General features: G+C 38.8%; 1 protein-coding gene across 1 annotated transcript; it reads left to right on the top strand.

Annotated features, from left to right (window-relative positions):
* Nucleotides 1-9,081: 9,081 nt before the first annotated feature.
* On the top strand, nt 9,082-62,245 carry COL6A6 (collagen type VI alpha 6 chain; the record flags this gene model as incomplete). Its single annotated transcript, XM_084260661.1, is given in 36 exon segments — nt 9,082-9,237; nt 24,126-24,144; nt 26,101-26,186; nt 26,192-26,270; nt 26,273-26,457; nt 26,461-26,496; nt 26,499-26,673; nt 30,270-30,619; nt 33,639-33,717; nt 34,303-34,448; nt 34,542-34,634; nt 36,099-36,152; nt 36,614-36,685; nt 37,176-37,202; nt 39,639-39,683; nt 39,979-40,032; nt 40,301-40,363; nt 41,361-41,426; nt 42,502-42,555; nt 43,475-43,510; nt 44,347-44,409; nt 45,249-45,311; nt 46,191-46,253; nt 47,269-47,331; nt 47,768-47,818; nt 49,580-49,615; nt 49,742-49,804; nt 50,773-50,835; nt 52,267-52,302; nt 53,153-53,189; nt 53,866-54,353; nt 56,849-56,939; nt 57,990-58,661; nt 59,519-59,612; nt 59,803-60,074; nt 62,025-62,245. Coding segments are annotated over 36 exon segments (4,203 nt in total). The 3' UTR covers nt 62,198-62,245.
* Nucleotides 62,246-65,546: the final 3,301 nt, after the last annotated feature.

The raw sequence follows: 65,546 nt of genomic DNA, 5'->3' as shown, positions 1-65,546 counted from the left end.
CAGACTGGCCAGAAGTTTTGCCAACCCGACCCCCTCCTCCCCCCCCCCGCCTAAAACCATTTTACTGTATTTCTGTATTATTAAATAGCATTGTTTCACCAGAGATTATTGCAGTCCTCCAACATATCTTAGATTAGTTTCTTACAAAAAGTACTATGGTTATCTAAAAGCAAAGAGTTCTTCCTTGAATGGTTAAAAAACTACATCTCAATTTTGTGGCTTCTGTTTGGAAGCAAGTGGCCACAGTGCTAGGGACTGTTGTACTAATTATGGGAGAAAAGTGAAAATCCATATTGATAGCAATAATATTTTTCACCTTTTTAGTTAGTATGCACATTTCTTTTGGGAAATTTGATTTCACTACTAAGCTTTTCCCAGTCAATGCAGAAGAAAGAATCTGCAGATGCAATTTCCAAAAGAAATGCTCCGTGCTGTCACTGTGTGTGTGTGTGTGTGTGTGTGTGTGTGTGTGTGTGTGTGTGTGTGTGTGTGTGAATTCTGCCATGGGCTCTGTGGTCAGTTTACTCTTTGTAATTTGGTTCAGTTTCTTGCCATGAGCCATCTCCTCTGATTTTTCCTTTATCAAAACCACTGTCTATTTTTCAATGCTAATTTTCCCTGTTCAGTAAATTAATTACAACTGTATATACAACAGTGTCATAATAAAAGGTAGGTTTTCACTTAACAGCAATTCTTCCCTTCTGGTGTGCTGCATTATACTTGGAGGAAGTGCTCTGGGACAAACTAATACCTGAGCACCAATAGTTTCTTGCTATTAATGTCCCATGTTACTTCTCAAAACTTCCAAAGGTAATCAAAATAATGAATATAGCACTAATTTTCTCAATTTAAAGGAGAGGAAGGTTTTAAGACAGCTGCTCAAATGCCTCTTGCGTCTTTTGAAAAACTTTTCTGTAAAGAAAACAGTTTTCTTTGCAGAATAGCAAATTTTTACCAGAAGCAAAACTCCTTAAGAGTTTATATTGGCTGATTTTTTTTTCTTTTTCAAGAAAAATAGTAAATAATTCAGACTCTATGTATTGGGTGGGAGGGGGCTTTTTTAAGGTGATCTTTTGTTGCTATTTATTCTCTTATTTCTGATGAAGTGGTTTTAATTAGCATGGATAATATTATTTGCAAGAGACTTAAATTTAATCAAGTCAGTGAAACAGCATGTTATACTGTAAGATTTGTTCTCCAAGGAATTATAAATTTAAAGCTTTATACACATTCCTCATTGTGTTGGGTTGGCTTCAGCTAGCAGCCAAGCTTGCACACTTCCACCCCCACAGCAGGACAGGGCTGGGGGAGTAATAAAGGAAACAGGAAGATTGTGAGTGAGAAAACTTATGGGTCAAAATAAAGACAAGGATATCATTGACCAGTTACTGTTGTTGGCAAAACAGATTTCAGTTGGGAAATCTGAATTAATTTATTGCCCATTAACATAAATGTTTAATTACTGCATTGGACATTGGAAAATAAATATTTAAACCTTTAGAGAAAGCATGTTTCTTCCCCCTTTTCCAGGCTTAACTGCACCCTAGATGCCTCTTCTCTCCCTTTCTTATTGATACAAGTACAATCAGTGAGGCAATGGGTGACAAAGGAGTTCTCTGGGGAGTGTACCTGCTCCAGCATGGGCAGAAGTTCCTCTGGGGTTGTACATAGAATCATGAAATTGTTTTGGTTGGGAGGGACTCTTTAGATCATGAAGTCCAACCATAATCCAAGCACCACTAAACCGACATCCCTCAGCACCACCTCTAACCATCTTTTAAATACCTCCAGGGATGGAGACTCTCCCACTTCCCTGGGCAGCCTGTTCCAATGCCTAATACAATACCTACATACTCCAGCACAGGCTGCTTCCTACTCTGACCTTGTTTGAACACTCTCTCTGGTTTGATAGCATATTTAACGCTTCTAATAGATCAACTGAAATAACAAAATGGGCTGAATTTCACCTTTCATCTGAGCATGGATGTACTCAACAATGTGGAAACTTTGAAGAAATTTCACAGCATTTGAATTTAATTATAAAGGTCAGCTAAGTGGACTGTGGGAGACTGATTTTTCTTGGGAAATCCTTGGGATCACAATAATGGTTTGCGTGGATCATAAGTAATCTGGTTTGACAGACTGGTTAGTTTATCCTCCTGATGATACTAATGAAAAAGTTGATCCATAAATATTGCTTTGTAAATATACTGATTCTTTTGCTTGACATACTTAGTCTAATTAAGAAAAAAAATTTTGCTTCAGTTGAAAAGTTGCTTCTTCAATACAGTAAATTCTCTCAGGATTTTATCAGATACCCATATTTTTTATTACTGTCTTCCAGGGTGAGCAAGACATTGGATGGTTGATGATATTTTCCCTTCCTGAAGGAACTTCATTACTGTACTGACATTGGACTTAGTTTGGAAGATCCCTTTTTGGTAAAAACATTTTCATGTCCTCATGGAATAAAATCTAGGTGGAAAGAACCACTAATGTATGTGAAGGAATGAGGAAATGTGTATGAGGGAATGAAGGAAAACTGCTCAGAATAACTGTAAGGGGAAGATGCCTAGGAAATGCTCTGAGACCTTTTTGACCCATCTTGGTAGTTGTCGCGCTACTGAGAAAGTTTGGCTTTGTGAATCGATGCAGAGAACTAATTTGATAATGTTTGGAGTAAATTCCAAGCCTACATCTTCAGCTTTCATAGTGCATAAATACACTTGTGCTCAGTCAGGCCCATTTTTACTACAGGTTATTTCCATTTTTAAGTATCAGGAAGTGATTTGTTTGAATTAGTGCCTGGCCTTTTGCGAAAACCATGGCTGTAAGCAGATAAATAGGCAGCAGGCAGATCTTATAATGTGCTAAAATAATGCCATTTGCACTCCATGGGAATGCAGCAGAAATAATAATGGCACTAAAGTCCTGGAGGCACAAATGTGTATGTGATGGTGGACTTAATTCAGTTGTTGCATATTATAAACTTTCAATTTATCCTCAAAAATTTCACTAAGATTAAGTTCTTCATCAGCATATTTGTTTGTACAGCTGGAACAAAAGGAATTTTATGTACACTGCATCATAATCCCTTAACCATAACTCTCCAGCTATTAATAAAACAGGCATGCAAAAAACAAAACCCAAACCCTAGTCAGTTTTTCAAATGAAAAGCCAGCTACTGGTTTTACTTTCTGTAAGTAACCAGAGTCTCCCTTTAGTCCTGTGGGACCATTGCAGAGTATTTACCTGTGTGATAAAACCCACTACATACTAGATTCCACTCAATGTTATTTTATCACCTTTGTTGTTACAGGGTGTCTACTCTGAACTACTGAATTAAATGGGTAGGCATAATCTGAAGGAATTAAGGACAGAAAAACATTACCTGGAAATGTCACTTCCAATCTGGCTGTCATATCCTCTAACTCTTCCATAATGGTGGTGCCTTTGCGTGTGACTGCCTCATTTTTATTGCATTGAGTGTTTTAAAGGTTAAAGCCAATAGGATATTCATTTGGCTTTCAGTGAAGTAATGTCTGCCTCAGAAGCCTCAGTGAAGAGAAGGAAGATGTGAAACTGTCCCTTAGAATCAAGACAATTCCTGTCCTTTGTTTATGTTTTTAAGTACTGCTGGCAAGGAGGTTGGCACTGAACATGGTCTGGAGACCAGAACTGGGACTTCCAGCAGTTTTGGTAGCTGAACACTTCTTTGTCTGCTTTACTGCCTAGAAACAGACAAAGGAGCAGTGTAGAGCTGGAACTGGAGCAGTCTGGAAGTTATAACTGTTCAAGAGAAAATCCCCAGTGTTCATTGCAGGAAATTGTCTTTCTGCTCTGTTTTACAAGTGACCTGGGCACGTGTCTCCTTTTTTTTTTAAAGCTGACCTTATTGTTAGAGCTTAACTCTGGGCTCTCTGCAATGATCTACTTTAAACTGAGTTCTAAGAGGAATCCCCGTATTCTGTGTGATGATGAATTTGTCAGATCCTTGGCTTAGCAAAAATTCTTCAAATTGCATTTCCCCCCACCCTGGAAGCCTGTGTGAGAGAAGTGCTGCTAGAAGACCTCTTGTCCCTGGGCAGGTATGAGTTCCATTTGGTAAAAATTAGTGTTGTTCTTCAACAGGTCTAATCTCTTGCTCTTCAGAGGCAATAAATAAAATGCTACAAGAGGGATGATTTGATCCATAGGGTTGTATGGCTTGCATAATTTTTAATTATAATTTTAGCATTTGAATATAAAAGGATGCTATAAAAGGATGAACAGCAACAGTCAATATGACCCAACATCTCTCTGAGCTGCTATCCCGACTGTGACAAACAAATGCAGCTCTATAAAGAAGAGTGTAAGAACACAGAGGAAATATAGTCATACTCGAGAATCAGGGACTCTTAGAGCTAAAAGGTGACTTCTTTGTTTGATGACCTCTGATGTACTTTACTTTCAATTTGTCAACTCTCCATTTGTGTTATTGAAAGTCTTAGCATTCACAGCATCCTTCTGCAAAGCATCCCACAACTTCAGCACCCAATACATGAGCCTCTGTTTTGCATGCTGTGCATCTGCCAGCATCTGGCTTCAGTTGGTATCCTGTCTTTTTGTTAGACATTGCCTCCAAGCAGCTTGTGGCTTTATAAGCATCTGTTGTATCTTTACTCAGTTGCCTTTTTTTGTCTCATGAGACTGAATAGTCGTTTTACACTTGGAAATCATAGAAAGTGTTAGGTTGGAAGGGCCCTTTACAGGTCATCTAGTCAGCCCCCCTGCAGTAAGCAGAAACCTCTTCACTTCATCAGGTTGCTTAGAGCCCCATCAAGCCTGACCTTGAATATTTTGAGGATTGGGGTCTCCAATACCTTTCTGGGCAACCTGTTACAGTGATCCACTGCCCTTATATTGAAGAATCTTTTCCTAATATCCAGCCTAAATCTCCCCTTTTCTAGTTTAATGCCATTACCCCTTGTCCTACTGCTACATGGTTTCCATACCTTTAATTTTGCCCTTTTACCCTACTGTCTGCTTGAATGAATCTGCTGAGCTATTGCTGGTCTCTGAAATCACTTTTACTTTACTCAACTGAGGATTTGATTACATGGGAGGAAAAAAAAAAAGTGGGGAACAGAACACAGGAGCTTGAGAGATCTGAGTTGTCCAATCAAGTTGTCCTGTAAGTGGTGGCTGTGCAAAAATTGCTGCTTTTTTTCTCTCTCATATCACATTTTGTGATAAACTTAGACTCTCTAATATTCAAAACCAAACAGTATGTCACAAGAACAGAAGGAAAACTCAAGAAAATCAATGGTTAGGTGAGGGCGATACAAGTTATGCAACACTAAAGGGAAACACTAAAAAAGAAGGGTGTGCAGTTGTGAAGGTTTTATTAACCTGATGTCATCCTCTGGACCAATGAAATGGGAAGTAGTTCAGCTTATATAACAGAGCTCAGTAAACCCTCCATTCTTAAGAACATTGCAAAGGTCATTTTGCCAGATGTTCTAATTTCCTTTGTTTTGCATGAAAACCAGTGATTGCCAGAGGAGGAAAACCTATCTCTGTAAAAGGTGGGGGTGTCTTTGAGGATTTTCTTTGTTTTCTCTGTTTGAAATCCCTATTATTGTCACTAAATACCAAAAAATGCCTCAGTGAAGTTTAAGTAATTAATTACCTATGTCAGAAGCCAAGGGTTTAGAGATCCTGCAGAATGTATTGCCTTAAATTTTAGAATTTTTTTCACAGTTAAAGCTGTAGAGGTTATATATATTTTTTTTTACCTTTCCTCTTTTGAAATACTCCGACTTTTCAATATCTGTAGTAGGATCAAATGGAAATACTGCTTGTTAGCTCAATGTATGTTCTTCTATACGGTGCACATTCATTCAGAGCAAGACCCTAAAGACATGATGAAGATTTAATATGTGAGAGTGAAAATGTAATCATGCAGGTGAGAGTTATTGAGTTTTCACCATTAGCCTGAGTTTGATCCTTGCACAGATAATTTTATTGGCCTCAAAACAGCCTCAGCAATAACAAAGTAAGACTATATTGCTTCCTTCCCAGTTTGCTTCTATCTATGAAGTACCATAATGTTTCCACCGATGTATGCAAAAAGAAACCAGGCTCCCAAGAGACCTAGTTAAAAGCTTTGCTATTCATCATAAGCAAATCAATTATATAATAGTTTTCTTTTGACCCAGAAAAAATGATACGGTGCTTTCAGTTAATTAAGGAATAACTGATGATCTTGCATTTAATTATGAAAAGGTATACAGATGCAGTGCCCTGTTAGACTGGAATGTATTTAGTCCTAGGACTCAGTTTTGTCTGAGCACTTTAATAAGTTATTTTGTAAGAATGCAATAACTTTATTAATACAGAGTATTAATCCACTTCTTTCTGGCTTCTGCAATGCAGATATAAAGCTCCCTGTTGTGATATTCATGTGATAGCTTCAGTCCTCTGAAACTAAAGAGACTGTCTTGTTTCTTCTATGTGTAATGGGTAGCCACCTAAGGCATCTAACTGTTGGCATAGTAGCTTGTCTGCTTTAGGGTAGAAATCAGTTTTTGTGGCAGCTAATGTTACTGCTCTGGCCCTGCTCCTTAACTAAGCCCTGCCTGGTGTCTTATAATTTCATGCTCCCCAACCATTCTTTCCTTCTATTTGAAACTAGCATCCTTGACATGTGATATAAGCCTGTGTGCAAACAGATATAAGTGCCCTGTAACAAGCAATACTTTGTATTAGATTTATTTGGGAGGGCAAGTTCAGTGTCATCAAACAATGGGGTTGGATCATCTCATATCAATGCCAGATACCAAGTTTTCTGCATGTATATATTTGTGTTTAGTTTTCTTGCTGTTCTTTGACAGCACATGTTTTGCTGCTGGAACTACAGTGGGACCATGAGATGTCACTGTAGGGTTGAAAACTGAGCCAGTGATATTTGTAAGAAGTTAAAGTCAGTTTTTAAAATGTGTTTGCAATGAAGAATTGTCACCTTCCCTTGCTGTTGTATGAAATATGATCTTCCTGGGGGAGAGGGGGAGGATTTCTTATCTGTATAGGATTAAGGCATCACCTTTGTACTGTTATTTCATGAATGTATCACAGGACCACGGTGGTCCAGAAACATTTTCAGGTATTGTACAAATAGATATTGTTTGAATGGTCAATTGGGAAGAGGCAAACACTCAACATGTCAGTCCCATGCTGACCAGTGGGCCCCCTGCACCCCAGGTGCAAGAGAGATCGGCAATACATTCTTTTTTTCTCAATCAGGAAAATCTGTTGCAAGCAGTGAACACCATAGTTTGACTTACAGGTTTTTCTGGCTCATCATAAAAAAATTCCTTCTTTTACATCTCCATAATACAAAAGTAGAAACTTGGTATCACTTGTCATCTCACAGAGACTGTCATGCTTCTGCCAGCAAACTGGAAGGAACACACTTTTTAAACCCACTATGTCTTCTTTAAAAATAAATAAATCAGTGCAACTGCCCCATGACTTGGTGTGCCATACTCCACACTGTCAAGAGCTCTTTGAGGTGGGAGCAGGGATAGACTCACCAGAAACATTAACTATACGATCTCTGTTGCAGCATTAGCCTGGCTTATAGTAGAATCCACATTATGGCTGTGTCTTGCCTGTTTATTTTACACTTTTTTTTCAGTTACTGAGTTCAGAAGGGATGGGCTTTTCTATCAGTTCTCTCTGACTGGAAATGAACCTAATGTTCTTGCTAGTACTTTGAAGTAGCATGGTCAGTAGAGTTACTCTTACAATAATTGGCCAGTGCCAGGCAGCCTCAAGTGCTTCTGAGGAAAGTGATTACTGGAGGGGTTGAAATGAAAGCCCCATCTGTCCACCAGATCCTTATCTCCTGTACACTGTGGTATTGGAGTCAGTGGTGCTTTGCTGATTCATATCCCAAGGGATATGTTGGATAGGAAATAAATTGGAAAAAACGGAAAATTGCTGCTTGTCTTTCCTGAGACAGCTGATTGCTATAAAACAGAAGAGAACAAAAAGTGTGTGAGTTTTGAGACTGTATGATACATACAAGATGTTTCCTGGGGGAAAAAAAAATATGACACAGCTGTAGGTTAAAGCAAGTTGAAAATAAAATGAAAAACTGAAGAGAAAAAGTCAGGATGCAGGGAGGGCAATCAGGAAAGCTGGAGCTGAACTTGGCTAGAGGTGTGAAAAATGACATGAACTGTTTCTTCAGGTACATGGCACAACAAAGGAAGACAAGCTGTACCACCAGCCCCCAGACACATCCCTCCACTAATTAGAGAAAGAGAAATGGGAGACCTGGCTACAACTGGAGAAGGCTGAGATACTCAACAACCTTATTGCCTTGGATTTCATTGGTAAGTGCTCTAGCCATGCCACCCAATTCACAGGATCTAGTGTCAGGGACTGGGAGAATGAAGTGCTGCCCACCTTAGGAGAAGATCAGGTTTGAGACCAGCTAAGGAACCTGAATGTGCACAAGTCTATGGGACCTGGTGAGATGCAGGGTCCCGAGGCAACCAAGAGATGAAGTTGTGAAGCCACTGTCATATTTGAAAAGCTGTGGCAGAATGGTGAATTTCCCAGAGACTGGAAAAGGGGAAACATGACTCCCATTTTTTAAAAAAGGAGAAAAGAAGGCATGGGGAACTACAGGCTGGTCAGTCTCGCCTCTGTACCTGGCAACATCATAGAGCAGATCTCACTGGAAACAGGAAACATGGAAAACAGAGAGGTGATTGACAGCCAACATGACTTCATGAAGGGCAAATTGTACTTGAGAAATTTGGTGGCCTTCTATAATGGTGTTACAGCATTGGTGGATGAGGGAAGAGGAATTGGGCTCTTCCTGAACTTGTGCAAAGCACTTGACAGTGTCCCACACAGCATCTGTGTCTCTAAAACAGGGAGACATTTGATGGGTGCAAAGGAATTGGCTGAATGGTTGCACTCAGAGTTGCATACAATGGCTTAATGACTGAGTGGAGACCAATGATGAGTGGTGTTCTGCAGGGGTCTGTATTGGAACCAGTATTATTTCACATCTTAATCAGGAAAATGAATGGTGGGTTTGAGAGCAACCTCAGCAAATTTGTGGATGAGACCAAACTGAGCAGTGTGGTTGAAACTAGTGGAAAGGGATGCCATCCAGAGGAACCTTGGCAAACAGGAGAGCTGGGCCTGTGTGAACCTCATGAAGTTGAAGGAGGCCAAGTACAAGGTCCTGCACATGGGTCAGGGCAATCCCAAGCACAAGTACAGGCTGGGTGGAGAATGAATTGGGAGCAGCCCTGAGGAGGAGGACTTGGGAGTATTGGTGGATGAAAAACTGAGTATGACCTGGTAAGACACACTTACAGCCCAGAAGGCCAGCTGTATTCTGGGCTACATCAAAACCAGTGTGACCAGTAGGTCAAGGGAGGTGATTCAGCTCCCCTACTCCACTCTTGTGAGACCCCACCCGAAGTACTGAGTCCAGTTCTGGGGTCCCCAGCATAAGAAAGACATGGAACTGCTTGAGCAAGTCCAGAGAAGGGCCACAAAGATGGTCAGAGGGCTGGATATATATGGCAGGGTGAGACTAGCAGATCTGAGACTGAAACTTCACTCTGGACTCTTCCTATTTACGTTTGCAGTTTCCAGTACTGAGCCTAATCCTGGGTCCCAGTTGATAAGGACATGGTGACATGAGGTTAAGGTTTATGCATGGCACATCTTTGGACTCCTTTGATCCTGATGCAAACTTGTGCTGGATCCTGAATTAATGGCATCTCAGATGTTCAGTAAAATTACTGGCACTAGCATAGTTATCACAATGGGTTTATTCCTCAGTTGTGCTAAGGGTTTAGATTGTTCTAGAGAGCATCTCCTCTGCAAGAGTCTTCCATGGCTGATATAAAAGCCTTAAATGTGCTAAATTTTCATATTTTTATGGTAGGAAGTAGTCTGGGAGTACACAGGAGGGGAGTGCAGTGAGGGCTGGCAGCTTGATGTGTTCAGTATCCACAGATGTGAATGTTAATTTTATATGACTGCAGAACCTCTCATCAGTGGGTTAGCTCAGAGGTGCTTGTGCTCAGGAACAGAAGTGCTGTGTACATTTACTACTGGGAGAAGGTATAGAGACAGGTTATTTCCTGCCACCTTTGCAGTACTACTTCCCAGGAGCAAAAGGAACAGATTTTCCTTGAACTCTTCCTTGGAACAGTTGCCTCAAACCAGAGCCAACTCTGGAAAAGCACCTTTGCACAGGTGGTGATCTGACAGTGTGCTAAAGATAACCCTGCCAGCACAGCAAATCTCTGACAAGTTTCTAGAAATATCCTGAGCAAGCAGTTGGATGTTTGACCCACTTTTTCTGTCTGTTCTATTAAAAAGTAGTACTGAAACCACCAGAAAATTCTTTTCCAGTTCATTACTTTTGTCTGTGTGTTTTGGTCTTGCCAGTAGTTATATCTATGCTTTAAGCTGCTGTCAGGTTACACTGGTAGAGGCCATCTGCCTCAGTAGTGATACAGGGTTTATATCAGCCTGATACACAGATCAGATTTTGTTGAACAAAATTTACCTTTTTAAAGTAGAATCTTTTAGGATTTTCATGTATTTGTGCAAGTAATACCTATCAAATTAAACTCTGATGGACCCACGTGAAGTTATGGACACCCTGAGCACTTTATTTCTGCTAGTCCATCTGTTTAAGTTTTTCCAGGTAATATTTTTTAAAAAAGAATATTTTCTTCATAAAGCGCTCAAAACATTTTGAAGCTCTGGAACACAACTCACTTGTTGATGGCAAAGATCTGGGATATTTTTTATTACCTGTTGACAGTGATACAGTTTCTGGGAAATTTTTGAGCTTCAGCAGAAGATAAATGTGTCCTTTGTTTCTGTTACAATGCTCGAGACTTTTCTCTCTCTCTCTCTCTTTCTTTTCCTTTTTTTTAAGGTGTCCCAGCATGTGGCTATTACATATACTGTATTCTGAGGCTAGATTAATTAATAGGGAGTAGGAAGTCAAGGCACATTTTTAAATGCCTCATTTGATGAGTACATTGTAACAAGGTGGGGAGGGACAACATAAGCCCTGCCTAAACAATTCTGAAAGGTGGTGTGCTTTTCCATTGCCAGTCCCTTAATTAAGGAATCTGAGAGAGAAGTTGTATCCAGGAGTAGCTGCACTATATATAACTGATGAGCACAATCTCACTTACATAGATAGTACCCTAAGAAGATACCTAGTTTGATTGTTGTTATTAATACTGTACAAGGTAAACTATTTTTAATTAAATTAACATTTTTTTCCCTCTCTAAGATTTAGGCTTGTGCATTCTCCTCTTTGGGAATGTTGTCTTCAATCATTATCTCTGATGCGGGCAAATGCTTTTAGCATTTGCCTTTCAGTCTATGTTTGAGACACTTCAGACACTTCTGCAGCATGTACAAGCATTTTTCCTACCTAGAACAACTCCAGATAGATTTGATTACATAGTTGTTGTTGCCCTCTCATTGAAAGGATATTTACTGTCTGTTGAGACCAGCATCACCAGGTGGTACTGGGACCCCTTCCATGCTCAACTTTCAGAGGATCCCAAGAGCTTTCCTTTCAGTGTTTGGAAGTAATTAGCATGCTTCAAAAATGAACTGGAGTGCAGTTAAATTATCTGTATGTCTCTATATTGGGCAATACAGTGTGTAAGATTCCACTTCATTTTTAGATTTCTTGATACCAAACAAAATAATTTGTTTAGAAGTCCTTTTGCAACTGAACTGAGCCTACAACACTCTGAAGCAAAATTAGAATTTAGAAACAAAATTGCTCATGTAAGAATTCCAACTGATGAATAAAAGCATATGGTAGAATTGAACTCAAACACTGGCCAGGAAGTCTTAGTAGCGCTCAGGGAAAAAACAGTGATGCTAGATTTGTTGGTTTTCTTTTGTGTGGTCCTAAGGAAACAGAGGATTCTTTTTGCAGATGATGCCATAGAGGCCAAATTCTGTGACTGACTCTGTGTGCATATGCTGTATGAACCTGTGCTTAATTGTATGTTATCTCAAGGTATTTTTCCTCCATAAGTTTTTCAGTGTGCATGAAGAACTGTTTTTGTGGATTTAAAATAAATGTAGTGAAGGAGCTTATGTGCACAATTCTTTTTGGGTTCATTGGAGCAAAAGATACAGGATTTGAAGGAAGAGAACTTGATAGACCTTCAGTACTACTCTAGAGATTCAAATGATATTCCTGTATCTGCTGCAGTAGTCCAGTGTAACACTGAACAATCACATATGACAAACTTTTCACAGGTAGCCTCTAATTTCATATTCCAGGAGTTTGGGGTGTTTGCTTTGTTTTCTCTGCATGCCTGATGTATTATTTCGTGCTGGAGTCTAGCTTTTTTAAACTGTGATCAGCAAGAGCTGTGCTTTGAGGGCTAGGGACTCTGAAGTGCCACACCTGAAGCTGAGTATGCTCTACTAGCAGATATTTTTGTTCTTAACAGCTTGGTTCCTTGGCTTCCCCTTGTAAAATGAAGCAAAAAGCAGCCTCACTTTGCAAGTGTGATATAGCTGATTCCAGTGTTTAGAAGCTTTCAAAAACACCCAGTGGGCAGTACTTTTTGAGAAAATGTGGAATGCCAAATTTTTTTAAAATTAATTTCCCTCCAAGGACAAATTGGAAATTTTAGCTCTTACTTTAGTTGAGTGAGAAGCTGCATTTTAAAGTTCCTTAGCTACTTGCAAACTGTTATTCCCACCAAGATCTCTAACATAGTGATACTGTTTCTGATGACTATTAATGAACGTTTGCAAAGGCATTAAATTACATTATATCTAGTGTGCAGTGACTTTTTATCTGGTGCATGGTGATTGTCACAAAGAGTGTTTTCCAAGTTACCTGCATAAGTACTCTAGACACCTCTGAAAGTGTCAGCTTTACACCCTTCTAGCATTTATTTTGGTTTGTTCCCATGATGAGGCAATATATAAAACATATTGTTTAATTTTTGTTGCTTTTGCAAGAGCTGTAATTGTAAACATGGTGGCTGTAAAGCAATTCAGCTCTGATTTCCCTGCATACAATCATTTACATAATTCTTCCACACATTCAAATCCAAATATAGTATCATTCAGCCAAACAAATCCTGTTCGTTTCAGTGAATAAGAATGGATAAACAAAATTTATTCCTGATGTTTCAAAGTATAATATGCACCTAATAACAGCATAAGGGTGCTTCAGGAATGGATATGTAGTGTCTGTGGGCATAAATATCTGCTTTGTTGATATTACAAAGATGTTCAATTTGCCAAGACATGATGCTTTGAACTAATTATGGGTAATATGGTAATTCTGGTGGTTTGCAGTAAGGAAATACAGGATGAGAAAAAGTGCTGTTGCTTTTTCTCATTGACATGATTCTTGGAAAAGTGAAAAGCACTGGAAAATTTCAGAGAAAGCGTTAAAATGATCAGCATCTTGCTTTATTTCTTGTTACAGAATAGGTATTTTTTGCATCTTAGTGAAAGCTTGGTTTAAATTTTATTTACTTACTTTAAAAGACTATTTACAAGTACTTACAAGCCTAGAACTGGCAAGGAAAAGGAGGCATCTGCAAAATGACAGTTTTCCAGTTGTTTAAAGGACAGATCTTGTGAAGATACTTAGAAGCAAAAGTCTCTATTTTCTAGCTTCATGTTTTCCTGCTATCAAAAGTGATAGATTCTGCTAAAACTGATTTTCAGCATTAGAAATATGCAGACAATTAGGTTCTTTTAGCCAAGTGATGTTTTTACAGAAGTTTTACATCCATTGACTGTTGCAAGGTTACCCTTTTCTTACATAAAGCTTTTCTAAAACATGAACCTGCATCTTGCCACCACCAGTAAGCTGAGATTGTTAGAATCCTATTCCAAAGGTACATCTAGGAAATGTTGGCAGATAATGTATTCGTAGTTCAGAAACTTCTGTAACATTACATGTAGACTCTTGCCCTCAATTTTAAATTCCCCACTTAGTGTAAGTCACCTCATGTTAACTACCACAATCTCTATTCTAAAGCAAGACTTTTAAAATAAAAATAATTTGTTCCAGATGAGACTGGGTTAGAGTTCTTACTTCTGTGTATAGGATGCTTTCCCACTCAGTATTCCTGGGAGCATGAGTCACATCTGCTATTTTTTCTTTGTAAGCACTTTTAACTTTGAGAAGCTGCTTTCATGAATGAAATGCTTGTGTTTAGTTCTCTTAATATCCTTTACTAAATGAATCAGTGAAGCACATGTGGGTAAAGTTGATATTCTTAGCATTTATGCCATTCACATTTGCCTGCTTTCAGTCAAAGGAACTACCAAGCATATGACAAATTACTTGTATCATCCTCTAGGTTTAGCTGGCCCATTTTACAAGACCTGTCATATGGTTTTGTTTTCCTGCTTTAATGCTTTTTATAGGTCATCTTTGTGGGTTTTTTTCTATAAGCAAACAAGCACAATCATTGGTACTGACATGATACTACATGGCTAATGCAATGTAAGTTGGAAACCAGAATTCATAGGAACGAGAGAGCAACAACAGAGCAAATCCTCCTGCTCCATGAGGGTAAAGTACTTGTCATAACAAGGAACTCTTTTGACCTCCGTTACTCCCTTTTAAGAAAACCCTTTGTAGGGGGCAAACCCACTTTGCTGTGAAATACACACATATATAAATGTTATTGATTACAACATTGAATACAAATAATTATGAATTACTGTATGGGGTCCCCTTCCACCCATCTTTTCATGATGCCAAAGAACAAAATGGCTAGGAGTTTTAAAATGAACTTGTTATGGGTTAGAATGAGTCATTGCTAGGTGAGAACTTGTTTAACAAGGCTAGAGACTCTCCAGCTTCACAGCTCAATTTACAGGTTTGATTTTAAAATTCTACCCCCCATCTGGGATGAAATGTGAAATGTAACATTCAACTTGTCTTGTTTCTTGAAACCAAAAGACAAGAACAGTCTAAAGCCATTGTCCTGCATATAGGGATGTTCATGTTTTAAAGAGCCCACAGAATAGTAATGTTGAGTCCGTACACTTAAAGGCAAACTTTAATTAACTTCAACTGAGTGCTGAGTATAGCAATTAAATTAGTGTGTGATTAGTAAATAGGTATTTACAGAGTATGCAAAGTGAAGAGAAAACTTCTCAGGCTTTCAGAAGAGCCTGCTGTGGTCTTAAGTAGGCTCAGTAACTATGAGATCTTATTTTAATGAATTGAGTTTTCAGGTATTTGTTTTGGGTTTTGTCCTGTGGTAAAGATTAGTGGGGGGAAAGACTTTTCGCTGAAGGTTTCCCAGAAACAAAGTATTAGGGCAGGCAGAAGAGCAGTTTCAGAAATGTTGTTGTCTGATTCTTCTGGAATTTTTATTTCTGATACAGAAATAATACAGCTTGGCTTGCTTACCTGCTTTATCTCTTCTTGGAAGAGGACAGACTGCAATGTGTTGTGGGAAGTGCAGGCTGGTCATCCTGACCTAGGGGAAGGTGGGTAGATAAAGCAAGTTTTTACAGGGTGCTGGGAGTCCAAATCCTGTTCCTGAGGGAATATAAATATGTACTTAATACAATCAACACATTTGACTTCTGGAGGGATGATGTGTATGGTTATTTTAGATATGGAGACAGCATAATTAGCAGTACTGTCTAATGGAGGCTTTGGTTTTAGGGCATCCTTTTGACTGAAGGGAAAAACTATAATTAAATTTTTAATTTCATGGTAGATTAAGAACAGTTTGAGGCTGGTAGGATACCAGGGTCCATTAAAAGCAGTTTGTTAGTGTTTGCTTATTGCAACTTTTGCTGTCAAAGCCAGCAAGAGATAAAAGTATGAATGATCATGTTTAATGCTTACAGAAAAATAAAATGCTAATTATTAAGCTTTACTCAGAAAAGAAAATTGGACAATAGGCTTGCAAAAGGAGCAACAAATAATGAAATGGAAAATTTTTGTGTGTTTCCATTTTTCAAATCAAGTCAGCAAGTAAATAGCCATCCCACTAGTTTGCAGACAGACACCAATCCTAACAGCCAGTGAAACTGACTTTTAATATCAGTTTTTCCATTTAAGACTAGGTGTAGGCACCTAATGGGCTAGTTGGGTGCTTGTGTGTACTTAAGTCTGTATGTGGGGGTGTTCTTGTCCTTATGGCCACATCCTTTCCAGCTGTGGCTGCTTGCCCTTCCAAAATAAACCCCACTCGTTGGAACATCTTGAACTGCTTGTTGATCGCATTGAATTCCTAAGTCAGGTAAGTCAGCCGGGGTCTCCTTGCTTGAAACTGTCTGGCTGTGGGATAGTATCTGGAATCATTAGGAAACTTTTCTCTGAGAAATCTCTGTTGAGTAAAGCTGCACCTTTCCTCCTGAGACATTTCAGTGCTAACAAAAAGTTTATGTAGGAAAAAAATGTGCCTGTAGAGAAAGCTGATAGAAAGGTTTCTTCTTTTACATAAAGATCTGACACCTACAAAATATTTTGCATTATTTTTAAAGCAACGTTTATCTGTCTTCTGATCTTCTGGTATGTCTCAGCGGTGAAGGAAAGAAGGGCATATGAGGTGAGTGGTGAGGTGGGAGGCTGGGATGCATTTCTCCTGTTTTTACTGTTTAGAGAAACCAGGAAGTTTCACAGATGGGATCCAGGCTTTCAGTGTGCTTAGTGGGAGAAAAGGAGATGGTGGAGGAAAGGGATAACTAAGTAGGGTGTGTAGGTTGAAGCTGCCTGTCTGCTGCACTCTGGGACTCGGGCTGTTTCTAAAGACATCAGAAGGAAATAAATCAGCATGTAGAAGTTGAAGAAATCGAACTGGAGTACTTCAGTAGGTAGGAGAAAATTACATGATTATGTTCATTTGTACTGGTGGAGATAGGATTTGATGTTGTCACAAGAAAGATTGTGTTCCTTCTCTCAGTATATTCAAATGGAAGAGGGACAATGTCCCCAAACCAGAGTTTGTAGGCATGCAGTGTGGTTATAAGTTAGAGGTGGAAAAGCAGATGTTGCCTCAACATCCCCACGTTTTTGACAGTATGTTTGGGAAGTGTATTGACATTTGACCATGTGTTTTGCTCTGGCAGCAAACATGTACAGAATGACTTTTCTGCTTGTGTAACACATTAAAGCAGCTGAAGGTAAAATTGGGACACTAGTTGATTAAAAAAGCAAAACCAAGATATCGTTGCAAGCAATTTTTGTGAAGCATTTAAAGAATTCAGGACTACTGTTCATATTTTTTTGGGGAACAAATACGGAAAAATACAGGCAGTAAGATAAGCTTTAAAATACCTGTCTTTTCAAAATGTTTTCTAAGGTCTTTTAATAATTTTCATAGTCTTGTCTCAAAGTGGAATGCAGTCTTAGATTTTTTGCAAATTGCTCTCTTAGCATCTTACATAGATTGTGCCTATATATATTTAAACAAACAGCTACAGATATGCATATTAAAGTAGCTTGCGCTAGGACCTTTTATATACTGTTTTCTGTTCAAGTAAGATTGGGAATGAACATATTGTTAACTTAATATGCAGAATCAGTAATGCTCAATGGCACAGCGTGTTTCTGTGTGAGTTTATTTAGGCTTTGATCCACAGTATCTGTGAGCTGTATGACATGAGTTTGCCATTAAATTACTTCTTTCATTTTACTTCAGCAAATAATGAAGAATACACACAGAAGGCATAATGTACCTCTGCTTACACAGCTTGTAGTGCATGTGATTGGAATTTCCTATGTGAAGACAAGGCAAAAGAAATCATACAAGTAGGGAAATTAGCTTGCACACATTTTTAAATTGCAGTATCCCTGTGTATATAAAGACGCTGCCTGATGTCAGCAGTGGCTACTGAAGGAAAATAAAGAGCAAGTGGGAAATAGGGTCCTGTTTGCACTCAGTTAGGAAGCGTGGGAGAGATTCTGCAGGTGTAGGGTATCTGACCCTGTGAGTAGGGAACATTCTTGAATCATTATATTGGAAGAAGCTGAAGGAGGCAAACTGAGACTACAGCTGTTAAGAGATATGGAAATAGCTGCATAGCTCAACAGTCACTGATTATTGTGTATGGTATAACAGTAAGAGCTGGGCTTTGGTATGAAACTGGAATGTTTACGTTACTGGGGAAAGTCCAGCTCTTTGCTAAAACAGTAACTGTAGTCTACATTTTGCTCATCTGGCTGTGGATGACAAAATACACCCTGGAAGCACAGTGATATTGCTGCCCTTGACTTCTTCCCACACCCATTGTTTTGCTCAAAATCTCCACCAATATAACTAGAAGCTTGGGCAATACTGGCAGCATCTTAGTTATCTGCCTTTGAGTATGTATGTTTTTTAGCTGCATCTGGAGATCTGTGTGCTTACTGCCCCTCTGGTGCAGTAACTGTGCTATCAAAGTAGGTACTGTGCAATATGGTAATGAAAGTTGCCAATCATGATTATTTTTATTTTGGATAGCAGCGATATATTTAATTATGTTACAGTATAAACTTTTTGCTTATTAAAATCTAAAAAGGAGGCTGATGTCATGAGGCATTGTAGTGAAAATGGGTAACTGGGAATCAAAGTGATCAAAGAGAACTCATTAAGAGGTTCAGTAACTCTCAAGGATATATACAGAAAAATAAATTAGGTCCAAGACAATTGTGAAGATGCCACATAAAATGATTGCAAAACTTTTTTATTTGCTAGGGTTTCATATATGACATACCACAGTTTCCATTACATTAGAAGTGTTTTGTAAAGAAAACTGCAATGTGCAGAGGCATCAAGGTTTCAACAGCATTGCCTTCACTCCTTTCTAAGGACCACATAGTACCTGGAACCTGTTTTGCTGCATAGGGACCTTGGTTACAACTGGAGTCTCTGTGTTACTGCAGTAACTAATAATAGAAAAGAGTGCTCGTATGTGATAAATGTCTTAAAATATAGGAAATGTGGCACTTCTTTCCTCCACAAGAGAAACTTACAAAGAACACTTAAAGCGCTACAGAGGGGCTTGGTGTGGTGATACTTGGAAATGAAGTTTTGCTATTGCCTGAGGGCACAATGTAGTCAGGCAGATGATTTCTATTCATTGCTTTTTGGCTTTTACAGGACCTAGGGTAATATTACATACTGTTACCCTAAGAACTTGGAACTGAACCCTGTGCTATGTTAGACAAGCTGTAACCTTTCCACTAAACTGTCTTTGCAGATCTGAGATCTAGTTTGAAAAACAGTGTTATGATCTGTTAACAGCAACGTTTCCTTATCAGCTTGTATTTTCACAGATACTTGGCTTGCTTTTTCAATAGAATATAAATGATGTTTACAGCATAAGCAATCTAATTGGTTTGTGATTTTAATATGAAAGTATAGCTGGTTTCAAGAGATTAGAAGAATTTATAGAAGTCTTGGTCTTTACCCAAATGCAACCTGGAAAACTCTGACCAGTCTGTGGAGAAGAGAGAAGATACTTAGATTCTTTAACTTTCCTTTTATGCTCTTAAGCCAACGGCCATTGACAAAGATAACCAATTGGGCACGATGAACTTTTGTTCTGATCACTGGGACTTTTTTAGTGATGAGTGGCACAGGGAAGGCTATCAAACAGAAGTGACAGAAATAATGATCTGCACACATAGGTAGATACCCTGTCCCCAGCATGTACTTTGAAGATACTGAAAAGTCTAATCTGTGGATTAAATTGTTATGCTGTAGCTATCACTTAGATAACCTTTCCCTCTATACTGAGAGCTGTTTTTTTTTCTTTCCTGTTTAGCATGCTTAAGCTCAAGGTGGCTTAATTTTGTACTTTCTTGCTGAGAAATTTTCATTCCTCTTTCCCATAGCATTGAGATGTGGTACTTTCATATGGCAAGTGTCTTCATTACTGGCCAACTGACATTTGTAAATAAATGCCTTTTCCTGTCTATGGCATATAGATACCACCACCAAATTTTCCTCTTAAATAGATGTGTGAGTGGGGAATTTCAAGACCAGAGGGTCATCTCAGAAGCAAAACTCCCATTGATCTTACATTGTGAATAGCTTGCTTTCAGTTGGGTTTTGGATTGTGGTAAATATAGCTGTTTGAATCAGTACAAAGCATGATTATGTGAGAGCAGAGCAGTGAACAGTTAATTTTAGTTATATGCTGTACATCAGTATCAGACTGTAACAGCTCTGTGTTCAAAGCCTGTATGTTTAAAAACTGAGGGAAGAAATTAGTAATTTCAAGTGCTGCTTTAAATTACATAGAGCTAGAAAGCCTCTGTGTTGTTAATAAAATGCACTTCCCAATTCCTTCCCCATTAAAAATCTCTTTCTGAGGACATTATGCCCTGTATTTCTTAATGTGTGTTTGTTGTTTTTTTTTTTTCTAGGAAGGTTTTCAAAATGGATGACTGGAAACCACTACTACTACTTCTCTTTGTTTCCACCTTCTGCTCTGTAGAAGCACAGCAGGCTGGTAATACACCAAAGAAATTACTCTTCTTCAAGTTGATAGCAAAATTATTTTTTTCCATTTATACCCAATGCCAGAGAGAAATGAGAATTAATGACAGTTTATTCTTTGTAGAACTGGGGATAACATGAAGTGTTAGCAGAGTTGTCCTAAAAAATGCAAAACCAAATGCAACAGATCAGTTTTTGTTCATGAGTGCTGAGGCTTTGTATTTTTAAAAGCAATGAAAAACTATTACAATTGTAAGACTGCTTGGAGAAAGGTAAGTCACAGGATTTAGCATTTCATTTTGGTAGTCAGCTCTTCTGGAGTATCTGCTTGAGAAGGTGGTCTGCCCAGCTGAAGAACATTTTCTGAATGAGTTGGTTTATGGCAATAACTGCTTCATCTCTGCCCTAATAATGTCTAATGCTTCTGAAAGGTATGTAAACACATGAGTAACTGTGGTTAGTCCTGTTTAAGTTCATGTGAGCTTATTTCCCTCCCCAGGTAACATAGAAATGTATTCTTGCAGAATGCATCTCCAAGGGTATGAGTAGCTTTTTTGCTTGACAGCAAAACAGTGCATTCTCTTATGGTTGTGCTTCACATACAGAAGTGTGTACCTCAATTACCATATGCATTTACTACATATGAGTTTTGAGCAGGCTGTGTGTGGAAATTGTGTTGGTGTGAATGTCAACATCTTTCCTTTGTGTATGAATGGTGTTGCAGAAGGATGGAGCCTTTGACCCTCTGTATGATGAACAGCCAAAAAGGTACTAGTAGGTGCTGAGAATTTACCAGGGTAGATGGAAGGGGTTTTCTGCAAAAGGCCAGTAGATCTTGAATTCTGAAAAGCAATCATTAGGAAAAAATCATTCTTCTATTAGATTATATATCCTGTAGGAAAAGAGGAAAGTTACAAAATGTATTTTTCAGGCTGCAGGAAAGCTTTGGTGGCAGATACTGTTTTCCTGGTAGATGGATCCTGGAGTACAGAGATAAAGAACTTCTAGATCATGCAAGACTTCTTGCACACAATGGGCAATGGTTTTGATATTGGTCAAGTCAAAATGTGTTAGTATGGTTCAGTACAGGGATGTGCCATACACCAAATTCTTGTTGAATGCTTACTATAACAAGAACAGTATCTTACAAAAAGTACAGAAACTATGTTAAAAAAAGAGGGGACACCAAAACTGGGCAAAGACTCCAGTTTGTGCTGGAGAATCACTTTATAGCAAGTATTGGTAGCCAAAAGGAAGAAGGGTCTCTCTGTGGTGATACCAGGTAGACAAGTTGAATGTAGTTCAAAATCCAGTCACAGCAGTCAAGGATGCTGATGTCACATTATATGCTGTAGGTGTTAAAGGTTCTCCTTTGTCTGAGCTTCAAGAAATAGCTAATGAGCCAGCTGAAAAGGATGTCTCTGATGCGAAGGTTTTGCTTCTTTGCAGGAACTCTCTCATGGTATTCTACAGATACTTTGAACTATGCTAGAGGAGGCAACTGGACCAGCCACCCAGGTTTTGCCCATGATACGTCCTCAAAGAGCTGTTTTCCTCCCAGCATTTTTTTTTCTATTCATAGATGAAGAACAGTAGTAGCATTCATTGCAGTGTGTTGCCAAAACACAGGTTTTAACTTCTTGCATCTTCAATATAATGTTAACTAGCTTTCAATAATGCCACCTTAAATAGCTGTGATAAATTTTGAGTACCTGCCTACCTTTAAATATTCAAAATAATGCTGAGAGGCAGGAAGGTGCTGCATGGAAGGGGAAGGCAGAAAAACACAACAAGATTGTAATGTATTTCAGGCACATGTCAGTTCTTCCTTGCTTATGAACAAAGCTGGAGAAAATGCTGTAGTAATTGATTCTTCTGTGTGATCCTGCTTGGATAGCTTTCAGAAAAGCCACATTGGCAGATATTGTCTTTTTAGTGGAAACTTCAACATGTATTGGCCAGGAAGACTTTGAGAAGTGAAGAACGTCACTGTGGTTTCAAGTCCTGATCTTGACCTTAATGTGATCTGAGTTGAGCTAATGCAATGCAGTGATGAGATTTACCCAGAATTCTAGTTGTATTTATTGAAAAGTGATGTTTTGGAACAGATTGAGAATTTGCCCTATGTAAGTGTGGAGAAACTTACATGGGAAAACCTCTGGGTTTTGTCAGCTTTGTGAATTTCACCAAACCTGCTGGTAGCAGAGCTAAGGGTCGTGTCCCACAGGTAGCCATTCTAATTACTGATGGAGAATCCAGTGATGGAGTTGAATTGTCTGCCAGGAAACTGAGAAACTGAGACATTGCCCTTTATGTTGGAACTGGTGTACAGAATACAGCCAAGCTTCAGCAAATAGCCAGCAAACCTTTTGGTAAATATCTGTAAAGTGCTGATAGTTTTTCATGACCTTCAAGATCTCTCTACGTGACTTTTGGGAATCTTATGGTTTGCAGTTGAAAGTCAGACAGAAGGTAAGAAGTTGTACTTCTGTCATTTCAGTTGCTCATACTGTGTAATTGTGAAAACAGGGTCCTGAAAAATGGTCCTGGTTTTGATGTTGTTTGCATCACTGTAACTGTGATGGAAACAGTGACTGGAAACAGTGGGGCTAATTTTGAGTTAGGCTGCAGTTCAGGATGATGTACCAGTTCTTTCAAACACATTTTAGTGTCTGTGTTGAAGTCAGTGAGGTTTAGTTGTTAAAGTAGGAAGCTAAGCTTAAGCTGGATATTCTCTGTATTAATGTATTGCAAAGAAAATCAGTTAGATTCTAAGAAGTACATTCAATTTCATCTCATTAGAGTGGGTGAAGCCTTTTTTAGAAAACATTTTGCTTTAATGTCATTGAAAGTTGAACAGATAATTATTTCTTGATTAAGCTATGCTTTCCCCCTTCAATCCATTTGCTGAACAGCAAAGTTCACAGAAAAAGCTTTTTCCCCATTTCATTAAGGACTGTTATTGATGGCTGCTGAAAGTGGGAGGAATTTAAAAGGTGTGGTAGCAAACAAATCAGAATGAAAGATTGGCATTTAAAATGATGGCAGGTGTTTAAAATGTAATGTATTTATGATTTAAAAAGGAAACTTTTTCCGGCTGTGCAGAGTACAGTGTGGATACCTTCACTAGTTTTTCTCAAAGAAGTGAGGCATTAGAGACTATTAGTAGTTAGGCACTTGTCTTTCATCCCTTTGTCCATCAGAAACTGTTGCACTGAAGAATGTATTTAGGTCTGATTTAATTTCTCTTGCATCTGAGGTGCCCTACAGATATGCAGAACTCTCTTCACTGACTGTAAATGAAGATGGAATCTCTTTGTTCATGTTCTGTTGTCTCCTCTGATATCACAGGGACTATTTGCTTTGGAGCAATTCCTCATAGGGTTATTTTGAAGGTAGATGTACTCTGAAGTGCTGAAATGAGTCCAGTTCTTAGATGCAACCTAGATGCCAGTAGTGATGTAGAAGACTTTGGTTAATGGAGTATCAGAGGAATGGAATGGTAAAGCATGCAATCTCAATCCTACAGTCAGAAGTTGAGGTAGAGAGAAAATGAAACTTTTATCTACTTACTGTCAGCTATAGAGTTTGTCAACACATTTTTCTTAAGACTTTTTTTTTTTGCAGGGTTTAACCCAGCAGGCAGGTAAAACAAACAACGTTTGCTCACTCCCCACCCCACAGTGGGGGACAACTGGGGGAGGGAGAAGAGGCAGAAAAGGTAAATCTTGTGGGTTGAGATAAATGTCTTTATCTAACAGGACAGGAGAGGAAGAGAATAGCAATAGTAATGATAAAAGAATATACAAAAGAAGAGTGATGCATGGCACAATTGCTCACCACCTAACTGACACACAGCTGGTTCCCGAGCTGTAGTTGTGCCCCTGGCCAGCTTTCCCCAAGTGATATACCAAGCATGGTGTCATGTGGCATGGAATACCCCTTTGGCTGATTTGGGCCAGCTGTCCTGGCTGTGTCCCCTGCCAGCTTTTTGTGCACCCTCAGCCTCCTCTCTGACAGGGGAGTATGAGAAGCTGAAAAGTCCTTGACTTGGTGTGAACATTGCCTAACAACAACTAAAATATCAGTGTGCTATCAACATTATTATCATCCTAAATCCAAACCACAGCATTATACCAACTACTATGAGGAAAATTAAATCTATTGCAGCTGAAACCAGGACAGTTAATTCCACTAGAATTCTTTAATTTGTCAAGATATAGAATTATAGCAATTATACAGCATGTTTAATGGTATGCTGTAGACTTAAAACTTCAGTCTAAACTTAAAGCTGTGGAGACCAATTAAAAGGTTGTAATTTTAATTTTAGCTTGCATTCAAAGGCAGATCTGGATGTAGGTTGACAGCATTCCTTTTGACAACTCCCCTGTCGCCTTTTTCCTCCATCTCTGCAGTATTTGTGAACCAATATGCTGATGTTGTTTTCCTTGTTGATTCCTGTGTAGGGTCTGGCTGAGATGGGGTTACTTTTCCCCATGGCAACCCTCACAGTGCTGTGTTGTGTATTGGTAGTGAGCAAGGTGTTGGTAACACACCAGGGTTTTGGGTCCTACTGAGCAGTGCTGACACCACATCAGGGATGTCTCTCCAACATTCTCCCCTATCACCAGCACACAAGCTGTGGGCAAGATCTTGTGAGGGGACACAACTAGGACAACTGACACAAACTGAACAGAGGGATGTCTGTACCATATGATGTCTGCTCAGCATTAAAAGCTAAGAGAAAGGAGGAGGTAGGGGCATTTGTTACATATGATGCTTGTCTTCCACAACAACTGCTGTGTGTACTGAATCCCTGCTTCATGGAAAATGGACAGACATTACCTGCTAAAGAGAAGTAGAAAATAAACCTTTCCATTTCCTTTGCTTCTGTGCATCACCTGTGCTTTATTGAACTGGCTTTATCTTGACCAACAGTTTTTTTCCCATCTTACTTTCTCCTCTCCCTGCCCAACTGAGTGATATAGTGGGTGCAGTGAACAGGAAAACTTTTCTGTGGATGGTGCTGGAAGCTGGCTCAGCTAGGGTGCTCTGCAGGTTGTAGTGGTCATCTGAATCAATATCATGAATGCAGAATGGTTATTGGAAGATGTGAGGGTACTCTTTGTCTCATATGATGCTGGATACTTTGAGGAAGAAGGAAAGGTGAGAGTCTCCCCTAGTACAACTTCATAGAATCATAGACTGGTTTGAATTGGAAGGGACTTCAATGATCATCTGGTTCCAACCCCTTGCCATGGGCAGGGACTCTTTCCACTAGACCAGATTAGTCAAAGCCCCAGCCAGCCTGGCCTCGAACACTGCCAGGGAAAGGGCAGCTACAGCTTTTCTGGGCAACCTGTTCCAGTCCCTCATCACCCTCACAGGGAAGAATGTCTTTCTAATAACTAATTTAAATCCAGCTTCCTTCATCTTAAAGGATGGGTTGGCCTTGCTGTGAACAGCTTCTGTGACTGAAGGTTTACACTGCAGAGAAACAGGAAAAGGTTAAACACTGAAACATTCATGTCCCTCACTAGTTGGTTGCTTCCCATCCCCCCGGCCCCCCATTATTTGTTTTGTGCTCTGCTTTTTCCTGAAGTTTGCAGCAGTCAAGTAGCAGATGTGGTATTCCTGATAGATGGATCAGAAAGCATATCAAAAAGTAACTTTGCTGCCATAAAAACCTTCAGATGGAAGCAGTGGACAGCTTTGTTATTTCTAGGGACAAAGTACATATTGGAGTAGTCAAGTACAACCAACAGTCTCAAAAAGGTTTTCTCTTAATAAGTTCTATACTGACACCATGATAAAGGAAGAGATCAACAGAATGGAGCAATTGCAGTCTTCCACACTCACTGGCAAAGGGCTGAGACTTGTCCAGAGCCTCTTTCAGCCTGTCAGCGGAGTCCACAAGAGCCAAGGAATGCCACAGACCCTTCTAGTGATTACAGCTGAGTAGTCTGCTGACAGGGTGGAAGATGCAGCAATAGCTTGGGGGATAGCGATGGGATCCAGGTCTTCACAATTGGCATAGGGATTATAAATTTCTCTAAGCTGCTTTTAATAGCTGTTGATGCAAGGAGATTTTTCACAGTGGAAAATCTTGATGCACTGAAAACCATTGAGAGGAGCGTTGTCAATCAGATCCGTGAATCCAAACATCTTATCCAGGGTAAGTAACATAAATGTTTTGTTGGGTGTACAATGGCAAATTGGCAGTCCCTGAATAAAGAACCTGAGTTAGTTGGACAGTAATACAATTGTTTTACCAAAGCATACTACTCAGGTTACTAAGTCTTGCAACTTTCTAGACTTGCACTTTGATTCAGTCAAGAACCATTGTCGTCTTTGCTGTAGTAAATACCTTCTGAGGTAAGACACTGCTTCACATCTAATATTCATAGTCATAGCTTCTCAGTGTCTAAAAGAAGTCAGAGCATATATGTCTAAAGTATCCTAATCTAAAGAGAGAAACAGACAGTTCAGTGATATTTTTAAAAAGAGCCTTCCAAAAACCTAAAGTTATTGTCTACAGCTGACCATACTTCTTCATTGGGACTGTCAGCAGCAAGTGTTGAAAAAACTTAAGTCTCACAGAGGCACTGTGGAGAGGGGGTGTGAGAAAATCCATCCTTGGATATGTGGGAGATTATTGGCAAGGTGTGAGCAGCAAATCCTCAGTAATGCTGAGATGCTAGACAAAAACTTACCCTATTTAAGAAACAGAAAATGATAGCACTCACTACATCATGGTGGCAACAGTAGCTTGGATGTCACACAGCCTGAGAGGCTCCCAGACCCCCAGAAATAAAGGTTCAGTATCGCCTTTGATTAACATAGCAACTTGTATCAGCTGTCAGATGCTGGTTTTGTATGTGAGCTTGTTCCAACTTGATGCTGCAGTATCAGTCACCTCATCAGGTGGGAAGACTGAAGCAGAAAACATCCATGATTGCTCTTTAAAATTACATATTCATGCCAGTTATGTAGTAAGATACCACTGTAGGTGCGTTTAAGTAGCAAAATAAAAATGTAGTGAGTGGCAAATCCAAAAACTGAGTCCTAGGCCCTTCTTCCACTGAAGGTGAGGGAGGCCTATTGTGGTGTAAGTGGATGGAGTTGACTGGGATTAGCAGGAAGAGACAGTGCTGGAGGAGTTTTTTCTGTGCCCTTTCTTATAGGGACTGTAACTGTCCTTTAAAGCTCCTTGTCTTTCCTGTGTTTTTGCCAAATAGGTGATGTTTTACATGTGTTTACATGCTCTTTGTTCTGTTATGCCGTAAAACTGATCCTACCCAGCTCTCCAGGTTGGTGAGCTCTCCTTAGTGACCAGAAACTTACAGTGTTGAAAGGAGCACCATGATGACCACACCGCTTGTCTAAGGCTTTTTGTAAAAACAAATAGGTAACTGCCCCTCCTGCACCCTGGGCTTGTGAGATCTTACTCAGCAATATCGGCTAGTGTTTGCTGGGGTGTTGGGGGACAATGTCAATAGCTGAACCTTCCCTCCTAAAGCCAAAAGCTACTCTCTCTCTGAATTATATCTGCTCAGGTGGCTTTTGGAGAGGACAGCTGGGCCTTTTTCACTGTGAGCTCTGCACACCCACCTGCTCTCTTTACCATCAAGAGCTGAGTAAACCTCCAGCTGAAATGGCATCACCGGCTCCTGAACGCAGAGAGGGGCTGTTGTGGGAGTGCATTGCCATGGAGCTGATGCACTAGCACCTCCTGGTGTTTCTAGGCTAGAGAACAGGGAGATTTATTGGGAGATACAGCAGTAAATATATTTATAGAGGCACATTTGTTAATTTAGAGAGAGAGAAGTTAAGGAAAACATGTTGATTTTGGTATCACTGATGCATGCATGTAATATATCTATTATTTTCCCTTTTTTCAGTCAACTTCTCTTAAGCTGCCAGTTTTTTCAAATTTAAACAACTGCGTTCAAGGTTTGGAAAGTCAGTAGGGGAAAAAGATACCTTTGCAGTAGTAAGACAGGCAGTTTAACAATGTGGGGGTGTGTGAGAGAACAGGTGATTAGAAAAAGAGGTTAGCTACACAGAGGTGTTTACTCCTGCAAATAAATACAGGTTTTTAAAAGAGTATAGAGTACCTACTGGAAGCTGTTTTACACATTTTTGTGCACAACATAATAGCACAGAAGTGATTGTTTTACTGCTGTTTGGTATTATTGCTGGTACACTGTGGAGTTGGCTGGGAACATTTTAAGAGCTAGGCAGCATGACTTACCAATTGTCAGGACTAAACTGCTAACTAACCTTTCACAGTCCATTGAAATCACAGAATCTGTTTAAATGATCTGTTTAAAAAGACACAGATCTCAGAAAAATCTTATTATGAAAATTGACTGTGTGTGCTGGACACGAATGCATAGCAGAAGAAAATCCAACAGATTTTATGTTAATGGAAATGTTTAATCAGAAATATCCCTCACAATTAGAGAAGTGCTGCCCCTTGAAGTGATGATGGCCTCTGTGTCACAGGTGTTCTGTGAATCCTGGTCAGGTATGTTACCTCTCAACCTGGCTAAGGGGCATGACTGAGGGGGGGAAGTGTAGACATATATGTGGGTATGGATATGTTTAACCTTTTGAAACAATTTTTTTCTTGTGGATTAAAGACAGAAGCTATATCATTTGTCTTTCTAATATTGCTCTGAGGTCTGGATGTTGGATTAGGTAGCCACATGACCTTTTATATTTAAAGATTTTTGTGCTGCTTACCAGTGAAGCATACTCTCTAAGGGACAGTTTGCACTGCAAGTGAAAATACTGAAACAGTGGCCTCTCTTATGGGAAATCATTTCTAGATTTATTTGGTTAAAGAGCTGAACATGTTAATCTATTTCATAAGTGAGGGCAAACCTAGAAAACTGTAATAAAGCTTATATGGAATAATGGTCTATGGTAACTAGCCCAAATTAGCAGACATGGAAAGCAGCCTTGTGTTTGATAAGTGTCTCAGAGCTAATGGGTGGAGAAAGAGCAAAATTGGGGACAGTGCTGTTTAACAGACAAAATTGCATGCCTCTGACTTCCTTGCAGAGGTTCAACAGCAGATGATAATGCATATAGGAGCACAGAATAATGTTCAGCATAACACATGAAGGATTAAGTCATGAGAGAAATAAGCCAAGCTGCTTGATGAGGGCAAGATAATTGGGGGGGGGGGGGGGGGGGGGAGGAGGAGTTGTATTTGCTGTTCTCATTAGGAGTTCTGCAAGCAATTCCACAACTGAGGTAGCCCACCTTACAGCAGCTGTTACTCATAGTAGATATATGATATTGCATGTAGGCAATGCTGCCTTTTTCTATCACATGAGGGGTTTTTTTTTCCTGTTCTACATTTGTATATATCAGCTGGTTGTGTGACAAAGTGATAAATCACAGTCAGGCATCAAGCTTTCTACTGAAATTTGAGTATGTGTTGCACATTTGCAATTGGTTGTAAAGCCCACAGAAACATTTGTCAAGATGACACCCTTTGAGGACATTTGTCATCTGGAGAACAGTGACCTGCTAGGGTATGTCCAGTGATTTTATCCTTAATATCTGTGAGTTCATGTAGCTCCACTGAAACAGATGGGCTGGTGGTATTTTATGTTTACAGAAAACCTGTCTCACTGATTCTGCCTTCTCATTTTAAATCTACCATATTGAATTTTGTTCCACCTCCGTGATTCTGACAAAAGACAACATCACAGTTAGTGTATGTTTATAGTTTCTTGTTTCTTTTGCTTTTTTCAGATTGTGACATAGATCTTTCTATAGCAATTGATATTTCAAGGCACATGCAGCCAGCATCCACAGTGCTTCTCAAACAAAAATTGCAAGCATTCCTCCCCAAGCTTTTACTCCAGATGAAATCACAGCCAAATGCCAGCTGCAGTGCTGGATCTCCAGTCAACATTAGATTCAAGTTCCAAGTACTGGCAGAGACCAAACAATTCGTCTTTGACTCTGATTTTGAAGACTATAATGAAGAGGTCATCCAAAAGTTCTTAGAGGCACAGACCGCTGTGGACACCTACCTGAATGCAGACTTCTTACAGGCACTTGAGGAGAAGTTCTTTAGTGTGACCTCTGCTAAAGTTAAGGTAACTTGATGGTGTGAATGTATATGTTGGGAAAACTAGAAGATTTATGTTTTTCAGCCTCTGATGCTGAGTACTCCAGGGAGACAAAAAGGTAGTTCAGGAATTTGTGTATCCAATAAATAGAATCACAGATGGTTGAGGTTGGCAGGGACCTCTGGAGGTCACCTTGTCCAACCCCCCTGCTCAAGGAGGATCAGCTAGAGTGGGCTGCACACAACTGTGTTCAGATGGCTTTTGAGTATCTCCAAGAATGGAGATTCCACAACATCATTAGGCAACCTGTGCTCAGTCACCCTCAGAGTGAAAAAGTGTTTCCTTATGTTTAGATAGAACCTCCTGTTTGTTCCTTCACCTGGACAGAACTGCATATTCTGATTGGATATGGAACTACATGTCCTGATTCCCTAGGCACTCCTGCAGTGAGATGGTAGCCAGAGCATTGGGGTTAATGCATATGATCATGAGTGTTCATACAGAAAACTTTGTATCTGTCATGGAATGTCTTTGTACTTTGATCAGAGGAAACAGTTATCTTTAAGAAACTCTAAATCCTGATCCGGAATCTCTGTCCAGAATGACAGATCAAAGCAGAAGTCATAGAAAACACAATGCAAGAAATTTGTTTACAGAAGTTTATTTGTGTAGTTAACTTGTCAAATCATTTAATGAAACAAACTGACTTCCAGTTATGGATAACTGATGTTCAGGAATGTCTGTGTAGACACAAACACATAGACAGAGAATTAATCTGTCATTGAGCGAGGCGAAGGGAAAAACATAAGGCTTGATCTGATATCTTCTCAAATGAGTGGGGAAACTTTCCACTTAGGTGTAAGTTAGATCTCATTGGAATCTTTCAGGGCCATTGCCTTGACAGTTTATTCTTAATAAACTCAGTAAAGCATAGAGTATCTCTTGTTGTAGCTGTTTGAATACTATTATTTGTGAAGGTCTCTTTGCAGGAAGACTTTCCTGCTGAGAAAAGACAGGTTAGACCTTGTATGTAAGAGGTTTTTTTTCTATGAACCTTATTTTAACTTTTATAAGACGTTAATTTTAATCTGATGTGGAGTGAGGAAGCCATATTGCACAAAGCCCCCTGCTTTCAGATGGAAGTTGGCATTCTGTGTTTTACAGCATTAGCATAGGTATGGCTTACCAGTTTAGGTTGCAATTTGGTGCATATTTAATACTTTATTTTTGTCAAAGATTTCTTAAAATGTCCTTTTTTTTTCTGAATGTGAAACATGACAATTTTTTTTCTGAATGTGAAACATACAATTTTGCTTCTTTTGGGCTTCAGTAGAGAGAAGTTGTTTGACCTACCAGTAAAAGCAGTGCTTGCTTTCTCCCGCTTGCCAGGTACTGTTAGGTCCCTGTTGAAGATTGGAGTTAAGAAAGGCTTCTTCTATCTGCTTATGCATTATTACTGGTAATAAATATCCTGCAAATCTCAGCACTTCACCAGTGGATTAATGTCCCTTTCTGGTAATGTTTGTGTGCAAATTAAAAAGACAAGACTTTAGAATGCACGTGAAATCACAATTTAATCTCCCGAGGATTCTAAGCAATAACATGCTTGTTCTATAAAGTTTATTAGTTATTAACATCATCAGGGATAGTGATTCTTTGCTGTTTGCATTTCTTTTCTTTATTATTTGTTTGTTTGCTTTTCTGCAAAAGTTTGACCCAGTTTGAGCATTTTTGACTCAAGCAAGACTCAGATATGTTCAAACAAGAACTTTATATACATTAAAGCTTTGTAAACTTACGTAATGGGCCTGCTCAAGCCCAACATTCTGCCTCCCCCATGTTTTTAAAATGAAAAGGTCATGGAAATAAAGTTTCAAGCCCAGGCTTGCAATGTTGTTTCTAAAAGTCTGTGATGTATTCACCCATCCATGGTTCAGCTCTCCTCTGTATCGCACTCTGCTTGAGCAAATGTAGTACTGGTGCCACCATCTTGTATGTTTGGGAACTTTCCACCACCAAAACCAGTTAACTCTGCCCATTCCTAAATTCTGATCTCATTGCTGCTTTAGCACAGAAATAGGATGTTTGATGTGGCAGTCATTGTCTCTTTGCCTTAATGGAAATAGCAGAATTCACACTGCTTGAAGCTGTGGGAATGTAAAATAAAAAGGATGGGAGGGAAGGAGCTCTAACTGTGCTTGTCCACTTGTTGGTGAGAGAGTTTAGGAGGACCTAAAGTTCTTACTGTTGGGAACAAGTGACAGTTTACCTGTGCAACCTTTTTCTGGGAAACTAATCGAATGGATGAGTGGAACCTGAGGAATCTTTTGCTGGTTTGGAGGTGGAAGGTGAGGGAAGAGATGGGTAGCCTGAAGGGGAACTGCAAATGTCCTATCCTCAGCCATGGATGGAGCTTAACTAGAGCTTTTTGGCCTGAAAAGGTGGGAATGTATTCAAAACAGAGTCAGGATTAGCATCTTTATGTGAGCTAAGCCTTATGTCTTAACAAGGAAAAAATATGGCAGAGGGTGGAGCTAGGTGATGCGCTGCCTATGTAGAAAGAGGAAGGGGACATAAGCACCTGTGGGAAGGGAGGTTTGGGCCCTGAGAGGATGTGCTTCCTGGTGTGGCTCAGTTGACAGCTGACTGGAGCTGCTCTTGCAGAAAAGGCAATTTTTGTTTGCTCTAATTCTCCTCATTCACATACAGGGGAACTCTTCTGACATCAGAGAAAGCTCTTCAGTGGATAAGTCACAGCAGAATTTGCCTTCCACCTAGTATACTAAGATGACAGATACAATTAATAGCAATTCTGTGGACTGGTTAGCAAGGCAAATCCCTCAAATGGGAGTGCTGTCAGGGAAGAGAGGCTTTTGTGGTTTTGTTCTCCTTGTTCCTCAGCACTTTTTCCAGGACATCTCAGGCCTATGACAGTATAGTGCAATTTAACCTCCTCGTAACCAGGTTTCAATGCAAACTACTTCTTACAATGACTTGGCTTTTATTCTCCTCCCAATTGACTTGACATTACTCCGTTTCCTGACAGGTTCTATTAGTATTTTCTGATGGGCTGGATGATTCCCTGGAAGATCTCAGGAAAGCAGCTGACTCCCTCCGATTTAAAGGTATTACAGTACTGCTTTGGTGCTCCAGCCTCCTACTACTGATGGCCCAATGTATTGCTCCCCAACTGCAACTTCTCCACACAACACTCTCTCTCCACTCTCCTAATGGCCTTACTCAGGAGTCATGGGGAGAGTGTTTGCTTCTCCATGTGAACCAGTGAACACAATGACTTGTCACTGTTTGGCAGATGATGACAGAAACGTGCCTAGAGCTGCGGGGGGCCTGGGACGGTTCTGGTTTCCTCAGTCCAGCTCCTGCAGCTGGGGCAATTCAGGGCAGCCCCTCTCACTGATAAGTGCGGCACCAGAGGTTAGGCCCAACTCTGATTTCTGTAGGAGCAAAGAGTTTTACACCTCTGGGCACTGAGTAGCAGCCTGGTCTGACAACTGGGCAGAGAAGTTAATTGGTAAATGACTGATCTGGATTTTTCTCAACGTTCTTCTCAGTAGCTTGATTTCTTTTAACATATGGTGCTGAAGCCATGAAGTGTAAGTTATTTAGAACTGCTGTTATTCACAGTTATATTGCTGGTTAAATAATGTAGTTCAGGCATTCACTAATTTAAATTTATGCTTACATTGAAGGTCTTGATGCACTTCTGTTAGTTGGCCTGGCCAATACACAAAACTTGACTGAACTTCGGGAAGTCGAGTTTGGCAGAGGGTTTGAATGCAACGAACCTCTGAGTGTTGGATTTGCAGAGATTGCAAACATCTTGCAGAGAAATCTTGTAAGTTCCTCTGTGAAATAAACAAAAAGGGGGAAAATTAGTCTTTGTTTCATGATAATATATCTGAATGAAATGTTTCTTGTCGTTTTTCAGGATATTGTTGCAGAAAGGAAGTGCTGTAAAGTTGTTTGTAAATGCCTTGGAGAAAATGGTGATCGTGGTGGCCAGGGAAGTCCTGGAAGGAAGGTTGGAAAGCTAAGATAGGCATTAATTAAGAATTGCTTTTTCTTTTTTCAAAATGTTTTCATTTTTTTTGTGCTAATTCAGAGCCTGCATGCTTGTGCCCGTGTTAGGACAGGTGAAGGAGCAACAGGAAATGTGATCATTTCTCTGCTGCATGTTACTATTGCAAAAGTATTTTCGTAATGGAAATCATCTGTACCCATAAAAATGATTAAGCACTCTCCTTTACCAATTCATCAGAAATGAGGGACATGAAAAATTAAGTCCGGTTTAACTGAGAAGCTTATTAGCTATTGTGAATGAGAAACTTCCAGCTGACAAGCTGAGAGTAGAAAATAATCCTCCTTCACTAGGTGTGAGCCTGTTCCTTTTGTGCCTCTGCATTATTCCAAATACACTCTTCTAAAAATTTCTTCTGATGCAATAGTACCAATTTACATTATTTCCTTTAAGATTTTATATTGTCTTCTAAGGCTTTTGAATATTACAGGTATCATCCCTTCTACAGCATGCTAGTAGACTTCATTATTAAGGTTTTTAGTATATGTAATCTCCATTCGAGTACTATTCATTCCATTATTTCTACTTATTCTAGTAACATGCTAAGTAAATTGTATCTGTAGTTCACAGTCTTCAGTTATGGGGTTGTAGTTAGGTGATTTTTTTGTTATTTCATAGCAAATGTATAGTCTTCTGATACTTAATAAACCAATTTACTGATTTCTTCCATTACTGTTGATTTTCTTACACCTTTCTGTTTTACTAAAATGTCTAGAATAATGTGCTTAGACAAAATAATGTTCAGAAATGTAGGCATAGTTATTTTCCAGGCAGATACACGATGCCTGGGTTGTACAGTCTACATTTGTAAAAGTGTGTTTCTGCAGTACAAATTAATGTCTCAGTTTTCTTTATTTTCATTCCTAGAAATTCTGTTTGTTCTAGTTTTTCTGTTCAGGCTTTTGCCCTGAGGGTATGAGGTTTGCATCAGTTCAAATACAAAGTTATTTGTTAATAACTTAATACAAACTAAGACAAGTTAGTACCGGATACAATATTTCTAGAAGCCTTTGTAAGGTATTGAGATATCTTTGTCCTAACAAGTTTTCATTTATATTTTTAATTTAATTTTAAATTTTCTTTACTGTATAATGCTTCCTTTTAAAAATCACTAAGGAAGATACTTATTTTGACCACATATCCCTGTGAGCTTTGTTAACTCATCAGGCAGTTTCCTGAAATAACACTGAAATTTCATATTGGATGCTGCCATGTGGTGGTGGTGTTTTTGCAGCCATATCAACTACATAGGACTGTGTAGAGTGTCTATGTAAATGTAGTTGATGGAGCCTGCCCTTCTCAATGTAACCAGATACAATTTTCAGGAAATGTGCAGATTAATCTGATAGAAATGAACCCAGTGTACTTGGAGAACAGTTACTTATCCTGTAAGTTCCTGTTTTTCAGGGAAGTACAGGTTACAGAGGATCTCCTGGACATCCTGGTGAGGAAGGTGGGACTGTAAGTAAACATTATTCCTTCCTGCTAAGATGATGTTCGTTGGTGCCTGAACCTGTCTGCACTTACTCATTCACTCAGTACTCATCGATGTTAACCTAAAATGTGTTTGAACAATGTGTATCTGAAGGTAATCACACAATAGCATCTTATGTGGCATATTTGTGGCTAACCCATAGACTCATTTTTCACGACAGGCTGTACCAGTTTCTGTGCATTCAATATTCAGTTAAAAAAAACAGGTCACCAGTGCAGTCTAAAACATGGAATTGATAGTGAGAACAGAGAACCAGGGTGCAACTCAAACTAATTGACTGTTCTATTATGGCCGGTAGAAAAATTTCTAAGTGATTTCCTTGTGTCTTTAGTGCAGTGAATGGTTATATAATTCCAACTGCTTTCATTTCATGTGATGAATAAACCAGTAACCATCATTGTATTGATTTTTCTCTTTTGTTTCTTAGGGGGAGAGAGGCCCAGTTGGTTTCAATGGGACTCAAGGAGACAGGGGATGTCCAGGTGCCAGAGGCTATAAGGCAAGTATATCACTTTGGAGTACATCCATTTCGTTTCCCACAAACCTGTTTTCTGTACTGTGGAAAAATCCCTGTGCTGTCATCTTGAAGCACAGATGGAAGGAAAGACCCAGCTTTAATAATAGCTGACAATTTGAGAAAAATTGTCAGAAATAGCTGTCTTTCTTTGAGAGGTACTTTGTGTAACACCAGCATGGACAAATGGCTAAGGCATCTGCTGACTCAGCAATGTGTCTGTGACTTTTTTGCACCACCAATTCCAGACTGGCCTTAGGTGAAACTGTAAAACTTTAGAGAACAGGGATTAAAATGAAGGCTGTACTATTTCCTCATAGGAAAGGGGTCAATCCCTTGTACGTGGCAGTAGGACATTTTACAAGCAGGGACTGTAGCCCAATATGCCTCTGCACTGCAAGCTATTGCACTCTGCTTCTCAAGCTCAAGAAAAATATGTCTATCAAATTCCATCCATATTTATTTTCAATTTTAGGGGTCCAGAGGCTACAGAGGAAGTCAGGTATGTGTTTTTATGGGTGATCAATTTTCTTTGAGAACAGTGTTCTGCTTCCTCTCAGGTTCATGTTGCCTTGTAAAATGAAAACATCAGGGAAGGGAAACAGTGTAAAAAATTCAGAGTACTTAATGTTAAGTTTGTTATGGTTGCATAAGAATGGATTTAAGTGTGAACTGTTAGGCATCATGTTATTAAAACCCAGCAGTTTTACTTGTATTTTTAGCATGGGTGCAATCAAAGTTGATTTAGTCTAATGACAAAAAAAGGATTTATTTATTGGCTATTTTAATAATCTGTCAAGGTAGTAATTCTTGTCAGCTGGATCCAATTCTTGAGGAAGCAGAGCAGGAAGGGGGAAGAAGATTGGGACTAATATTAATTGTGCATTTGGACAGAATCATTATTGATGCTTTTTTGATTTTGAAACTTCTCTTTAGGTGGTTTTGTCATCCACTGATATTGCAACTCTGCTTATTTAAACTTTCAAACCTGTTCATCAAAAAGATATTGCACCAATTCATTAATGAAATGTGAAGCCTGGAAGACAATGATCTAAGATGGCAATATTAGTTTCCAAGCTAGAAAAGTTAAAATGGAATTCAAACTGTGAATTTGCATCAAAGTGCTTTGATACAAAACCACTCTAAAAGACATTTAGGAGTCTCAAAGTCTCAGAAAATTTTGCTTCCCAACCTGAACAGCTGTACATATGTGAATGCTCTTAGAGTGTTTCTGATAAGTCAGCTCTATTTAAAATACTGCTCCATACTGACATTTTTATTCCTCCTATGTGTTTTTCTTCTCTTTTCCATTTCTGTCCTGTTCCTTAAAGTAATTTTTCCTTTAAATATATGAAACATCTGTTTGTAGAAGAGGAGAATGTTTCCTGATGGTTTTGATTTGACCAAGTTGAATTGTACAGTAGGACTCACCAGGAGCACAAACTCTACTGAAATCCAATGAATATGTGAATGTTTATATTATGTTGTGTCATTATATCCACTATATTTAAGTAAAAATACGAAGATTTAAGCACATAAAAATTGTGATTCAATACTTCTAACTTAATAAGGTTGAGACAGTTTACTGAGGTCTGGAAGGCATTTTAGTACAGCTGTTTGGAGAAAACAGCAATCCTGAATATTTGATACTATGAAGTTTGGCTCGGATTTTCTGAGGTGGGAAATAAGTGAGGGGAAAATGAAGACTTGAATGAAAGTCATGATTGCTTATTTATTTCTCATCATTTTTCTGGAATACTTATTCAATAAATTCTTGTTTGTGACTTATTAATCTTACCAAAATGTACAGCTAGCTCATTTCCCTTGTAGCACATACAACACTTAGAAATGATTGAAAATTTTCTTCAGAAACTTTAACTAGGTGGTTTTGACAAGTCAGTTGAGCATCTTTGCGTAGATATACAAAGCCTATCTATGTTGTCTGTCAGAGTGAGGCTCCTGTTGGTTTAACTAGCATTTACAACGTGCTCTTGTGCCACTTTCAGTGATTTGTTGAATATCCTTTCAGCTTTCAGGGCAGTGGTCTCTGTTAAGTTCATTTCTTATTACAAAGAAAAGCATTACAATTAATTTCTTCATTTTTATCCTATTAAAGAAAGGAGGATGAAGCACTTCAAGATGTCCTTTGAGAATTATGTTATTTGGACAGGTCTGAAGCACTGTGGGTCATACACAAATGAGGTCAAGCTTCTCACAGTTATAACTCTATTCACAAGCCCCACTCTTCATCTGTAGAGTTAACATTGCGGATTCCCTAAGGCTGGGATGGCGTTTTGTGAGAAAATGGCTTTTGAGGGTGATTGTGATACGGTGATTTGGCTTTGCAGGCAAAGGGAAGAGAAGAGCAATGTGTGCTTGAATGGGAATGTGACTGCCCTTCATGTAGCAAGTATCACATTGCTGAAAGAGTAATGAAGTTCCTTTAACAAGTCCTAAAGCCTAAGATCAGTCTTTAATTGTTTTAATCATGGTTGTTCTTCCTAGCTTTTCAATACACCATTCACAGTATAAAATTATTTTAAAAAAGAAAAAACCAAAAGACCCAAACCAAACTACAATACAAACACATATGATGGATGACCCCAGAATTACAAAATTATCAGTGTGTCAGATCAGATAGTAGCAGTTGTATTTCAGAGTATCTATGGATTTTGAAGGTGCTAGAGTTGGGAAAAAGATTTGAAAACTAATACATGGAAAAGCAGATCTGTAGTTTGAATAGCCATTGTTCTTAACTAGAAATTGTTTTAAAAGTTAATAATTCATTAAAATATGAATTATTAATTCCTAGTAATAATTATTCTTGCTAGTCATTGAAAATCACTATTTTTAATTCAAGTTTCCAAAAGTAGAATGAACACGTCTTCCTTTGAACAAAGGCTCATAGGGATTGTTTTTTCTTTACATATTGCTACAGGGTGAACATGGTGAGAGTGGATTTGATGGCACTAACGGAGAACAGGTAATCATTGCTTTAAATGTGCAGTGCAATTAAAGTCACCTGCCTCAGGGTTTAAAAATACAGATTTTTGTGCTTTTAACACATTTTAAAGCCCATGTTTTTTAAGATGGACTTTAAATTGCATTAAAATGAGTTTTTCTGATTTTTAAATGGGCTTTAAACGTTAACAGAATTTCTGGTGTTTAGAGCTGCATCTCTGATAGAAGTTGGATTCTGCCAGACAAACTTGGGAACTACATTTATCAGAAAGAGCAGGCATTATTTTTTCTTTTTTCTTCCCCCTTTGTGAGTTTAGGGAGAACGTGGGTTTCCTGGACCTTCTGGAGAGAAAGGCAACACAGGAAAACAGGTAAAGTATCCTCTATAGTAATCTTATAGCTTCTTTATAGTAATCTTTTAGATCTTATGGGAATATCTTTCCAAAGTGTAATGCTATCTGCAGTGCCTGTGAGTAGTTTTTAATAGCCGCCTGTTCTCTCATATGATGTGGTTTCCGCTGTAAATCAGTGTAGCTCCATTGATTTTAACAGCTCTGTGTCCTCTTATCTGGCCTTCCTGTACCACAGATACTATTCCTGGCTGTACCTGAATTGCTTGTGCTCTTTTTATGAATTTAGGGCAGAAAAGGCCTCAGAGGAGAACCAGGTGAACGAGGAGAATCTGGGCTAAGAGGAGATCATGTAAGTGTATTGCTTCATATTTGTTAGGTTGCACTGATTTGTGTCTGGATTTTGTGGTGGAAATGCCGGAAATATAAGTGATTTGAAGGGGTTTTCACAATCTTAGATGGTGTAGTACTCTGCAAGAGGTGTGGCATATTTCAGGAGACCTTAGCTCTTTAGTTGCAGATGGACTGATGTTTGATATGTTGCTTCAGAGCAGGTGTTTAAGCTTCAGGTCTCCTGCTTGTTCCTTATATTATTTTATTTATTTGTTTAGGTTTTGTTTTTTTTTTTTTTACTATGGGTAATAACAACTTTTGGAGCTATTTAGTCCTCCCTGGTGGTTCCCACTCTTCAGAGAAATGTCTGGATCACTTGAAAACCCTGTGCACTGACTCTTAGGTAGCAATCTATAGTGATGCAGAGGCAAGTTACTTCGTGCTGACATTTTTCCTTGCATGCTCCAGAGCCCTCCATAAATGCAGGTCCTGAGGACTAAAATTTCAGTGGAGACACCATGCTTCTTGTATCACAGCTCAAGGTCTTTTCACATGTATTTCACAAACTGGTGTTCCAAACAGTCAAATATACTCCTGTCATATAAAATCAGGTGTCATGGTAACTTGCCTCTCAGAGAGGTCAGGATTTCACCTGTGTATAGTGTTAAGTAGCTAAATAGAACATAATTCTAGTGTAATCCCTTCTGAAACTCTCTAACTAGTTATGATTTTGACTCAAGTAACTATACCAAAACAACCAGAACAGCTTCTCATTTTCAGGTTTTAATTTGTTGCCCACTAGTAATATTTCTTTTCATCTCTTTGCAAAATAAACTTGTGGACTTTGCAGCACTGCCTATATAGTGTTCTTACAAGCATCTTTATTTAAAATAGCCTTTGTATTTCTTGTTGGCTGCAATGACAAATCTCATCCTATTTCTGTATCCTGCCTCTTTAATAAGAGGAATAAAGGTGTGGTCACTGAAAACACTGAGCTTTCGGCTTAACTTTTCCAGGGAGATCCTGGGACTACCAATAATGTTACTGGTCCTAAGGGAGAAAAGGGAAACACAGCACAGCAGGTAAGCAAGTTGTTCTATATTATAGAGAGAGGATTTGCATATTTGCTAAGTTCTATTGGCTGTTCAGTGACCAAGAAGGTCTTTTATTTTCTTTTGTATTTTGTCTTGTCTGCAACACAGACAACTTTGAGAAGTGCTTGATACTGTAAAAAAGAAAACAAAGTTAAACAGGTTAACAAAGAAGATGGAAATATTCTTATGATATAGACCTAAGAGAAGATATGGATTTAGTATAAATATATTATTGTACTACAAAAGTGCATCATCAACCTGAGAGGCTTCAAGTAATGGATTTTAAAGATGTTAAAAACCATGCTGGGAAAACACATTAGGTATCAACAATCTGTAGTCATTTTACTATATAACTATTATTTCCTCAGGGTGGTGGATAAACTCAATTTTGACCTGTATATAGAATATAGAACTGGAATACCTGATTGTATAATGATGTCTGAATTTTTATGAGGTGTTTGAATAATACTGCAAGCAAACAAACATACCATAAAAGCACAGCACATTTTACTGTCACACATCATTGGGAAATAATAGAAAAAAGGTGGTAAGTAGCTGAAAAGTAATATTTAAGTGATGGTGGATGAAAGCTTAAGAGCGTGAGAACTAGTAACATGTGAGAAAAATCCATTATTTTAGAAGTTTGATTCTATCTGAAGTAGGGTTGTCTGCCTATGTTCAGACATGTGTGTGCATATGTGTCTTTGCAAACTATGCTGAAAGCAGTAGAAAAACTGAGAGGGACACTCTTCAGAGGTTAATTGTGTTTTGATGACTTCTTGGAAACAAACCTTATCAAATTTTTTCTTCTTAAGAGGTCTAAGTGAAACAAAAATGATTTCACAAAAACCTTGATTAAGTATCAGCTCTTAGTGACTGATGGATTGGACAAGCATGATCTCTCTGGTTTATAATTTTTGATTGTAAATGATTTGCAGAAAACAAGAATCAGCATTTAGCATGATACAATTGATTGCAATGAAATTACTTAGGAGAGGAACATAAAAATACAAGAAAAAAATAAAAAGCACTTAAAGGGTTTGTTCATTACTTTGTTTTGCAGGGAGACCCAGGACCACAAGGACTTGAAGGAGAGCAGGGTGGTGATGGTCCTGAGGTAAAACTAGTAATCAGGTTAGGGTAGAAGTAACTGATAGAAGATGAAGTGGGGTTCCCATCGAGAGAACCCTTTTTTCTCCCCTTTATTGCACACATAAAACTCATGTAATGAGAGAGAACAAAAATATTAATAAAATTTTGCAGTGAAATGCAGTTGACTTCAAATTCAGTAGCTCATGTGTATTGTAATGTGTTCTGTTTGTTCTTAAATTAGGAATTTGCTGTCCCATTAATTTTGGGTCTGATTCATGTGAAGTCACAAGCCTTAAACTCAATGCAACCTTTTCTTTGAGCCTTAATTGCTTCATAGTTTCACCATAGATACATCTATCCCTTATTCCTCCCTGTGACTGTAAGTTTCATATGTCTGTTCAAGCATATATATATATAACCTCACTATTGACTGAGCTGCCCATTTCAATCTGCTGAAACTTATAAAGTCACCTCTTCTGACCTGTCCTGATGCCAAAGCCTGGAATGATGATCAGTCCTCAGGCTGCAGAAACATCCTAAAGGCCCCTGGTGATGTGAGGTTTAACAGTAACATTATGTAGTGTTGCTGAGCAGTGTGCAGTGGGAAGTGGTGCAGACTTCTTAGCTCAGAACGCAGCTCTTGTTCTTATTATTTTAGCCAAGGACCAGCTGCCTGGAAGATGTTTTCCAGAATTTTGTTGAGATAACTGTTCCTTTGCAATCCCTAAGGGTCTAAGGCCTTGTTATTTTTTTTTTTTAAGATTTATTTATGTAAGATTTTCTGTCCTAAGTCGGGGGGGGGGGGGGGGGGGGGGCGGGGTTGAATACCTTAAACCTTTCTTTGGAAAGGCTTTCCATAAGCTGTTGTTCTGTTTCATTGGATGTATAATGTATTTTATTACAAGCTGCTGTTCTCAGTGTTCTCTTATGCCACTCCTTCCTAGGGTGCAGCAGGTCGAAGAGGTCTCCCAGGTGTAAAGGTGAGTGAGTGACACCGCTGCTGCCTATCTATATGTAGCCTCTTAAGGGAGAAATTTCAGGATGATCCAAGACCCAAGTTTTTAACAATCAAAAGTCTATTTCAAGCCAAGGTGACATTTGGATCTCAGGTGGATGTACCAGAGGCCCTCTTGACTTGAGGATTTAGAACTGGAAAGGAGCTTTCATTGAAATAAAAGTACGGTTGCATTTACTATTGACGCAAATGTGAGAACGTAAATAGAGAAGAGACTGTTACTAAAGATGACAAGAATGAGTAATTCCTGCAGCTTAAGGCCAGAAGTCCTTTCCTCCTTTCCTGCTTGCACAAAGATATGTGCATGACACGCATAATACACCATAGATAAAATTAAAGCAAGCATTCTAAATGATTCTTTACTATTATGAAAATTATGAAAACATGGTTCCCCTTCAGAGTAGTTCTCTATGGATAAGGTGAAAGGGATTTGCGCTTGTGGCCCTGGATTTGTGACTTCTCATGATCTCTGCAGTACACAAGGACAAGGGCAATGCAGGAATATTGCTGAGACTGTGATATAAAATGCACTTAGCAAAACGCAAAGGAGATAGGTCTGACCTCTTGCAGTGTAGCTCTTATATTCATCACATACCTGAAACAACAAAAAAAGTCGGTACTTGACTCTTGCTTTTTAATCGAGTTTTCTTCAACAGGAATTTAAAGCTGCTTAAAAGATAATTTGGAACACTGAAAAACATTCTACCAACTGATACTCTGTGTAGATATGGTATTATCTGTTGATATACACTTGACAGTTGTTAATTTGGTTTGGTTGCTTTTTTGTTGTTGTTCTGGCAGGGTGAGCAAGGAGATCTGGGGGAAGCAGGTTACCCAGGAGACTCTGGTCTTCCAGGCCCACAGGTAGCTAAAAGAACTTGTAGTGTTTGTATTTTAGCTATGGAGAAGATGAGTTGTCTGTCTTGATCTTTTGGTTTTTGTTTTTCTTTTTGAATGCTTTGTTTACTTCAACTAATGAATATTATGATTAAAATTCTTTCCTGGCAAATCTCCTCTGTAACCTCGAGAAATTGAATGTGGCAAGTTTCTTTTTCAGTTTATGTGGGTGCAGCTTCTAGGGAAATTGAAAGAGAAAAGTGAATAACACAAATAGGTGCTTTATCCAACATTTCTAGCCTACAGGATATTAATAAGCAGCTATGTTCAAAAATAATTAAATAGAAATTGCTAGCAATAAGTTAATAATATTTGTTGCATTTTTAAAACATACTGTGTTTCCAGGATGCCTTGAAACAATGAAAATCATATACTGGTTGACAAAACCAATGAGGATAGCTTTGTGTTTTAAAAAATTTATTTGATGGAGTAATTTTGAATTATGGTGGTAGACAGCTAACAGTAGCTTCTAGTTTTAAAATGCTCTTAGATGCTCTAAAGATGCTTTTAACTTTAAATTTTAAGATGTAGGCATCTGGAGAAAGTGTGGCTCGTTGGTAGTGGGTTGCCTGTGGCTCCTTTTGTATCTTAAGACATGTCTGTGGCTCTCTGAATATGGCCTTCAGGCAGTGACCATCTCAGATGCTTCACACAAAAAATTTTACATCCAAACAGCCAGAAGTTTCACCTGTGCATTTAGGCTCATGAAATAGGCACTTAGATTCTGGTCATTGCAGATGTCAAATCTTCATTGCAGGGCTGTCAACACTGAACTGACTTTTTTTTCAATGGCTTTTTAACTTCAGGGCCCAACAGGACTACAAGGGATCAGAGGACCTCCAGGACCACAAGGCATGCCAGGCCCTCTGGTAAGCTTTAAATAATATATTCCTGCTGTACACATTACAGCTTTTCATTCTCAGTGATGATATATTCTTATAAAGAGTTTTTAAAAGCTTACAGAAAGAAGAAACTGAGAATTTTTCAGTATGGTACTTAAGGAAATTGATTTGCAGCTTCATATGACAAAATAACAGCCATGAAAATAAGTTTAAGTGGGTGAATAGGAAGCAAATTTCAGTGTTACTAAGCTTTAGCTCTAGATTCAGCTCTAATTTCTATGTTACCAGGACTAACAGCTTGGTTTGCAGCATATATAAATATAGATGTACAGTGGTGTAGTTGAGGGCAAAGAGAGAGAAATAATGGTCAGTGGTTTCATTGAAGTATGGCCTGTGAGACATAATGTTTGGGTATGTGAGGTTCTAACTACTGGGCACTGCCTGCTGATTTCAGCTGTGTGATGTTGTTGGTTTTGGGGCTTCTTATTCTGGAATTACATGAGTGTAACTCAGGACTGGAGTTTCCTACTCTAGCAGCCTTGGGCATCTGCTCCAGTCATGTAATGATGCGCATGGTTACACACTCATTGTGTGTGTGTGTTTGTGTACATATATTTATTCATATTTGTGCACATATACTTGTATTTACTCAGTATCTATATAGATAGAAAATAACATTAATGTCATACTACATGATATTTTGAGAATTTTAAAGCAGTCATACAGAAAACAGGAAATAACTGGAATGGTTGCTTGACTAATAACTTACTGTGGTCCTCAAAAACTTGCTAATGTGCTAATACTTATACTGCTTCTGTAATAATTTGAAGTGACAATGAATCCTTGAGTGTAACAAGTCCTCAAGTCTTTATTGTGCACCTTTTTAACAGATACTTCTGATTACAGGCTAGTCTGGGGACCCCGGGTTCACCTGGCTCTGTTGGGAAGTTAGGTGCAAGAGGAGCAAAGGTAAAGATATTTAAGGTGTCTAATTTCATCAGTCTAATAGCGTCATTCATTCATTCATGAATCTGAAGAAGCATGTTGTTGAATCTGACTGAAGAAGTGTTGTTCCTATGGAACATGTGAAGAATGTTAAGTTTTTATTGACATTTTTAGATTGCCTGGGAAGGCAAGTGATGTGTCCAAGGTAATCTTACAGATGCCAGAGCTGCACTAAGACATTTCTAGTGTTGCCATGACTGCTGTTCTAATTGTAATGTTATCCCTTACTTTCATTAATGTGTGTTGTTACAGGAGCCTTACTTTACTAAATAAAAATCACTCATTTTAGTTGTTGCATCTCTGGATCTAAGAGTCATAAGAGTACCAGTCAGCTAAGCCTTTCAGTCTCTTTGAAGGGTTGTTACAGCCAATGCATTATTACATGCAGTGACAGAAAGGTATCAGAATGTCAAAGTGCTACCATGAGAAGTGTCACTACAGTAAAACAGTAACAAAAATTGGAAAGAAACATAGGGATTTAATCCATCATACATTCCATTTTCTCAGTAAGGTTTCATGCTGGTTAATATTGGGGTTCTTGTTAGAAGAAACTAAAAACCAAAAAAGGAACAGAAGAAAGGGAAGCTTGTGCAAGGACTAAGCACAGTGCAGACTGTCTGAGAAGGAGTCTTTCAACAGATGCTTCAGGCTGGTAGTATTCCTGGCTGCGTACTGCTACCATTAATATGAATTTTTCAGAAAATGCTCTTTTCACTGGTTATTCTGTATAACAATGGTAGTTTTATTGAGTGAAGGACTTGGGTTTATCTGCGTGAATGCTAAGTGTATTCTCATTTGCTGAGTACTTTCCAGTTTCACCCCAAGGAACCTTCCATGAAACATGGTCTGTGGTGGAATGATTTTGAATAGTCTATAAAATGTATAAGCAAACTTCAGTCCACAGGCAAGTCTGCATTTCAGAAAGAAGAGTTATCCCAAATGATCTGAACTAATGACTTCTGTATTTCAATTATAACAGGGTGAACCTGGTGACCCTGGAGAGAAGGGCCCAGTGGGACCACCTGGATTGAGAGGCATGCCTGTGAGTCTTTCTGCTCTAACACAGGGCCCCTTTAGTTTAGTACCTACCCATCTGAATCAGAATAGTTCATTCCCTTCTATTTTCTCTAACACAGTTAAAATTATTTCACATTTGGTTCTGAGTTTCCTTATGGACACCAGATTCCTGATGGGCTGAAAAGAATACATTATCCCTCAGGTTTTCTAGGAGAGAGAAAGAATGTTCTTGAGGTGAGGCACACAGTGAAGAGGAACTGTAGCCTTAATCCTTGTTTTCTCTCTACAGATTTTGGCCCTTTTTTCTGCTGGTTTTAGACTGTGTTGTGATAGCTTGCCCTACTTCATCAGTCTTAACAGCCTGGGCACTTCATTTAATGAGAGCTGTTTTCCAAAATGGAATTGGATTTGAATCTAATCCTATATTAAAAGCTAACTCATGATATAATCAATCTCTGTAGGGCATGGATGGCAGAGATGCCTACGGTCCTGAAGGAAACAAAGGAGAAAAGGTGAGTTCTTTGAGTCAGGATGCCTCACAGTCTGCATTTTTCAGAGTCAAACCAAACATGACCATACTTAATTCAGAAGAAATGTAAAGCACGTTCACAGTGCAATTCTGAGGTTCAGGAAGAAGCTCAGTCTGCCCACAACTATCTGTGTAAGAAATTTTGCAATAGGATTTTCTTTTGCGAACCACTCTCATTCTTTCCCTTGATGTGAGTATGGATATGGGGGATTTTACATCTTGGACTATATAGTGCTTTATCCCCAATTCAGTCTGCTTGATTAGCCACTCTTGTTGGCAAGTCTTTATGGGCCAGCCACCTTGGACTTTTTATAATTTTGCTTCTTTCAGGGCAGGGATCCCTCAACTACCAAGGTGTGGGTGATATTCTCTAAACATCCTCTCTGTTTTAATGTGAAATATTCTTCCTTCTGCTCTTATTGTCAACAATAAGATCTGAGGTTTAACCTCTGGATTGTTACATATTTAGAAATTATTACAATTCCCGTCACAGCCCTGAAAAAAATAGCAGTGAAATGGCTACCTCCTCTAAAATTATACAAGAATCCAATAAAAAAAAAAAATACACAGAAAGGTTGAGATCAAAATCATGGTACCAGTGGCACCAATGGGTCACTCTGTGAGCAAAATGGTCAAGATGTCGGAAACAGCTGCACTCCTCCTTTCAAAGAGTTTCTCTGGTTTTATCATACTGGTCCTTTCCTGTTGCCTGTGAAACAGAAGTTGTCCAATGGACCTCACTGGAGGCCCATCTGTTTCTCTCTCTTTTCTTTTGTGGAAGAAGCAGAGTGCTGCACAAAAGATATAAAAGGTTTCCCAGGAGCCTCTCCAGGTGATGAGCTTTTTTCCCTAAAATGGCTTTTTTATTGAAATGGTTCTTGATGCCTGTTATCCAATCTCTTTTCTTACATTCTTAGCCCCAACAATTTTCTTTGATGGAAGAGTTTCACAGGTTATATGTATGTTATATGCAAGACTAGTTCTTTTAATCTCTTGGAATGTCCCACTTCTCATTTCAGGGAACATCCTCTTTGTTAGAAGAAATAAAGAAAAAAGGTTTCTGCTAAATCTTCTTGTCATTGTTTACTTTTTTAATGGATTGACTTATAGCCCTTCTTATGCACTGACATGTCTCCCTAGGGTTTGACAGGGCCTGAATTAAAACAATTAATAAAAAAAAAAATCCCCAATTTACCCTGGAATGGTGATCAAGAAGGAGTTTCCCCTGATAGTTAAGAGAAAGGCCTTTAGTAAAGGTTTAACTTAAGATTGCTATTAATTATATGGGTTCACAGTCACATTATCCTTTGTAAGGTGTAATGTGGGGCCTGTGCACATGTGATTTTCTAGAAATTGTGGGTAAAGTTGTATGATGTTTGACAAGCATGTCAACTTTCATGGGAGGGAACTCTTAAGACAAGGACATACATAAGTAGTGTGAATTTGGATAGTTACCCCAATGTCAAAGAAAGATACACTCTAATTCTGTTTGGTCTCAATACACAAGAAAAGAACACACCAAAATTTGAAGTAACTGAAAACAATGAATTGACTCCAATACGCCAACAAAATACTAGGGTATCGCTGTTTAGTACTGTGGGTACAGCGTTTTGCAGCAACTCTTACTTGAATGGGGTGGAATGCGACGAATAATTTTGAAATTACTTTTTATTTAAAGACACCAAACACTAACAGATCACAACGTTCTAGATTTTAATGAAGTCTTTAACCTTTGTTTTGGTAGGGAGAATCTGGGTTGATAGGATATCCTGGTCCAGAGGTATGATTAAATGGGCATGTTTGCTTTCTTTATGTTTTTTTATACATTATTCCTGTTTGGAAGTGTATCTGTATTCCCATCTGTCTTCTCCTTTCCTCTAAAGTTCTGGATTTCACTAATTTTCAGGGAGAAGACGGAGACCCCGGCATTCCCGGAGCTGAAGGACCCAAAGGAGTTAGGGGTAGAAGAGTAAGAATGATAAATCTTTTATCTCTGTGATAAAAGTAAAGTTCTATAAGTAAAGCCCGTATGTCTTAAGTGCTTCCTCACAAAGAAACTTTTTAAACTGGTTCCTGCTGTGATCTTTCATTGCCATATCTTGGGCAGGCAGTCTTGAGAAAATGCAGGCCTAACTTTTTAGACCTTCATTGCTAATAGTTCTTAGGGGTAGTTGTCACGGTTTTAGTGCGGGCCAACAGTAAAGCACCACACAGACGCTCACTAGCGTCCCACCCTGGCAGGATGGGAGAGAGAATCAGAAGAGTGAAAGTGAGAAAGCTTGTGGGTTGAGATTAAAACAGTTTAATAGGACACACACAAAATAGATTATAATAATAAATATTCGTAATATATACCCAAAACAAGTAATGAACAGCACACACCGAAAGCTGATGCTGCACGGGACTCCCCCAAGCTGCTGGCAAGACCCTCATGACTACTCACCCTCTCAGCCCACACACACAAGCAAAGCAAAACAAGGAATTCATCCACCACTTCCCTTCAGCGGCTGATGCTGTGCAAGACCCTCAGCTGCCCCTCAGCCCACTCCCATTTATAAACAGAAGATGATGTTGTATGGTATGGAATATCTCTTTAGTCAGTTTGTGTCAGCTGTCCTGTCTGTGCCCTCTGTCAGTTTCTTGGGTGCCCCCCTCATTCTTGTTAGCTGAAGCTGAAAAGTCTTTGACTGCTTGGCAATGAGTAAAAAGCATCAGTCTGTTATCAACATTGTTCTCATCCTAAATCCAAAAGACAGCACTACATCAGCTCCTAGAAAGAAACTTAACTCTACCGCTGCCAAAACCAGGACAGGTGTACTTTATCTTTATGGAAATGCAGGATCCAACTCACAATATAGTTATAGAGGCTTTTCTCTGCTGAAATTCTGCGCCTGTGTGTTCAATAATAAAGAATAAAACGTGTATTTCTATTTTTAGGGTAATGCTGGCACACCAGGTTCCCCAGGAGATCCAGGGGACCAAGGGCCATCAGGACCTATGGTAATATTTGTATATTAGAAAAAAATTAATTCTTAGATTTATCTTATACTTGCTATTAGATTAATGGAACATTTAATAATGTTTCATCTGGTAAACTATGCTTAATCAGCCTGGCAGTTGTATAGAGTTACATCTTGCCTGTGGACATGCATGCACAAGAGCATCTGCTGTTGGAAATGGAACTGCAACAGTACAAGGCAGGACAGAATTTCTTTCACAGTATTTGGTATTGTCTTTAGGCTGGGTAAATATCTAATTTTATAAGAAGAGAATACTAAAATGTAGAGGCATTTTTCATTTAAAAAGAAAAACTATTTAAAATCAGACTTGCAATTACAAGTGCGTACTTAAAGCTTAAATTAAGGGTAACCTGTTAATCCCTTCATGTATTTTTCTAGCGTCTGCGATCTGCATTTTATACAACACAAAGTTTTATTCTGTATATAAGCAGGGGAAAGGACTGGGTTTCAGTAAGATTTTGCTGAATGGTACCAAAGAAGAGCTGGGACCTGTTGGGATACATAAGGAAATAAAAGCATGCAATGCCTGTGATGATGCTAGCAGCAGGACAGCAGAAGAGATGAACAAGGTAGCTCAGGCAGAAGATGGAGGAATGGAAGGTTAATTGGAGGGGGAATCAACAAATATGGAGATGGGGGTTGTAATTTGGGGGTGTAAGGAAGTGAATGATTTTGGTAAACTGTAATGTTATGGTAGAGGGATGCTAAGGTAAAGGTTATGGGATGTGGAGTTTTCCTGGTACATCTCCCTGCAGCCCCTGCAAGTAAGTAAAAAATGTCAGTAGTCTCACTACACATCTGAATCGCGCACACAATGAAAACTTTCAAACTGCCTTGAAAAGAGTCCTTTTACCTGCATTTTATTTCTGTTATGAAGATTAAACAATACTTTTATTTTGAAAAAGGATACTTGGAATCCTAGCATTTGGCCACAGCTCCCAAGGAGAAGGCTGCAGCTAGCTAGACTGGTTGAGCAGTCATCATGTGTGTAGGGTCTTGCAGGATCTCTCCAGAGAGGACTGTGGGGTCTGCACCCTGCAAGAGGAAAGGCCAAGCCTGTAATACATCAGAGGTTGAAAATTGTGTAAGATGCAGAAAACAGAACCACAACATAGAAATTGCTGTTTAGAAAGGAAATCTCATTCTGAATTATACTAGCCCTCAAGGGCAACAAATACTGAACATTTGTAAAACCATGAAGGAAAATGGACTGAGAAATATGTCTGAGAACTAGTCTGCAACTCTTCTGGGAACAGGTCCACAGAAACCTGCACTGGGAACTGATGTCTTCTCTTATTTCAAATTCAAAAATAGTTATCAGGGAAACACTGCATGTCTGCATTTTCTCTGGGCTACGGTGGAATACGTTACCAGGGACTGATTTTCTGGACCTGTGTTTAATTTGTTTCAGGGTGCCAAGGGACCAATGGGCACCATTTTAATGGAAGTAAGTAATTACCTTACAGCCAATTGCACTATTGGCTTCTTACATTTATAAGCACTGACTGCAATGAGTTCAATTAGCTGTTAGAAAACTGTATCCTTTTCAAATACTTGTCAGAGTGCAGTGGGTTCTTACTTTTTGCAAATAATCAAGGACTGAGAAATAATTATGCACAGGGAGTAGCATGGTGTCTAAACTTTTACACACTGTTGGACTGTTAATATTCCTTTATCTGTTTTTTCATTCACATCAGGTCACACACCACCTCAGGTTTAGGGTTACTTTTCACCCTCTTGTAAATGAAGGCATTTCTTCAGCAACAGCTCTTTTACCTGGGAAAAGCAGGGCAGGATTTCTTCAGAGTCCTTAGCTCCCCTGTAAAATGAGCACGTCTGAGTAAAGACTCCATCTAACTCTTGGGTGAACAACTGTCTGCAAGACATCCTATTGCACGTGTGCTCTGTGTCCAAAAAGAGTCCTTCCCTTCCTTCCTGTGTGAGTTGCGATTGAAATGCCTGGTCTCCTACAGAAATTCCATTGCCTGATGACCTCCTAAACCAGATTATTACACAAAATAAAGAATGGATAAATGGTTGCTTAATACTCCAGAACACAATTAAATGTCAACAGAGCATGTCTGAGAAAAACCCAAACAAATTAGTTTCTGCAGCAGGGGCAGAGCCCCTGCACTGTTTGAAATAGAGAGGAACTGGAATCTGTGATTCTGGCTTTACTGTAGTGAGAGTTAATTCAGGAGCTGCGATATGACCTTCAGCTCAAACCAATAATAAGATTCCCAGATTGGGTTGGTCTGGGATTTGCCATTAATTGCTTTTTTGTTTTGCTCCTGCAGCCTTGTGAACTTGTGAATTTTACACGAAAAAACTGCCGTAAGTAGGAAGAATCTTTTTTACCTCTAATTCCACCTAGTCATTCTTCTTAAATGGAATGGGCTCCCTTGGAAACGCTGTAGATTGTTACTTTGCATCTGGGTCGAGTTTGATGATGACTGGTAGTTGTTAACTGTGAGGGATTTTAAGCAGGTATATGAAACAGGCTTACACTTTTTTGCTCATTTTTCCCCTCTTAATTACAAAAACTGTAACAAATGTCTCTTGTCTCCATTTGAGAGTAAATGAATTCTTTGGCATTAGGGAATTCTCTGAGAAAACAAATATGTATGCCACCTGTCCTCCAGATCTGGAACGGTCATTCTCTCTGACTTGTGTGTTCAGCTGAACCCAGAATAATTTCTTTAAGTCACATCTAGTAAAATGGCACTATCTGGAATATTTGGTTGTGGAAGAGGAGTGTCTCTCATGGACAGATTCTGTCAATTGTCTGAGGTTTGGATCAGGCTCTTTGCTGAAAGCAAGTGAATACTTCACTCTCAATAAATACTAGTCCAAAATAATTTATGTGCTCTCTACCTCTTCATTCCAGCTTGCTCATCAGGTAAGCCCATCTGGTCTCTGCATGTCCATTCTTTCATGACTTGAAGAAAAAAATAGCGATGTTGGAATTGTGGAAAGGTTCTCACACAGTTGCTTTTATTCCAATATCCAGACACGTGCCCAGTTTATCCAACTGAAGTGGTATTTGCCTTTGACATGTCTGAAGATGTTACACCGGCTGCATTTGAAAGAATGAGGAACATTGTTACCTTGTTGCTGAAGACAATGAAGATCAGTGCAAGCAATTGCCCAACAGGCGCTCGGGTGTCTGTTGTTTCTTTCAATACCAACACGCGCTATCTCATCCGATTCTCAGACTTCCAAAAGAGCAGCTTGCTGCTTCAAGCAGTCCAGAGCATACCACTAGAGAGATCCACTGGAAAACGGAACATCGGAGCAGCCATGAGATTTGTTGCAAGAAACGTCTTCAAACGCGTTCGCCAGGGAATCCTCACGAGGAAAGTTGCCCTATTTTTTGCCAATGGCCCGTCTCAGGATGACGTTGCCATCAGCACAGCTGTACTTGAGTTGAGTGCCTTGGATATCACTCCAGTGGTTATTGCCTTCAGTGAAGTGCCAAACGTCAGGCGTGCCTTCTCAGTAAGTAGATAGACAAATTATAGCAAATTGAGTCAGTCATCCATTGCCTTAGTATATACTCATATTTGAGCTAAACGTGCTCTCAAGCTACTAAGTTCTACAGGAACTGTCCAATCTGAGAGGGCTGTACTGGAGGTTGCTATTTTAACAAGGAAATGCTGATTCACTTGTCCATAATGATCGCTATCTGACCTCTTTCTGCATACCAATTATTTATGATTTGTGCTCTTAGGCTGTCACAGAATTTCAATAAGAATGTGTTAATTTCACTTGGTTATATCTACCATTTCTCTTTGGAAGCTGTGACATGTACTAACCATTTAATTAACAAACTGTAGCCACAATTTGTAGAAAAAGTGTTAGTAGAAAGCTTCAAGTACAAAGTTTTCTTTTCAAAGAAAATGAAATTAAGTAACCCCCTTTTAATAGCTGTATTGCCATTGTACAGGGGAAAAGTAACAACTTTTGTTTTAAAATATGACTACATATAAGAATATAATAAACAAAATTAGGTGATCTGTTTTACCAGGTATGAAAGGAAAGAAATTAAGTTTTTTAAGGTTTCATAATGTCATTTTCAATTTATTTTTGTATCATCTGTGCTCAGTTCGAACTTTTTCAAAATAAAATTCCTTCTAGCTGCTGTTTCTTCAAAATTATCCATATAGAAAAAAAACAGGTTTACTTACACATGGGAAGATATGCAAAAATTGGAGTCTAAATTCTGATCTGGTAACACCTAAGTCAGACCTTTAATTTTTATATTGCATTTATTCTCATGCAGCCTCATACCTATTAATCACTCGACATGTTTGGCTGAATGTTAATTTAGCAGAATGAAAAAAATCTGTTGGCATATGAACAGGAAGCTTGCTTATAGCTTATTCACTGGGTTATTCCACAGGATAAACAGGAACAAGCATCAGTGTTTTGTTTACTTAGTATAAGGAGATTACGAATCCAAATGCGTATGATGACATCTGGTATTTACAAAGGTGTGAGCTTCCATGTATCAGCTTTCAGAGTAGAAAAGTTTTAAAAAAGCTACTTAGCAGACAGAAAGGCAAAGAATTCACTGACCAGGACTGCTTCTTGGTTATAGTGATGGGAAGACATCCAACCTCGCTGTCCTTGGGGTGGAGAAGTGGCTCAATCTTCATGATTTTACTTATTGGCTTTAGTTAGTTTGGTTTAGGAGCCTCAGTTTGAAGACCACTTAAGCAGTCACTCCCAATTCTAATTCCTTTGTAAAAGCCTATCTAGACCGTCCTTTGTGGACATTAATCAGAATTTAATTGTTGTGTATACCATATGCAAAGCCTAAGTTTAATGCAAAGAAGTAATTATTTCTTTCCTCGCCATTTTACCTTATCTATATATATGGCTCATTCTCTGAAATATTGTGATATTTTGCAGCCATTTTGATTTATCTTAGCCCACGATGAAATGTATTTTTTCTTGAATCACATTTTCTTGGGTTTGGATGGTCAGTGAAATTTTAGGATGGTATTGGAACTTCTTTAGGGCTCTTCAAGCATTTCTGTGGTCACATCTACTGGGCAAGGTGATCTTTTTTTTGGGTGATCACAGGCAACACATAGGTTTTTCTAGTGCAAGAATTTTCTAAAGCTAGAAATTTCTCTCCCTAGAAAAACATCTTCACTGTGGAGAATTTCTTTGTCCCAGAAAGAGGTGAGATAGGAGATCCTGCCATTTATAGAATTCCCCTAAGAAAAAAAGTGATAGCCCTTCACTGGCAAAAAAAAGTCTCTCCAAAGCAAAACTTAGTACCTTTTACCTGTGCTGCGATTTCCATTCATACCTATTTTTTTTCAAAGAAAGTATTTTTCAGGCTAGAACAAAGTGCTCTGTGTTGTCAAGGGGTGAGAATATGGTGACCTTCACTGAAAAGCTGAGTTTAAACCATGAGTTTGCAATCCCATGATGACTCATTTGCTCTCTCATTCGTAGTATAGTGGCACACAGCCGTGCCAGTCAAGACCCAGGTAGCCATGTGCATGCAAATAGAGGATAAAAGTTGAGTCCCTAACTAATTTAAAATCTAGGAAGAACAGAAAGGTTGTGTATAAAATGGATGTGAACAGAAGACCTAAGTTCAACGTGATGCAGAAATATCCATGTTAGCTTTGAATCTATCATGATTCTTTTAATGTAATACTCTTAGTTAATAAGCTGTGTTAGAACCAATTCATTGTCATTAGCTGCTACACTAACCTGGCAATCTATGTATTTCACAGCATGGAGTTAAAGCTTTAGTTGAAATGCTCCATGGAAATCAGAATGCTCCAGAGTGACAACTGAAAGTTTTCTGTGTACATGTTCAATATTACAGTAACAGTGAAACCACCAAGTTACAGGCAGTATCTGTTTTAACAGAGAAGCAGTAATAACATGAAGTATTAAGATCAAAGATAAACCATAAGAATTTCATGTATATCATTTTAATGTTAATTTTGTGTCTGCTTCAAACATAGATTGATGATACTAGAAGATTTCAGTTGTTTGTTTGGGAAAGACAGCAGGACGAAAGTTTGGAGAGCGTCACAGATTGTACACTTTGCTTCGGTAAGACATTTTACAAATTCCAGCTGTTGTATCCATCTTTTTACCCTTTCAATAACAATTTCTATAGATTTTATTTTGCAGTGTGGTGTTGAAAAATTTTTATGGTACTGCTTGAACATATTTGTTCTTAAAAATGTAAAAAATAATTTAAGGACCAATGTTTTGGGCAGAGTCCTTCTGTCAAAAGCAGTTTCACAAGGAGTCTGCAAAGATGCATTAAGAGCTGACACCTTAGACTTGCACCAGCACCAATCCTGGGAGTGGTTGTGTGGGGTGCCTCAGCCCTGCCCTGGTGCCCAAAGGTGTTCCCTGAGTGCTCACATTCAGTTGTTCTGACTCTGGCATTCCTGCTTCCAGCCAGTTTAACCCCTTCTGCAACTGGGCCTCCTTGCTCTCCTTAATCCTTGATTACAGATTACCACTGCTGAGAAGTTACAATTTGAATTTCCCATTCAGTGGATGATAAGAATTAGAATCTAAAAACCACAAAAAGCTGTTTAATTAGTTTCTGTCTCAGCCATGTAAAATTAATTACCGTGTTTGGCATTTCCTTTTTAACAGAAATGCACTTACAATAACATTATGATTCTGGGAAACCAGGCTCATTTACTGTAAATTCTGCATTTTTAGGGGGGAAGAAGCTACTAAATGATAATGTTTCAGAAGGCTGAAGATGACAAATAGAATTTGTTCTAGTGTCCTTTACAATGTTTAGATTTCACCAGAAGAGAATTTCTCAAGGGAACTCTTACACATCAAGCTTTGCCTTATGAAAGTTCTTTTGTGCTCATGCCTGAATAATTTCCCATGGTATCTCAAAACCTTGTTCAGCAAGACTCATGTGTTGCTCCTTACCAGAACAAGATTTCAAGTTGACAAATTATTTTTTTAATCACAATTTAAGAAAAATAAAATACATTAATATGATTGTTTGATTATTTTTTCCTAAAGATTCGATTTTTGCTGTATTACTAAATAGAATGTAGCTAAATTGCTAAATTAAAATTTAGAATTTGCTAAAATTGCTATCTGTTGGCTCTTCCTCTCTAGATAAATGCAAACCAAGTGCAAACTGTGAGGTGCCCTTCTCTCCCCCTGTTCTGATGGATATGGACATCACTTACATCATGGACAGCTCTCGAAGCATCAGCAGTGAAGAGTTTCAGAGAGCCAAAGACTTTGTGAGCAACATGGTAGATCAGTTTGTCGTTTCCTCTCAGCCAGACGAATCATTCGGAGGCATCAGAGTGGCACTGGTGCAGCAGGCTCCCAGGGGCTTCCTGCCTGGCAGAAACCAGACCCCTGTGGCCTTAGAGTTTGATCTAATCACGTATAGCAATAAAGATTTGATGAAGAAACATATCCAAGAGTCTGTTCACCAACTGGAAGGACCATCAGCCATTGCTTCTGCACTACAGTGGACAGTTGAGAATGTATTCTTTAAAGCCCCCAGACAGAGAAAGCACAGGGTCATATTCACGGTAGTTGGAGGCAAAACAAGCACGTGGGACAGAGAGAAGCTGAGAGAGGTTTCACTCGGAGCCAAGTGCCAAGGATTCACCTTGTTCACTCTTGTGCTTGGACAGGATGTGAGTGACAATCAGCTGGTGGAGCTGTCAAGCTCCCCCACAGACCAGCACTTACTGACCTTGGGCAGGGTTTCGACATCTGAGGTGGTGTATGCTCAGAGGTTTACCAGAGCATTTCTAAATCTTCTGCAACGTAAGTAGCATGCAGTGGCGTTTGCTTAAGTTGTGGAAAGGAAGAGGAACATGTGTAGAAGAAGGTAGTCAGTGAATATACACTATCATTCAGTTTCTAATCATGATTTAGCTACCCAGCCTATCATTAGTTTGCAGCAGATGCTGGACACTAATGGAAGTGCCAGAAATGACAGAACAGCGTTATATTCTAACGGTGCCGTAGGTCCAAGTCTTTAATAACCTTTTTGTCCTAAATTTGTATTTAATGTGTGGCTTTGCTGACTACACTTTAACTAAAGAAAAACCATTCTTCAGCTAAGAGAACATGGTTTTATTGTGATTTAGACCTACATTTCTCCACTGACCATTGGCAGGTCCAGACTTACTGAACTTCTATGCTTTGGGGCAGATACAAGTTTAAACATTAAGCAGATTTGGCACTATCCTTTCTTTACTGCAGTTGTTCCTCCTCTGTAAAGAAAGAACTTAACTTTTTAAGGCATGTTAATGCAGATCAGCAGACCATAGGTGCTTTAAAAAACAAATGAGAAGGTTGAGAAGGAAATGGTCACTGATTTAAAATCCTCATCAGCAGAATGTATTTAGAGATGTCAAAGTTGGTATAGAAAGATAAATAGTGCAGTACAGAGCAAGGCAAAAGTATAAAAGGCTGGTTCAGGAGACATTGTCATCTAGCTGATCTCTAATACAATTTTCATTTTCCTGGACATAGTGACAGTCAGTCTAGATATGATGTGTTACTTAATGAAAGATGCAAACTCCAACAAAAAAATAATCATGTGGTGCTTTTTATTAAACATACTGGGCTTTGGAGGAGTTTAAAACTCACCTGTGCTGTCTGTGCTTTCCCAACAGAAGAAATGAACAGTTATCCTTCACCTGAACTTCAAGAAGACTGTGAAAACTTAGATCAGGGAGACATACAACAGGAAGTGTCTATGATTGAAAGGTTTGGAATTGCCTATTAAACTTTCTAAGTGTGTATCTCTGAACATAATTTGGGTTAGTATTTCTATTCAAAGTAGCTTTAACAGAAACAGGATCAAATTTTTTTTTCACAGTATTCAGAAGGAATGAAGTAGATAATTTTTTTTCATACTGCTGCTCAAATACTTTTTTATTTTTCCTTTCCCTGGAAGGATGCCTTTCCCTGGAACTGATGAATCTGGTTACAGTCGTGGTTTAGAAGACATTGAAAGAACTGAAAGTAGAGTCCTGGAGAATATTACAGAGACCACCACAGAACGTGTATACACAGTGCCAGAAATGAAATATGATTATGAGGAGAATCAATATTTCACAGAGGAAGATGCTGAAAGAGAAAAGGCACAAGAGTATGGAGAAACTAAGGAGGAGAATGAAGAAAAGTTAGAGGCAACAGTAGAAACAAGAGCTGTCTATAGTGATTACGGTATGATTTCAGAATATTAATTTTATTTTTTAATACAGGGAAAAGACTTTAAATTGTGAAGGTGTCAGTCCAATATTTACACAGCGTAAAGCTTTTCCATTAATTATATTTTCCAATGTGTTTTGCCACCATATGTTTGTATTCAGTCCAAATCTATGCAGTAAGAGTTTGTAATTAAAGGCTGAACTGCAGGTGTCATAATGACTCCAGCTTTGATTTGTAACATTTTGTAACAACATAATCTGAAGTTCCAACCCACTTTACTAAAACAGCTGATCACTTTAAATCCCCAAGTTTCACTGTAATTACTGAGCTATTCCTGCTGATAACTCAGCTAAACATTGAGGAATTATATACGTCTCTGTTCCTGTAGGAAGAACTGGATCCCTTAGTAGAGGTATCCTATCAAAATATGTATTTGTAATGCTTTTTACTTTACTTCCTAATTATGCTTTTTTCTTTACAGATTTGCCAATTGATACAATAGGTATAGGAAGCTGATTATGAGATAATATGCCACCAACATTCTTTTAACTCTGTTGAGTGTTTTTATTGGTTGGACTACAATTGGAGAGAATTGTTGTGGAATAGAAGTGCAATGGTGTCTGTATAGCTTTGGGTGTGGTAGCTCTTTGCTGCAGCTACTGTCCCTCTGTTCTTCATCCCTCTCCACTCAAAAATGATTCTGGGAATGTCTGGTAGCCCCATCCCTGATGAGGGAGAACCAATGCTTTAACAAAACTGTTTTAATATTGGATCTTGAATTAAGAGCTATTGTATCTCTGGGAATGCACTACAACCACAGTGAATGGCAGACTTGCTCAGCACAGATGGAATTTGTCCTACTGCCTAACTGCATATAGATCATAGAATGCTTTGGGTTGGAAGGGACATCAAGGATCATCTAGTTCCAACAATCTTGGATTGGTGCTCCCATTAACCACTGTGCGAACTCTGTGGTCACACAGAACATTCATTGGGATGAAGATATGTTACTGTTTACACTGTACAAATAAAATATTTCCTGTGAGGGAGTAGTAGAGGGTTATTGCACTGACGTTGTGAGCAGTGATCCAAGCTGCTTATAGGAGATGTATGAACTGCCATTCCCAACCCTGAGTTGTAACTAGTGACCCAACAACTTGCTTACAAAACCACGTAGCACAGTTCCAGAACTTGTCTTTTGAGAGATGTACTTTGTACTGATCTATTGCATGAGATTATTGTTTTTCAGTTGATTAGGAGAGGGCTATGTCATTTTTAATCTTTAGACTGGGTAGTTCTGTCAGTATTTTGCTTTACATTTTAGTGCTTCCCCTTCAGTGTTGTACAATTATCAGAGTCTGGAGCTGCTCTTCTGACATAATTTGAGTGACTCTGAATTTATGTTTGTGAAAGCTTATTAGATCTGTACTTCCTGAATACCACATTGCTATAATGTATGCTGCTGCCACCTACTTCTGGGCTAATTTATGCAATTTATATTATTCTGAGATCTCACTAAGAGACTATAATTGATAATTTAACCATCTATGGATGTTCATTTATGGAATTTTATTGATGGATACCAGTATAACAAGTTGGAATAAAGAAGAGGGACATTCTGAAAAGCTTTATCTAGTCCAGGAATAAACACTTTACAGTAATTTGAGTAAAAAGTCTATGCTAGAAGACTAGAGACCTTTTAGCATTCCTTCTGTTTATGCCACTGAAAATCTAGTTTTTTCAGACATTTTCTCTGGTTAAATCAATCATCAGAAGAAGGGCTTCAAGCTTTGTCAACACTGTGGCTTTGTGAATGAATACTTAGTGAATCTGTGTAAGACTTTGAACACTGGCTACCTCTCTTACCTGATGGTTTGAACTGAACATTACTCTTCCTTCAATTTACAATGCTGGGAAGGATAAATCTTTCTCCCATTAAATCTGTCTCTTATTTGCCTTTTCCAGATGCATGTGACCTTGTTCAAGATAGTGGAGAATGTCAGGATTACGTTCTGAAGTGGTACTACGACAGAGAGCAGAAAATGTGTGGTCAGTTCTGGTACGGGGGCTGCGGAGGCAATAGAAACAGATTTGAAACACAAGAAGAATGTGGATTCTTGTGTATAGAACCTTTCTAGTGCAGGCACATGTAAATTACATTAATTCTTCAGTTACACTATCAGAGTGATGGGGAAAAGGGAATGAAAGAAAGCTTTATATAGCCGCTTGGCCCCCACATTTCAATTAAGGAAATACTTGGTTGTGAAGCTCTTATCTAGTAGCTTAAAACTGAAAATAAAATTAAAACTATTTCTTAGTTAATCCAATACAACATGTGGAGTACTGAGAAACTGTTAGCCAACAGTGTGTTGTTTAAAAGGGATAAAAGTATTTAAACTTGACTTCATTCCATCAACACCAAAATGTGCACTTTTAAAATGTACTGAATAAAATAGAACAATACCTCAGAGATTTTCATGAAGTAACATCGATTGAGTGTGAGGTGCTATTGTCAAAATATTTTGATGCATTTGCTTGCATTTATCCTGCTTATAGAAAATACAAAAAAGCATTTAACTCTGAAAGGATGTAAACTTACTAGAACTTCCCTTTGATTTAGAGGATTTTCTACCATAAAGTCATTCTTGGCTTTTAAATGTTTTTCTGAATAATCCAACATGTGAATAAAATGAATCATTCTCAAATATTTCACTTCTGCTCTTAGTTCTTGAAACAGATGTAATTGTATCCTCATAGTGTGGCTTCTCAAATGTAGATAAGCATTCCTCCCTTTCCCTTGTTACCCAAGGTTAGCATTTGTTTCAGAACAGTAGATTTTTGTGGTTGCTCTTCAGAAAAAGAGAAAAATCCTGAGATACCTGCTTAAATAAATGCAGTGCCTTGAAAAAGGGTGGGACTTAGCTGAGCCTTCACGCTCTGCTGACTTACCCTAACTATACTGTTGCCCAATTTACGTCTGTAGAAGTCAATCTGCATTTAACTTTGTCATCTTGGGCCACTTTGTACAGGTGGCTGTACTCACATGGAACTTTGTTCTTCTCTATATTTGTCTCAGAGAAGATAGATAAAATATCCTCAATAAATTTGCATGAACTACTGGTGAACAGGTTTGTTCCAACAAATTTTAAAGGAACATACATGAACTTGGAGGTTGGTGCTTTTGACTGTCATCCAGAGGGAGTCTGTTGTGAGCAGTGATGTGGAACAGGGTGATCTCTTATGAGGCTCTGCCAGCCTCAGGGCTGTAACAACGCTGAGCAACTCAATGCTAGAGGTGACAGTGCCAGCCTTAGCTCAGCAGAGGATGGGTCAAAATTTTTCATGGGTTACTGCTTCTGACCCAGACTCTGGGCAGGCATGGGTGAGTTGATGAAGGCATTGGTCTTTCACCTTTGGGTTTTATTGCAGGTGACAAAAAGGGGACTGCCAAAATTACTGCCATGGAGTGTTCTTTGTCTACATTTGTGACTGGGAAATGGTAGTGAAGGAGGGTGCTGCAGCTGTCTGCTTGGGGGCTAGAGCTGATCTTGTTATTCTGTGAAGCAATATATTGAACCCATGTTTGCTTTTTCTACAGCATGTGTCATGCTTTTAATTCTCAAGTGTTTAATATCTAAATTTCCAAAATGCTGTTCTCTGTATCTAACAGCTGTTTGTCCACAGACACAGACAGTTAGCAGTAGTTTCTCTCCTCTTTTAAAATCAGTGGCTCCCTCCCCTTAAATCAGGTGTACGTGAGAAGTGAGTTTGCCCTTTTTTTGGAGAAATAGGTTGGTTTTTTACATAAGACTTTCTAAAATTTTGTCTTTAAGATAATTTGATCTCCTATTTTCTTTAGAACTTCAGTGATCTTACTTTGTTCTGATAAGCAAATAATTATTTTTCTTGGGAGGGAGAAGTAAACAGTAAACATCTCTCTTCTTGTACCAAAAGCAATTTTTGAAAGCTGGGATTTTCCTTGGCCCAGGAGACATGAGTCCCCTGATAGGTCTCAGCTACCTGCGATCCACGTCTTCCTTTCATTTGGCTATTGTTATCTGGGGCTAGTCTTGCTGCTGGCTCAAATTTCATGTTTTTCAGTGAAGGAAGAGTCCCACTGCATGGCTTCCTCTCAATGGGGAGACAGTTACATGTCTGTGTGGACTGACTGGGTTGTGCTTTCTACACATGCATCTTTCATCTTGTTACCTTAAACAGGCTGGTTGATGATCCTTTTTCTGGAGCAATGCAGAATAAGACTAACCAGCTGCTCCCCCATAAAAAATGACTCTCAAAGCCTCCTAAACTGTTTTCCCTCCTCCTTTTGTTACTTGCATAAATCCCTAGGAATGTGCTAGCTACCAGGAATATGCTAAACTTGAGCATGCTTACAGTGCTACCATCTAACCCCTCTGTCATCCTTCTGGCTGTGTCAGATGGTCCAGCAAACAGAATTTGCAGGTGCTTTTTTTTTTGTCTTCTTTTTGATGTTTATGCTGGTGAAAGTTTTAAATTAAAATAATCTGTAGTTTTAAAAGAGTAAGAAGGTAGATATACTAATCTAATGCTTCTACTGTTATATGTCAACCCAAATGCATATATTCTAAGTTTTGTAACCTGGACTAGATGAATTCTGGGCCAAATCCTCTGAAAAGGAACAACAAAGAACAGATGTCCGCGGAAACAAAAATTGCCTGTGAATTCTACTGAATGGAAGTGAGTAAATGCATGCCTTTGCTTATTTGATTATTTTTTGTTATAAGGATTGTAACAATGTGAAAATGCTCATAATCTAACACTATTTTGTAAAAGGTTTCAGATTGCATTTTACATCAATTAGACCTAGTCATACATATTCTCATTTATTTACTAGGGCCAGATTATATCAGAGAGAGAAAAGATCTGTAGCATGTTTGAGGGAAAAATCCGGCTTTCCGGCTTTGTGTTATTTTCTAGCTCCTATTGCATTGGTTGCATGTCCAACAGGTGAATTGGCTAGCTTTTCTAATGGTAAGGGACCTCAGCTTATCTAAAACATGTAAGGGGTAAATTTTACCTCTTGTAACAAGGCTGGTGCCTGTCCTGGCCATAATCTGAACCCAGTGTGAATTGAACACAATTCTTAGATTCTTCCTGAAGACATGAGGTGAATGCCATTGCACCTTGGCAAAGTGCAATGCATGTGCATAATGTGAATGGGATTGGTAGTTGTCAATATGTAAGAAGTTAATGTTGCTCTTTTCACAGATGCATAGAGCCTTGGCACTTGCAGTGTTACTGGTGATGGTCCATGTGACGGGCCTTCAAGAATCCCGGGTCCTGGAAATCAGGCGGGTAATTTAGAGCAAGTAGGAACTACCTTTGGTGGAAAAGGATCAGGATGCTTAAGGAAAGTGAACATAGACACGTTCATGAGGCCTGATGGGAGAAGTGGCCAAAAACTGAAGAAAAGGACATGTCACTTCTGTCTTCAAGAAGGAAGGACCA

This window comes from Gallinula chloropus (assembly GCF_964237585.1).
Source record: "Gallinula chloropus genome assembly, chromosome: 2".
NCBI lineage: Eukaryota > Metazoa > Chordata > Aves > Gruiformes > Rallidae > Gallinula > Gallinula chloropus.
Note: the sequence above shows the minus strand (reverse complement) of the source record. Positions and strands in the feature narration are given on the sequence as shown.